We start from the raw sequence: 72,089 nt of genomic DNA on the forward strand, positions 1-72,089 counted from the left end.
AGCACAATACATACGGAACTCCACGGACTCTCTACTTTTAAGCTCAGTCAATGAACCTGATTGAGGATGTGCTATTTCTGTAACACTACAGAATGATTATCAGGATCTGGGTATACATGTATGAAGTTAAAGAAAACTTGGGTCTTCCAAAAATCCTCATTTCCCATGCAAGGCTGCAGAAGGTAAAATACAGCATGTGCTAAGTCAGCAGGCTATAAAGAAGGATATTCTATTTTGTTTGGCAGGGAACAACAGACAGCCTCAGATAGATTGGCAAAGCCCAGAATGCCAAAGGTTTAAAGAATTATAACCACCAACCAAAGAAAAAAAAATAGACAAGTAAAAGTGATGTTTTTTGGGACTGTACCAAGACTTTAAGATTTACTAACATAAATTGGTTTTGAAGAGGGAGAAACGCACGTTGCAGATGCAGGGGACAGCTAGAGGCTTTAACATTTTTAGAGCTCTGAGTTATTTGCAAAGACTCCTACAGAGAGAAAGGAACCCACTAGCGGCACCACTGATAGAAAGAATGATACTACCCACAGATACGGTGAATTTAGTGTTAACCATAGCCTAACAACGTATACAGGACATTCTTCCATAACACAGAGGATATACACCTTGTGTAGATTGGTGAATATTTGTTCAGAATCTACCTAGCTCAAGCTCAAGTGTAAAACTAAAGGTAATTGTGGGATATGCAGCATGACCAACACATATACACACATCCGCAGCCTTACTTCAGTACAACAGGAAAATGGTATCTACACATACAAGCCATTTCAGGTACTGAGTGTTTCTTAGACAAAACACTAATTCCATGAAGGCTAAAACATTCTGAAAGTGTTTCAGAATTTATCTGCATCCAAATCTAAATCCAGTCTTATATTAAGAAATATCAATTATTTAAAAAAAAAAAAAAAAGGCCTGCTAGCAGCCTTACAAGGGTGCGCATTTGTTGAAAATATCTCACTTATGCAAAGAAAAAAAAAAAAAGACTATTATACACGTTCAGGAGACAGAACTGATACCTGAATCAAACACATTTGCTGATTGATGGCACAGAATTAGTGCATAATGCACCAGGGATGTAGGGAGGGTGGGCTTGACCTGACGTTGAAGAACGCGTGTGGCAGAATATTCTCTGCCCACTGAAAACCTTGACTGATACAGCTTTGCTATCTTCTTTGGAGAATAGCAAAGCTCTGCTATTTGGAGAATAACAAGCTCTGCTGTCGAAGTGATAAAGGTCTATATATGAAAGTAAACAATTACACAGTGAGAAAATGTGTTAGTATACCTTCTCTTGTGAATGCTGTACAGAACGCTGTATAGTAACAGCAAGGATTCAATAGGTCTGATAGCAGCATAGCTGGGCTTTTGTATATCAACCAAGAAGTTTCCCCAGTGACTTTTGTTCAATGTGCTTTTACCACTGCTTCCTGAATGAGGCACTTCCTCAGCATCTCTGCCCATCCTTTTACAAGATGTTTTGCTGTAGTTTCTGTATTACCTAGCTACTTAATTTTGAATGATTTATTTTTAAATGGATAGTTACCTGGAAACACTGTGATGGGTTAATGCAGAACATCCTGCATGCTAAAATTATACATGTGCCCTTCATGTGGATCTAACCTACTGAGTCAGATGGCACAGATAATTTAATTAACTGGTTGCTCTGCCTTGCTCCAACACTAGGTTAAAAGTCTTGAAATAATGTGTTTCCTTCATCACAGTGGTTCCTAGCATGAGAAAAGGGGGATTATGAATTTTATTGAAAGAACTACTACAATAATGTTTAGAAGCAGATTATTTATTTATTTATTTATTTTTACTAGTTTTTAAATGTCAGTTTAAGCATGTTAAACAGCTAAGCCCTCTCTTTCTGGTACAAAAAATGAACTGAAAGATCACATCAACTGTGCAATGGAGCACCAACAAAGATGCACAGATACATGGAAATAGCGCTGTTACAGCTAAATACAGATTATCCACATATATGGTTCTTCACTGAACAAATCCTGTCCTTCATCAGAATTTCACTAAGAGGAAAACAATCTAACACAATCATGCATCTATTTCCAAAGACAGTTCAGAAATGTCCTTTTCCTCACTCCAGGACGTGATGCTTACATACTTAGAGCCCTTCAACAATTTCCATGTCCGTGGTCCTTATCCCTTCTAGACAAATTTACAGTCTGATATGAAGCATGTCCAGCATGTTTGCTTCACAGGTGATGCCTGAAGATACTGGAGAACAGTACCTATCCATGTTCTGCATTGCCTACATACCACCACCATACGAGCTCCACATATGAACCTTTGTGATGAGATAGCTCCATTACATAAAATACCATATAAGATGCTGAGGAGGGAGGCAGTGGCAATAATACAGACAGAATATATGAAATGTTTTGTCATACACTGTTGCTATTCTATCGAAGTCCATGATAACATAACATCTAGTCTTGCAAACACTACAGTGCAGAAGCACAATGGGTTTCAGAACTCAAGTTTGTGGAGCACATTCAGGGACAGCGTATACCCAAGAGCCTGACAGGTGTTCCTCTGCTTGTTTTAAGAGTGCCTTTAGCCTTATGTGGACACCCACAGGGCATTTTTCCTTTTATGGATCAGCAATTAGGTAACTCACCCAAAAATACATCAAACTATATCTTTTTCCTAGGAGAACTCAAGCTTCTGTCATACAGCTGTGACTGCATAAAGGGAAGTTTTTTTTTTGTTTTTTTTTTTTTTTTTAAATCAAGACTCAGGTACCTACTTTTGGCAGGTTCAGAGTAGAGAAACTGGAGGGAAATGGAGCACCTCTCAGTGTGCATCTGCCAAAAGATGCATGAAAAATAGTTTAAAACACACATCAACTTTCATTATGGCTTATTTTAAGTAACTATATGTTCAGTGGGTTTCCAGTATAATTGCCTCACTTATGTCACAAAAAAATTTAGGAACAACACTAAAGATCTGGATTCTTCCAAGCAATCAAAATTTAGGTGCAGTGATGCTAAAATTCACAACACTTGGGTCAATTTTACCCACACAACCCTCAGTTATCCTACGCAGAACACAATTGCACAGCTGCTGAGCAAAAAGGAAAAGTTTACCTGATAGAAGTTTACATAGTTGGAAGAGCATTCTTTATTAATACATTTTTGCAGCATCCATGAATTACATCTTCACTCCAGTATTCCAATTAATGGATCCAGAACACATATGTAGATCATTATTCCACAGTTATCTATCCTGTTATTTGATTAGGACTTTTCCAGATGATTGGTGATCTCAGGGGCTCGCGGGGGGAAAGGTTCATATAGTCTAAAGCAGGCTTTTTAAAATTTCCAAAATGCATTTCTAACCAGGTATAAACCAAGGTGTTCTTCTTCCATCTCAGTAACGCTGTAGTATAACTGCCAGATTTGTTTAGAGACGGTGGGGTTAACAGAAGTGACTTATTTCTCAGTATGCTGCTTTCAAGTAGCACAGAGCATACTGGCATTAAAGGATAGTGGTCAACTTGAATGTATGAGTTGCTAATATTTTACCCTGTAGTACGCATGCTCTTTCAATATTTGGCATTTGCCATGTTGATAGATATCTTCATTAGGATATTTATTCATTGTCTGCTTCAGATCATAAAAAGGAGACCCAGTGGTGGTATAAAAAAATAAGAGATAGGAGGTGGAAAATATCAATAAAATACTATTTTTAATTTGTACTGGATTAGGATTTGATAACTGGTGTCTCCTTGTTCTTTATCAATGAAAGAAAGGAATTGAATATACCTAATTCATAACAGCTCTGTGAGAAGTACACAAATTGCCAGGTCATCTCATCAAGTTTAATAAAGCAGTACCTCGTCTAGGAAGGGAGTTTACATTTATTAGTAAATAATTCCGTGTGGTCTACATGAGTGTTAAATTGACATTCCATAATGAATCAGAAAGAAAGAAAGAAAGAAAAACACAACACAGTAAATAGTGAAAGTAGAGGTAGGAAAAAAAATCATAAAGCAGCTGCAAGAAGCCTAAGACAATAGAACATTTGAAGGATGTGTCCAAGCATTTCTGGCAGATAAATAACACGCTGAGCCCCCACCCCCTACAGATCTCAAGAAGGAATTCACAAACAAACCCTCTGTCTGTAACACAACTTCAGACAAAAGTGAAACAATAAACAGGACTACGCATAGTAGCAGGACCACAACCGCAGTTTATAACAGCAGTTTGCATGCCAAGTACATCAATGAGCATGGGTAATACACACCAGCATTCACTAGCCTCACTTCCTAGGTTTGGAGAATGTGGACAAAAGGAAAAAGAGGTAAAATAGGGAAGAAATCAAACAAGACAAAGTATTTTGTAGATAGGCATATATTTTTATTAAATGTTGTAAGATTTTACCATGAAACACAGTCAAATTTTTATCACTCTCTTAACAAGATGTCCTTGCTAGAGTGGCAGCCTAGGATCACAGCAGGAGTGAAGCATCAAAGTCCTGAGGCTTCTATTAATTGGGAACTCTTCTTCTTTTAAGATTTTGATAATATTGTGCAGTTGTCTCATCAAGAAAGGACTAGTTTATTCACTGCTTGAACGTTAACACTGAATAGACCAGACACGTTCAATATGGAATACCTTCATAATACTGCTTTTAAATTGATCTAATTTGTACACTGAAAAATGAGCCCTATAAGAAACAAAGTGAAATAACACTGAAGAAAAACTGTTTTGAAAAGCCCTTCACCCAGCACTGAGTGATCTCTGTTTCTTCCCGCTGATGCTGTGCCACCTCACAAGTGAATGAGATTGCAAAGCTTTTTGCGGAGTTATTCCAAGTCCCAGAGCAATCAAGCCTGTTATGTCAACTTTTGACTGGGTTACCAGCACAAGTGAATAGGTGTGAGGTCAAGAGAAAAATAAGCAGAGAAAGCAATGCTTGAGCTGACACTATTGACAGCAAAACTCATCCAGTGCTCGCTCTCTGCAGCTGGTGTTACTTGACAGGAATGGCATAGGGATGCTGTGAATGCATTTTAGCTTAGTCACCTTGAGAAATACACTTGCAATTCTTTAAACAGGGCAACTATGATTTTAATGACCATTCAGTAGTTAAGGAAAAAGGCTGCATGACTTCTTCACTGAGTATTTTCTGATCTTCTTTTCAAAATCATAAACATATTAGTTAAGACCTTGCTAATGAGGCTTTTGGCTCTGATGTTTTGCTGAACAGTTTCTAGAGGGCCTTGCACATCTTTTTTTTTAGCTATGTTTAGATTAATGAGAAGTATCATGTACAGGCAGTCCTTGTTTACGGTATTTCATTGTGAGGGAGTACAGCTGAGTGAGGTCATACCTCTTCTGTTTGTCCTGGAGGCCACATCCCTGCAAGGGGGACAGCGTAACAAACTCCCACATCACTTTTGGCACAGGAATAAGGGAAGAGGTGGAGCCCCCTATTTCCCTTTCGCTGGTTCTCACCCCCTCAGAAGCAAGGATGCCCATTTCCCAAAACTGCTTCCAAGCTCTGCTTTCTTGTGCCCAATGGCTGGCACAAAAAAAGAGTGCACACAGAACTAAGATGGGTGCTCCCCACAAACAGAAGTCATAAACTGAAAGAAAGGGAACAGAAAAGCATACCCCATCAAATCCTGCAACATCTGAAACGGTAAATACCTTGCTTAAAGCCCCTTCTTGAAGGATTCAGTATTCCTGGCAAATCCCATATCCTCTTGCTGGAGGTCTCAAGTAGGAAACGCCACTGTTAGGACTGAACAGGCAGGACCTGCTTGTTTTCAAACAAACACAGATGAGTAGTGTGGGGGAGAAGGAGGCTTTGGTAAAGCATGATCTCCAGGATTAACAGTGAGTGTCCCATTGGTGCATCCTCTGATATGAGCAGCAGCAGCAAGTTTCCCTAGTATCCAACTCCTGCCCTTCACCTACCGTAGTTTCAGTCTTAAAGCTTGAGTTCAGCTCCTAGCTGCCGGAATGCACTCAGTCAGCACCTGAAAAGCATTGTTTTAGTCACACAAACTCAGCCTACCCGAGACCTAATTTGAAATGAACCTGAGCTGAACTCTGTCCTGGCAAGATTAGTACTGGAAGCTAAGCAAGGTTGTTTCAATCTAGCTTGTTACAAGAGACACACCTTTCATTGGGGTGTCTCTCAACCCTTGTCCCTGCAGGAGCTACCCTAACCATTTGCTCAGGGTTGTGTTGCTTGGCATAAAAAAAAAACACAAAGCCATACCAGTCACGGTATCATGCTCTGCTGCTCCTCAGTAGCATGCCCAGGCACACACAGTACAACAAACGCCACAGGGACGTGCCAAGACCTGCAATATGGGTCTCCCAGCTCACGCTCAGAAGACAGTTTAGCAAACTGAGAAAACAAACCAAACCCAAACCCCCATGCTGAAGTGGACTTGTAAAAGTATTGGAAATATTTTTTAATATTAAAATAGAAGCTTGTAAAGAAATTTTACATGCCTTTCTGCAGCATGGAGAACCCAAAAGAGGCATATACGCAGTAATTAATCACTGTTGCTGTCACATAAGGGCTTAACTCATGCTCCAAAATTTCAGTTCATCACTTTTAAAACCACAAGATGTTCAGGCTCTCCACAGCAGTTTTCCTTTGGAGGTGCTGATTTGCAGAACTGCTGTTTATCTGCCTCTGAACATCAAATCCCAAATGGGCCTTTCAGATTAGGCACTGAAAATAGTTCATCACTTAAATGTGACCTATAATTTGAAGGCTGAGGACACCATTCAACTGGGAATAGGAAACATCTGGTAAGGTAAACAACAGAAAAATGCCTTTGTCAAACTTTACAGGAATCAGGGATTGATTTTTTCCCCACTATCCAGACCTACTCCACAGTTACATTTCCTCTCCCCTTCTCTCTAATACACATAGCTTTAGGCATGGGCTGTTCTCATATGTGAAGAACAAAGGGGAATTCTAAACAAAATCAGTTCAGGTGCTTATGGACATCGTAGAACTGCACCCTGTGTGCAGTCCATGCTAAGAAACATCTGCCTGAGAGGGGTAAGCAAGGGCTTTCAAGAGATATTTCAAATAAGGTTAAAAATGAGACCCCTTACCATTCCTTTTAGACTGCTACTGGAAGCTGAACAAGCTGTTTGGAAGGTACCATGTACAAGACATCTTTACTGTACAAGGCAGCAGTCTTATAATGGAGCTTCTTCCTTGTCCTGTAAGTCACGCACACACACCACAGGTCCTTACTTCTGCAGAACACAAAGCTGTCATCTCAGCACAAGCTACTAAGGCACTGCTTTTTTCATGCTCCATGCATACACACGGTAGTGAGCTCCTAACGTCTTACAGCAGCACTGTCTATTCCTGTAGACTGTTACCAGTCACTAACCATGGAATGAAAACAACACTGCCAAAGAGTAGAATAAGAGGGAGGAAAAGGAAACAAACCAAAAAACAGTGCACAGTCATGCAATTAGGGAAGCATGCCCACATTCATTCGCAGAATGAAAGGTTAAAGCGAAGACTGTTAACACAGAAAGATTTCATTTAAAAATCCATAGTATTTGTCTTCCTTCCCATCTGAGCTGTCAGAAATTTCCCTCATAATTTTGGTCTCCTCAGAAAGGTATTAAAGCAGAAACGTTAAAAGAACATTGCTATTGTGTTTAAAAACCTTCCAGACTGAACAGGGTCCCTGTCAGCCACCCGAAAGAATGGTATTCTGACTCATAACCCTTCTCACTCACTCTGATCTTCTCTTCACTTCAAGCCAGAATGCTGATCTGTCTGTCTTCGATTGCTTGCTAGCCTGGAGAAAAAGAAAATAGTAACTGCTTTTGAAATATTGAGTCAATTTTGTGCTAGGCTTAATTCACCATCATGATACAATCTGCAATGATACAGAAATTTTCCTTCCAATGGTTAAATCTCTGGGGCACTTTATAGAATCAAGTCTTGTCACAAGCAGCATCACATCAAGAAAGTTTTTAAAATAGATTTAAAAGACAAAGAGCAATTCAGCATATGCATTATCCATGTGGAGCTGGTTTGGCAACTGCAACATGGAATCACTTAAAGCTTGCCTGCAGCCCTACTCCCCCCCTCCATTTTCTTTTCTGGCAGCACAGCCTTGGAAAACATTAGGCCTAGACTATTATCAATACAAGTTTTAAACCTAGGAAGTTGTTCTTTATTTCTGCCTGCTGTCATCCAGCTTTGATATCTAGTTTTGCCAGGTCATCTACTTACAGTAAGTGTCATTTCAAAAGGATACAGGATTCTCTGAGGTAGACTGAAAAGTATTAAACACTTCACTAAATTAAACTGGTGAGTGTGGTAGATAAACTCTTTATAAATAAGCTCATATTTTACTTGTGCCATTGTCACATCACAGAAGTGATGACTAAACAGAATGACACAAATTGCCAGGGAAAAAAAGTGGTAAAGAATTCCAAGAATTCTTTTACTACAGAAATAGCAAAACTACCACTTAGAAGACAATGTTTTCAAATGGCTGCACCCATTTACAGTCCTACTAAGCTAAAGTACCACTTTCAGGTGTAAAAGCAAGACGCTTAAAAGAGAGTGAAGGAGAGCTGGTCAAATAAGATACAACGTGAGAGAGAGATTGTACTTCCTTGCTGTGGGATGGGGAACAATGGTGGTGGCTGTAGCATACCTGATCTCTCTCCGCAAATACAGTGTTCTAGGTTGTGCTTACCATACCCAAAAACAGACAGGTATGTTTGCATTTACAGTTATATTTATTGAAATCAATTTTCATTCACCTAAAGTGAATTATAATATGATCAAATACGACCACCCATTAGTTTCCATTTTGATGTCTTAACCTTACACACAGGTAATTATTACAAATTACTAGAATAAAATATCATTGTTAGTAACGATTGATATGCACCTTTTCTGCTGCTATGTTCTGAATAGTATCTGATGTTTGCAGTATCTATGTTATATATATCAATCCTTTGAAATACATTTTTTGCAGTAAATATTGCAAATTTGTCCAAAAAGAGCAACATCATATATATGCATCTTAAGCCACTAGCTTTTACGTACTTGTTAGCAGCTAATTCTAGGCACTGAGCAAAGGAAATTCAGGACTCTGAACATCCTCCCGTTCAGATTTGTTTTAAGCCCATGCAGAAACTCAGATTCTCAGAATGTAACTGAAAGAATGGGAAGCTGCAAATATATGAAGTGTATTTTCAGTGGGGCTTGCAAATACGTAAATGCAAAGCGTTAAAGAAATCCAATGCTCTGGCCACAACTTCAAGCCCATTTTGAATAACGCTTCTGCTAAATGGAAAGGACTACTCTGCTCTGGTCCTCCATGAAGGGCCAGTCAAACACCTGCAGAGTCACTTGGGGAAGAGAACTGAAGGAGTCCAAATGAAAAAAAATCCCAACCTTTCCCCCATCCATACAAAGAAATGGCTCTTGTTTTAGTTTATATTGTCTTTCTGATTTAGTTTGTCACATAACCTCCTGTATTTCTACTGACTCCGAAGGATAGATGCTTGTCTGAGGGCTGGTGCCAGTTTAACATTTTTATGAAATTATCATCTAAGTATCGTATTTAATAATAAAATGGATTTACAACACTATATAAGGCTTCTAGTTTAAATAGTACCTCTGCATTACCACTCTTATGTCAGAATTTTTGCCCTATTCCATTTAAACAGATCAATTTGAGAAGCTTCCTTAAATTTTGATTTCCTGCATTCCTCAAATATTTGCTATTTTCAGAATACATTAGCCATACTGTACTATTAGAACTGGCTGCTCACCCTACAAAGCCGGTTTCAGTTTCTTTACTGTACTTTGTCTTAAGATAGGTTCACAAACACAACAAGGGAAAGAGGTAGTATTTCATTTTTAAGTCCTGCAAAACACCAAAAAGAAAAGCCTTGGAAGCAAGAGTAACCCAGTTCGTTCCTACTGTCGTTTGTTTATATTTACATTGCTGTTGACCAAATAAATTAACAACACAAAAACCTGTTTCTAGTCTGTACAAAGATCTACAAGTGTTTCGAAGAATGACTTCAATCTCATCATTGCCCAAGCAGAAAGTAGTTATTTACACACAAGAGCCTGTAAAATATCTGAATGCTGCATTTTAGAAATACTCAACTATCTCAAACTCTTGTAAGATAAGCCACATTCACAAACTCCTTATGAAGTGACAATATCAAATGCTTTACAAGATCCTATGTAGAAGAATAGAGGTATCAGTAACAAATGAAATAACAGTAATAAATGAAATAGTAAATGGAAAAAATCTTCAGCACCAAGAGACAGCATTATCAAAAAAATCAATTTTTACTCTTTCAGGTTTTTACGAAATTGGATGACTGTCACTGTTCAGAATAATCAAAATTACTTCATAGACGAGTAAAGCTGAAAGCAAATTATACTTGAATTATGTACCAGTTCTTTAAGGCCAAAGGAAGAAGCTTCCCTCCTCCAGTCATAAGCACTGAGCACTAGAGATAGTCAAGTCTTGCAGAGTAAGTGTGTGCAAGTTGTAAAAGTGTTAGTAACAGCTTTTTTAAGGGAAAAATAAAATCAAATACCTGTGTTCAGAGAATTTGCATAGTTAATTCAAGCAATGTTGACAAAGTAGTGAGGCTACCTAAAGAGAAAGTTTTATAGTTTAGTATTGTATCTCCTTTTAATAATAGATTGACCAGTTCTCAGCTGGATATAGCAACATCCATCAATCCTAGTAGCATTACCATTTTTCATAAGTGATGGAGGATGAGGCAAAGAGGTTATTTTATATATATATATTTTACTTAGTTGAAGGTTACTATCACAAGTGTTCTTAGATTTCATTCATATCTTGAGGTCACTGTATCTTGCTGCTTTGTGCTGAAGTGAGTCAAAGCCAGAAGCTTGGACTTTTTCAATAAAAATATGGGAAATCCAGATAATGAAGAATTGCTCTTGATCTACTTATAACAATGGCAGAGACTACAGGTTACTTGAACAAGAATCCTGCAACAGACAAGAAGGCTTGTATCAACTCAGAAAATACCAAGACATATGTATAATACAAATATATCTATGTTACTTCCAATTCTATAAAGTAAAAACGTCTGTAACAACAGTGCCCAGCTCCTTACAAGTATCAGTTGACACACTTTGGGGCATGCTTGTGGTGTCACCTATCTCTTCCCACCCTCTTGGTACAATCCTGTGACCTTTTTACAGTGCCTCAAAACCCAACTTTTATCCTCTTTAACCTAGAGAGTTAGCTGGCATTAGATGCACATAAGAGACTATACATGTGCTCCCACGTGTACAAATCCAGTGGCTCAATCAAGAAAAGAAAAATGCAAGCACTCCATAAGCCTCTTCAGGTTCAGAAAGCATCTCCAAAGTTCCAGATGCTCTAAGAAGTGTCAGAAGAGCATGTACAACCTACTGAAAGCTCAAATAGACTAAGTTTCACAGCAGCATCCCCCACCCAAATACTGTCCATCCTCACAGGAAGTCAGCTGCAGATCAAGTCTTTTTTCTTTTTTTTTTTTTCAATCCACAAAAGGGGGCTTCCTTTAATTACTGTTGATAAAAAAGCTGTTTCAACTGACATTACTAAGAAAAAAGTTATCTAATCCAGTTCTGGGAGGGATTAGAGAGAAACTGTAAGATTAGAAAGGCAAACGCACCATTTATCAAGAACACGATCTTAGAGCATTTGTACCTTAACTATCCTCAAAGACAACAAAAAAGCATTGTACCACACTAGTACTGTCAGGGTAAAGTTCTCAATCTAGCAAAAAAGAATCTACTGACACCTATAATCTAATTCATAAAAAGTATTTTCTCTCCTTAAATACTGCACTTGTCCACTAATTCACACACATTTAACCTTCACTCCCAACAAGACCACAGCAACTAATCCAAGAACTAGTAGAGATTAAAAGCAACTCTGCAAGCTTCTGAGCTCACTGTTCTGAAATCTAGAAAACAAAGCTTACAGTGGATAGAGAGGGGAAAAAAAAAAAAAAAAGAATGCGAGCACTCAGGTCTCCATTTCAAGTAAGGCACCAGAACCAGGTGATCAATCAACAAAAAAGAGAAAGTATAAACATTTCAGCAGGGACAAAGTTTTATGATGCTCATGACTGTAAAAAAACAAACAAACAAAACAAACAGAATGAGTTATAAGTTTTATGAATAGCAAATGAACCAGTCTTTTGGTTCATTTTTTGAACCAGTCTTTTGATTCTGATGGTTGGGAAAGGTTCTTGAACAGTACAAGGCATCTGATTGTAGTTTTAAATTTCTATATTAAAATGCAAGTTCACATAACCATATTATTCTAACATCTCTTCACTCATTTATTCATCTTGTTCAAACCTCATGTATTCATATTCTAGTACATTTGTTGGCACCCAAGGCAGGAGCCATTTAAATGCACGGAGTAAATGAAAGCAGTGCAGTTCAACTTGAATGTTCACCAGCTGTCTGCTTAAACTAGTAAGAGAGAAACTCCATATAAAATAAGCAGATTTACATTTACCCTTGAGTAGCTAGTGGATTTAATGACGGACAAAAGACAACGAAGTACAATTTTTTTTTTAATAAAGATAAAATTACAAAAAAGGTAAAATCAGCTCAGGAAAGGCAAATTACTTTAATAGATCAGTTTAGACATTTAACATAATAACTCACATCCAATTTTAAATACTATTACATAAAGCATGGTGAAGAAAGGAATTTCTGCCTCATAATTAGAAAACTCACAATACAACTTGCCAAAAACCAGAACAAAGCCGTTTGAAAATAAATACGGTCCATGCCAAATAGTACAAAATGAAATCAGCAGTCTCTCTCAATACGAAAACTTTTCTTCTTTTAGGTATTCTCCAATTCTAGTATTATGTTCCGCAACTGATGTGAGGCTATCTTTTGTTCAAGGGTTGCTGAGCTGTTCTGATTTTGCTCTGCATAAAAGCAAAAACAAACTTAAGTTGTGCAATTTTTTTAGATTAACTGTTCTAGAAATGTCATTTTTAGTTATTACTGTTACAAGTCTAAAATCTTTAATTTTATGAGGGAATGAAAGTAAACAAATATTTTAAAATTTAAATTTTCTAAATGCTCTCAAAAGATGATATTAATCATTAGAGTTTACCCTTTGGTGTCCGTCTTTTCACCACTGCTGTCCTTGGATTTATCCTCCTCCTTAACATCTAAAAATAAAAATTACTTGAGTTGAAACATACAGAAAAGATACAAGAAGACTTCAAAGATTTAGAAAAAAGAACGACAAAGTTATTCTTTTTATATATACACCTGTAACTTTGGGGAAAAAAACAACTGGTTACACATCGACCTACAGTATTAAATGTACCCATCTAAGGGGATGAGCTGAGCACAGTGCCAAGCCATGCAAAATATTTCAGGATAAGTCTCTCTTGACTGGCCATAACAATGTTATGCAGTAATTAGGCCTGGATTTGCCCCTAAGCATCATGGGATTGGTTGTCTTGTAGCCTTAAGATATAGCCTTTTTCTAGAAATGTCAGAAATCTTTTGGAATACACTGTCCCCAGAAACCTATCCAGCTTTTGTTGCAGAAAACTAGCATGCTCGCTCTATGAAAACAAACTATTTGTCTAACATAAAGCAAGACTACCTTTTTTATCCCTGTTTTCATTAAGCTACACAACCCCCTTGGCTCTAAAACTTCAAGCTTGTGTGGAAGCAACAATAATTATTAACTGAAAGTACTATTTCTGTGTGAATAGCTGCACCTTAAACTGATGAAATTTAAAAGAGATGCTTTAAATACGATGCGGAAAAAATAATTTCAACATCTATTTAACTGTTAATTGAGAACGCATCTTTCTCCTAGCAGAGCTGACATTCGCAGTTCTAAAATACAGGATAAAATCACAACGATATCCTACCTGCTTTTTTGTCCTCTGTCTCTTTTTTGTCTTCTTCTATCCTGGCTTTCTTTGCTCCTTTTTTATGATCTGCAACATTTCGTCGTCCACCCTCCCCTTCATCTTCAGAATCTGAAAACTCTTCGTCACAGGCTATGCGCTTATCAGATGCTCGAACTAGGATTCAAGAGTTATGAAGTTAATCAAACAAAAAGAAAAGCATGAAGTCTGATTACAATAGAACAGACCTAAAAGAAGCACCAGTAAAAATATACTATAACCATTTAACAGTGACGAAATAAGTTAGGGAAAAAATACCATCTTTGCATATACACTGGGAGATTATGACTTCTGAAAGCAACTTTAGAGACATTGGGAGGATAATTTTAACACATCTAATGAATTTCAAATACTGGAAACTAAATGACAGTTCTTAAATCACTTTCTTAAAAAGTTAAATGTATCAGGAAGCTCAGAACTCAAGAACAATTTATTTTTTTACATAAAGATAACATTAATAAAATAAAAGGTTGCTCTACAAGTACAGAAAACTTCTCACAGGCAATAAATAAAGCAAACAGACAAATTTAATTTTGAATAACACATTATCTCACTTTCCTTTTTTCACGAATAGCTCAAGTTAGAGGCTAAATCCTTCAGTTATAATTTATCCAAGACGTCTGGAGTATGTACATGTATTTTAGATTTACAATAGCTTGTTTCTTACGATACAAAACCCTGAACACTTTAATCACTTCTTTAGACTCCCTTAACAGGTTCACATTCGGACACAGATGCAGTTTAAAAAAAAAAAAACAACTGGCAGAACAACGGCAAGTGTTTTTTTTCTCTGGGGAAAAAAGTTCTCCAACTGTCAATCTTGCAGTATTGCACTACTGGGACTAAGGTTCTGAACAATTCAATCTATGACTATTTGGACTTAACCTGTTATGAGTAATGACATTTCTTACTAGAAATGCGTTTGTCTGGATCTTCTCCATCCTCATCTCCACTATCTTCATGAACAGCATCTTCAGGAATGGCCTGCATCTGTACACCAGGTGCATGAGGTAACATGCGCAAGTTTTCAAACAAGCGTTGCCTGGAAGTAAGGGACAAAGAAAGTTATTAGTAAGTGGAAGCAGCATGTCCTTGGATGCTGTGTTTAATTCTGAAAATCTGCACCAATGTTAACCTGCTTTGCTTTAAATTCACTCTTTCTATCCCTAAGAAATCATCAATACCCAGTTTTCTTTTCATCGTTTTCTTTGAACTATTTAAACATACGTTGCAATCAACTTCAGTCTTCAGTCTCTACTAGATCAGTCCACGTCCTCCTGACCTGGGAGGACCCCAGTGACAGTATTAAGAGGCTAGAGTATCAAGTTGGATAATAAACTAGCCTCTGAAGAAAGCTAGAGACTTAAAGTATGAAAACTTCCAAACTGTGTGCAGCAATGACATCAGGGTCAAAAGTGATCCATCTGGATAAGATTACTTATTGGATATTCCAGAGAGAACAAAAAGTTGTTCTTTCCCGTCTAAGCAACCTGATGCAACGGACCTCACACTGAAGAGCCATGTGCAGGAACAGAAAGGACAATGGACTTCTCTTGGGACTTGAAACTACCATTCCAAAGAATTCAAGTATAGAGAAAAATAATGGGTCATTGGTCATCTTATGGGTACTCTCACAAGGATGTGAGATTCTCTCTTTATGCACAATCCAAGGCCTGGGATGTGTTAAAGAGTAAGCACATTTTTGCAGCTTATTCACACCATGAAACCTCAACTATACACAACATACAGCAAGCATCCTGGCAGATGAACAGCTGGAGCACTCTTACTGTAGAGAAATTTTATAGAATCAAATCAATAAAATAGAGGTGTGTCTCCTCTCCAACAGTGTACATATCAAATGGGTTTTCATTTTTAATTTGTGATGTATATATTTTTATTATGAACAACAGTCTATACAGCAACCCTTTCAAAAATTAGTGTTTTATCTGCTGGTGAACTCTGCAATTTGGCAAACTTATACAGTTGCTAGTTTTTCATCTTTATTCATCTATTGTTACTAACCAAAAGTATTACTGTGCCCTATTAAGTGTGTTAACTCAGGAGGTGCTCTTCCTCTTAAACTCAGAGCAGGGACAAGCCATGGTAAACTGAGTACTTCAGGTTAACAAATTCTCTCTTATCAGTTGAGTACAGAATTGATTGCATGTTTGTATTACTACATCCCTTAAGTCCTTAAGTAAAATATTAGTTTACAATCAAACCTTCATTATGTGAGGAATAAGCTACGTATCAGATAAAGACACCCCCCCCTCCATAGTTTGGCAGTGAGCATTTCTCAAACCTTGTAGACTTGTTGAACCACAGTCCCTCAATTGCTTGCACACATCACTATCTTTCCACGGTTTTGGATGTCTGAGCTCACATGTGACTTTTTTATTTTTACAGCTGACAGCTACAAAGAATGACAATCAGTTCATGTTTAGACAAGGGAGCTGAGAATTTGAAATCCCAATCATCAGTGCACACCAGTTTCTTTCCTGACAGGATAAACTTTCTACAAAATTATAACAGTAAGCCAAGTAAAACAGTCATCTCTTTAGTTGCTGGAAGAAGTAAGAAAAATAAAAATCCAAAGTGGGTCTCAAGTTTTCATATTTATATTCATCGAATTTCATAAGCATACATGCTTTTATAGGCACAGACTTTTAATTTAAAGTCCCTCTTCTGATAAAAGGGAAAAATGCCATTTCTGCTCAATACTTTTTCAATGTGTAATAGAGAAAGGTGCATAGCTTTTAAACCTGTGTAAAACCTAAAACTTCTGGAGAAATGTGATTCACAGAACCTACTCAGCAGATAAGGTAATCACTACTTACTTGATCTTCTCCATATATTCTGGTGTATTCTGATTAGTCATATTGGATGGACTAATATGAAGCTTAAAATCTGGTCCAAAATACTCAAAGTAATCATTGTATGGCAACTCTATAAACCAAAACACAAAAGATCAATTCGTGATCCATTTAAAACATTTTAAATACAACAGTAGTTACGTCAAGATTTTAGTTTGCGAACTACTAAATCTGAAGTATTCAGGTGAGTAACTATACTTTTAAGTACTGCTCACACTGCTTAGTGTTTTTCCTCTAAATTATTCAATACATGAACTTAACTTTTTTTGTAAAACACGTACAAAAAAGAACAAAAGAAAGTGCAACTGTAATTATGTTAGAAAACATGTTGAGATTATGTTTAAATATATTTGATAGTATAATTAAAAATGCTACTTCTCGAAAATAACTGATGATTATTTATAGCTATCAAGTTAGTCGAGTTTGAAAGGTATACGTGACCAAGTCAAAATATTCCTTTAGTAAAATGTGGTATGCATTAATCGGTTGAACATCACAGCTAGTTCAATACCCACATTAACTTTTGTACAGCAGTTCAGAGATGCCTGTCCTGTCCCTCTCCCGCGCAACACCTTTCTGGTATTTTCACAGATAACCTGTCCCCTGACTAGAACATCTAAGTTCCCAAAATGATCTAGATGAACACTTCATACTAGGAAATTGGTAGCTTTTTATATTAAATATGACCATATTTTCCCAAGTAACAAGACAAAAACAGCAAAAAAACAGAACATTTAAGAAGTAAGATACCAAAACCCACTTCTTAATGTACCCTTTGTCTTGCTTCTTCATTCATAACTATTCCAGGATAAGGGATCTTGTTAGAAAGGAGATGGGAAGATTTGTTATTGCAACATTTAGAAATTCACTGTTTGTTCTCAGCACAGATTAAAGATGGCTAAGATCCACAAAGTTTAGAGGAATGTTAAAAAAATAAAAAATCCTATATATCTATCTGTTGATGGGGACACGTGAATTTTAAAACTTCCAAGATAAGGAAATAGCATCTCTTCAAATCCTTCTGTTGATGTAGAATATACATTGAATTACAGGATGTAAAATATACATCTTGAAATGGGTTATCTACATATTTTCTCACTGACAGCAACATTCCACTGAAGTCAGATGGAAACGATATAAATCCAGTAAGAGACATGTGTATCAAGAGGTTATCAGCAAAAGCTTCAGTCCAACATGAAAACTGCCAATGACTGATGCAACAAACCAGTCCAAATATTGATTTTATAGAAAAAGTTCCAAAAACATGTCCAGAAGCATATCTGGCCAGAAATGAAGGGAGCACAGGAGCTTTGGGGATCTTCCTCAGAGAAATTACTTCACTATTGAAGTCTTTAGAAGAAGCCTACTATTGCTCTTTCGGCTTTAAAACTTTTAGGAGAGCTTGTGTAGCCAAAATCAAGACAAAGAGCTGAAGTCGATATGAAGTAGTTACTTTTAAGTTAAAGACAATGAAGATGCAGTTATGCTTTACTAGGTAGAACGGCCACTTGCATACTCAATGATTTCTTATGAACACCATGTCTGTGGTACCCAACTTACATAGGTCTGTGCTGTCACAATCAAAACACGAGTATATATTCAATCACACAGATGACAAAGTGATGCAATCATTTAAAGCTTTTAAAGCATAAAAAAGCACCAAACCCTGAAGTTTATTTAGTGCAAATGCTTCTGAAGTTATTGGCTAAACCCTAACAATAACTTTCTACATAGTTTATTCTAAACTGATGTATTGCACTTAGTTATAGAAATATTTACTATCTGTTCACTTAGACCTTCCCATGACTACTTCTTAATAAAACATTATTTGGGGGATTAATATTTACCATTAGGAATTTCACAATCTAAGGCAACAGCAGTTTCATATGTCCAGCATCGAGCAACGTTGCGAATAGTATATCCACCTCCTCCTAACATCAGCAATGGCAAGTTAAAAGTCTTTACAACTTCCACACACTTAGCATGACCTGTCACAAAGAAAAAAAGATTTGACAATGTATGCAAAATACCTATTAAAGAAAAAAATGTGTTTTCTATGTAAAGAGTTATTTAATCAGATGTATGCAGTCATACTTATTGAGAACTGAATTGATTCAAGTAAAACAGAACTGTCTCCCCCTATATTTAAGCACCACCTCACAAAAAGTCAAGATCTACATGTAAGAATTGTACAAAATATATTGAACATTACCCACCCCAGTCTTCAGAAACTTTGTATGATGGTCTCCTATTGCTGCAGTTTTGAAATGCTCTTTGAATGTTTTGCATTGACATCAGTTATGAAAAGACACAGTGATAAATCTAGGGACAATTTCCCAGTTAAAAGCAAAGTTGGAAGAAGAAAAGCAAATCAGTACTTGGTCCTTTCTACTTCTAAATTTGAACCTGTATTATAGGTTGCTAAGTCTTGCTTACAGAGTGAACTGGTGCCAAGACAGTACACAGTCCAGGTAGATACAGCATACTGAAAGGCATCTGTAGGAGGCAGCAGCTCTCTTGGTTTCCAAGATATGTAAGATGAAAAAAAATCTGAGCTGTATGGGCAACTGAAGTAGCTTTGCCACCTGGTGCAAATCAAGAAAAGAACCCTGAAACACTGCAGACCCAACAGATACTGTACTGCATTTGTTGCCTACAAAACTCTAATTGCCTCATTAAGAAAATAAAAACAAAATCCAGAAAATCAATGATTAAAACAGGGTGGATTCAAAGCTTAGTGACAATTCAACACATATTTAACATTTTCACTTAAATAATTAATACTAATATTTATTTTGTTTGTTAAATTAATGCCTCATTCCAATTTTGAGAATCATGCCTTCAGATAGAAATGTAAGTAATACTAAAAATCAATTAATTCTACAAAAGTTAACAAAAATAAATGTTACCATAAGGCTTGGTATAAAACAATATAAATGTACATCAGTATGAGTTTAACAATGCAATCAGTATTCTCATTTCAGGAACACCTATTTTATGCCTAACAAGATTTTTTTTTTTTTTTTTTTTTAAACATTTAGTAGTCCTACTAAGTGACCCACTAGTTTTGTTAGCTGACTGTCACAGTAAGTATTGCAGTAGGACTACAGTTATCATCCCGTCATTTCAGGACGCAACTTAAAAGCTACAGTAAGCCTGTGCATATAAGAAAGAGAATCAGTTGAGTGGCTAGAAAGAACATGGAAAACCACGGTTCTTAACTTTTTTAGATGGATAGAAAGAAAGAGTCAACTTCTGTGTTTCTTTTGGCCATCTCTGTATAGTAAAGAAAGAAGTGATTAATCACAGTAATGATTTCTGACTTGTCTTCATCATACAAATTTGTTGAAAAATAGTATAAAAATGTAAGTTTTTCTTAGGAAAGAAGTTACTAACGCACAATTTTCTGCTCACCTTTAACAGTAAGATTAAAGCATCCCAGCCTGTCACCAGACAATGAATCTGCTCCACACTGTAATACCACAGCACTGGGCTGATACATCTCCATTACTTTGGATATAATCTATAATCAGTATAAAACACAAAGATGTTAATTCATATTCTGAAAATAAATCCACAAAAATTAAATAGGTATTCTTCCAAAGAGCTTTAAAAAAAACTCACTGGTTTGAATATCTGTCCATATGATTCATCATCTATACCATCCCTCATTGGGAAGTTGACAGCATAGTATTTGCCTTTTCCAGCACCAATGTCCTATGAGCAAAGATAAAAAATGCTTTACTACAAGTATAGAAACACATAATAGTATCATGAAAAAAGCCTATACAAATATGTTGAACTATTTTGTTCTATTATTCATGTCCACTGGGGGGAAAAAAGTGGCAAAATACCTTACTTGATTCCCATTCTCCCATACAATCATTTTGGAATGTAAGAATTGTACACCAAGTTCGCAGGAAGTACTCTTGATTTTTTAATTCAAAGACTTAAGACAAAAAGTTGAAACAGATCAATTTAACCCAGTAAAAATAGTTAAGCAAAAACAAACAAGAAAACTGAAAAGAGCAAAGTGAGATGCACATTTTTGATGCTATACATCAGATTTAGTTTCAAGCACCCTGCCAAACCTATTCTCTGCTCCAAACATAGGATGAAGAACTGGCAGGAGCAAAATGAGAGAGAAAAATCAGAGGTCAGTTACAGGTTCCCTTTGAGAAATGAAGCCTTTTTAAACAAAATGAAAAAACAAACAAACAAAACAACCTTGCAGATTATTTTCAGTTCCATTAGTTGTAAATGCAACAACTGCAACAGTCTATCTTACTGGCTTTCTTGAACAACAAATGCATTAAAAGTCTTTGAAAATAGATAAATAGTGAATCAACCCAAAATCTTTCCACTTCTGTTTTGACAATCAGCTTAATCCCTGAAAATCTTCGCTTGCCACACATTCCCATTTCCTCCCTTTAATCTTCACCAAACATGACAGAAACTGATCCATTTTACACAGCACAGTTCTCTGCCACTAATCGAGGTACAGTCGGGAAGACAGCAATATCCGACATATTTAGTTGGGCTGTACACTATTATCAAAGAGCAACCCTGTATAAAGAGGCCCCATGTCTTTGAAAAAACTGCAATTCCCTAATAGGGTAGCCCAGCAGTACAAATACTAAATTTCTCAACAATAAGTATTGAAAATGGTCATGGACTTCTTCTTCCTGAACAAAGCCTCTTTAGCAGCAAATGCAGCAGTAATGAACCACTTCCAGTAACCACCATTGGGGGCGGTGGGGGGGGACGACAATGCAGCAGAGTAACAGCATTTCATGGTATTGCAAATTACACGAAGACCCCCTGATAAACATGTCTCTGACTGCTTTGGAGTGTAACAGTAATCCAGAATTATATCTAGGCCTTCAGATGTCAGTGTTTCTGAGGTGACAGTAGTACCTTGCTTTCCAGATACAAAATTAATGATTAAGTCCACCTGAATCTAAAACAGAGGAAATCAGAATATTCACACGATTTCCCATTAAACAGAGTAACTGCTCTCCAGCTAGAGCTACACAATACATGTTTCTTTGTAACTAGTATTAGTTATACCAGATATAAACACTAAAGAAACAATATAACATATTGGTAGTTGTCTCATTCATTAATGAATTAAATTGCACCACAGAATCAATGCCTCCATCTAGCACTACTGACCTATGACATAAAGGTACCACAAATCTTGTCATACCTACATCTAAGACATGTGGAAAGTCAAATAACATACCAGAGACACTAGAAGTTTTTGCACAACACTTTCACTATAAAACAAATAAACATAGCTGAACTAGAACACATGAATGCAACCTCCATCAATGTATCTGATTTACAGTGATCTGCAACCACATGATTATCAATTCATGCATGATTTGTTTCTGCATTGAATAAGCATAAACTGATCTACAAACGAGAATTACAGAAACAAGTCTAAATGGAGCCCACTGACAACAAAGATAAGATTTGGCTGTTAAAATTGATGTAAATAACCAGCTAAGACAGATCAAGCTGAGCAAAAACAAGTAGTATAATACTGGTCTCCAGAATGAACATTTACTCCTTCCCAAAAATCAGTCTCCTTTAGCTCAATTAGTTTTGCATGCTCTGGAGAGGAAAAAAAGCTATTTTTTTTCTTCTCCTGTGAGGATGCAATCATTGCAATAAATCCTGCTGAAGTCTGTATGAAGACAATGCTCATTTCAAAATACTAGCTAGCAGCACAGAACTCGAAGTTACCATGCCTGAGGTACTTGTTTGTCGCTGACACTGTGCTACAAAAAATCCCAGTGACATTGCGATTTTTATCCCCTATGACATTCTTCTATTTCAGATGTGTATTTTTTAATTCTTTGTCCTGGGTGTGGCGAGGTGAAGAATCCATAAACTCCTCTGTCAACAGGAAGTGCTGTTTCTAAAAATCCAAGATATCTAACTCTTAAAAAAAGAAACCTTGCCAAATTCAGCAACAACAGCTTGTCATTATAAACATCCTGGTCTGATCTGCTTTTTGCTTGAAGCACCACTACCACCTTGTGGCCAGTCAAGTTAAATGACATGCATAAGAACAACACTCGATCTGATTACTACCTAAATCAATTTAGAAAGCAGTTTAATGAAATCTAACAACTGTAATAACATTCAGCTCCAACAACCAAACTGAAATGAACACAAAGCACCCCACTGACTTAAAGCTCAACTTTCTTTTACTGCCATGTCCTCTGGGTATCATAAGCACACTGTGGAGCACACATTCTGGGAATATTACTATAAACACACACCTGCATCACTTGAATCAATGTGAAGATAGTAGGGAAACAGTTAACACATTCTTACAGTTCTGTTATAGATCCACTTTTTTGAAGTTTTTAATATATTTCCTAAAAACTACTAACTGTATGCACAAACTATTTTAAGAAAGTTCTAGTACCTGTTTATTGACTTATCCTTGGAGTGCTGTAATAAGGAAAGGTTGAATGTAAAAGTATGAAGCTAGGAATATATTAGTCCTAATACCCGAAATACTTTCTCAAGTGGCAAACTGGAATAACTTCCTGTTCTAATGGGCTAGTTTAATGCGAGGAAAAGCTTACTTAAAATTAACCTTAAATGCTAGGTAAACTTCTTTTTAACTCAGTTTATCAGAGGTTCTCTCCAGCAGATTAAATGATAATGCTTCATGAGCCATTGTTCCCTATATCAAGCTAGCCATAATGCTTAATAAATAATCATCTGTGAAGCATGCTACACTTCTTCTGCAGTGAGCATTGTGAAAATTCAAAACATACTTTATATTATAAGAAATATTTCAAAAAATCAACCAGCTATATTAACAGGCAAATAAAACTGAATTCCACATTGCAAGTGAAGGTTTGTGACTATTAAAGCTCCAGCATGAAGGTATTCTAAGATTTGAAATAAGATGTTAAAACTTGCGGTCTCTAAACTGCTACTTTCCACTATATGTGAAGAACTGAAAAGCAGAAACTGTAATTACAAATATAGCACATCATTACTGTAACCTAGCACTAAAGCAGTATCTACAAGGAAGTGAGCAAGAGGGAATTTATCACCTAAAGAAATTTTAGGTTCAACCTTACCCTAAGGTCCCCTGTGCCCGGAAAATATTCACCGTACTTATGGAATGATACTGTCATGACACGATCTGTGGTATAAAATGCTTCTTCAACACCATCACCATGATGGATATCAATATCAATGTACAACACTCTTTGGTGATACCTAGAAAGAAAATTATGCATGAGAAATCACCATTACCCACTATGTTCGTAATATATTGATACCTAAATGAGGAAAAACATAACCAAAAGAAAAAACAATCCAAAGAACACTCACATCCCAGATTATTAGATTTGATCATTTTGGTTGAAGTTACCATAACCCCTCAGAATTATCAATACAGTTTGGATAATGGTGAAAATACATTTATCTGAATCAAAACCAAGTACCACTTAAGTACCAATCATGCCAGTTAAGTATCTAATGTATTCAATATTCATCTGAGTTGTCCTACTCAGTATTACATCTTGTTTTCTTGTTCACACCACTTTCTGTTGTTTAGATATGTTAAACAATATGTGAAAGGGGCAAATTCATCTGCTTTCTCAATGACTACATATTCTGCACTAGAACACCTTATGTTAGATGCTTCTCCAGAATTTTCCAAGAAGCGTAGTACTATGAGCAGGCATAATCCACGTCCGATAATTTTTTTTTGTGGGTTTATTTCAATACCTATTTTCCATCAACTTGCGCTCCTCATCTCTGCAGCTTGTAAAGATAGTTATGTTCTCTTTACTAGTTTCTTAAACGACTTAGATGCAGGATTCAAAGTCATAATAAGTAAGTTTGCTAACAGTACTAAATTGGGAGGAGCCACTAACTCCTTTCAGAATAGAGAGGCCTCAAAGAGAGATCTCGACTATTTAGAAAGCTGGACAGTCAACAACAACATGAAGTTTAATAAGAGCAAGCACCAGATTCTGCACCAGGGACATGGGAACCCCTGGCTATACATTCAGACCAGTAGACAAGTTAGACAGCAGCCCCACAGAAGGGTATCTGGGGATTCTGGTCAACGGCAAGTTGAATATGAGTCAAGAGTATGTCCTTCCCTTGCAGCCCAAATGGCAAACTATATCCTGGGGTGCATCAAACAGAGCACTGCTAGCCAGTTAAGGGAAGGGATTGTCCCGCTCTGCTGTGGTGTGGCTTCAACTCAAGTACTGTGTGCAGGTTTGGGTATCACAGTATAAGTAGACTACTACAAGAGACTGTCCAAGGGAGGACTACAAAGATGGTAAAGGGTCTCAAAGGGAAGATTATGAGAAAAAAACTGAGGCCCCTTGGTTTGTTCATCCCAGAGAAAGAGACTGAGGGGAGGCCTCATAGTAGCCTGCGGCTCCCTCATGAGGGGAGCAGAGGGGCAGGTGCTGAGCTCTGCTCTCTGGAAACAGTGGCAGGATGCAAGAGAACGGCACGGAGCTGGGACAGGGGAGAGCTAGGCTGGGTGTTAGAAAAAGGTTCTTCACCAAGAGGCTCCCCTCGGCAGCGGTTACAGCCCTGGGCCTCACAGAATTCAAGAAGTGTTTGGACCAGGCTCTCAAACACATGGTCTGATTTTTGGGTGGTCCTGTGTGAAGCCAGGAGTTGGACTACGCAATCCTTGTGGGTCCCTTCCAACTTGGAATATTCTATGTTCTTATTTCCAATTGTATTGCACTTACTATTAGCATTAAAGTATGTTACTGCTTAGTATTTCCTTATATACAGCAAGTTGCAGACCATTTTATTTGAGAGGGATAAAGAAGCCAGTTGTTTGAAGCCGCAGAGCTTCAGAAACAGTAAATATCCCTCAAATACCACGCTGTTCAGTGAAGCACGAAGTGTCAGCAACAGAAGACACATTTTCATCATGCTTTGTATAATGCTATAGATTGAGTCTGAGCAGCCACAATTTCAGGCATTCTAAGATTTTTCTCTTAATAAGATGTCAGAAAAGATTTCAAAAAAAAGTTTCCCATGGCCATATAACCCACATCTATTTGAAAGTTTCCTTCCTTCACATACATGTTAAGGTAAAAAAAAAAAATCAAGTGTGGAACACAGAAAATTATGCTGGTTTTGTTAGACTATAGGGACATATCCCAAATATATGCAGATTAAAAGGAATGTTTTAATAAGTTAATATTTATTTTTTGTGTATGCGTTTAGCAATTTCTTCCATGCTTGGAATCACTTCCTGGTTACAGCTACTTCCCCTCACCAGCAGACTCAGATGCTACATTCCCAAGCAGTCAAATGCCCAGAGTGTATTTTGTTAAATAAATAATATTTATGTTATCAGAAGGGATATAGTCCCATTAAACAGTATAATAATATTAATGATTTGAAATTTTAGTGATGCACTTCTGTTTGAAGGTAGTTTTATGATAGCTTTTTCATTACTTCTCTCAGCATTTTTTATTTTGCAACCACAGCAGCACAGCTGTTATTTCACTATTTTGTTAATAGCCACATTAACTCATGTAACAATCCAAGGAAGCTCAGCATATGATCTTCCTTGAATATTTTTGTTTGGTTTAGTAAAAATGGCTTATAAGAAACAACCAGACATATTGAAAAATCAAATCGGTATACAATTACAAGCACTACACGTGACATTTAAGTGCATAATGACTACTCTAAAGGGTCAGGCCAGCAATCATCTAGCCCACTGTCCCCATGAGTAGCAACAGGAGGCAACTTTTACAGAGACCAAGCAAGCCTATCCATTTTCTGAAATCTGCTACCCTAGTACTTGTTTGCCACCTACAATTACAGCATATGGTGTTTTAGAGGGTGCACTCCTTCTTGGTTCTTTAACTTTCAATTACAGAACTCTTGTCCATGATTATGTGGTCTTTTCCTTTTTAATCTGTTGTTGTTTTCTGTCTCATTCCTAGACTAGCAAGATCTAGAAGTTCACTATCTTCTGTGTAAAGAAGTATTTCTAAGTATGTGTTTCAAAACTATCTCCAAATATCTATCTTTTCAGCTTGCCCGTATTTTAGTTTAGGCTTCTCACTGGAGCCAAAATGGACAGTTTGGAGTTTTCTCAATTGACATCGTACAAGTTCACCAAAGGCTATGAAAACTCAGTGAAATAATGACATTACAACCCACATCTTCAAACATTTAAATACTCAAATTTGACACTATAATTTTATCTTTATTCCTCATCATAAACTTACTTCAGTAACTCAAGGATGGCAAGCACAATATCATTAACATAACAGAAACCAGATGCTTCTGACTTCTTGGCATGGTGAAGACCTCCCGCCCAGTTAACAGCCATGTCTGTCTGTTGTCTGTTCAATTTTACCGCCCCAGCTGTAAAAAGACACACAGAATTGAAAGGAAATGCAGTCAGAAATGTCTGAAAGCCTTTAAATCTGTTACAGAAAATGTATTTGTTTTTATTATTATTATTATTAATATAATTAAATCTCACAGTTAATCATAGATTTAATCATTTACCAATACCAAGATACAGATTGTCAAATATCAGACAGAACAATTAACTATTGATCTTCATGTTTCTATATAAAACAAACTTGTATTTGCTTCACTTTCTAATATACTATCAAAGTTCTAAGTTGCCGACATAGACTAGTAAAGCTACAAAACATATGGCAAACAACCCATACTTACCAACAGAGCCTCCAGTTGATAGCTGACAAAACTCAAACAGGCCATCAAACACAGGACAATCTTCTCCAACGTTAACTGTTTAAGAAATGCATTACTTTTCAAAAACATCATTCCGACAGTGCTGTTAAAAGCATGGATGATGCATACAGATGCATAACACATTTCAACAACCCTTTCTTTTTTTGATAGGTTAAATTTTAAACATTGAAACACACATACAGCTTGCCCACACCTCTAATAATCGAAGTCAATTGGTAAGGTCTTTATCATCTAAGATGACTCCACACTGTTCTGTTTTAGTTATTTTGTTTCCACGGGAAGCTTTTTTTTTTTAAATGAAGAATTAAAAAGAAATTAGACTGTTTTTATGTTTTGGAAGATATGCTGATTAACAGCATGTTAAGAAATGTACAACTGTGTGGAAAAATATGTCGAGAAAGAGGCACCGCAAAAAGGTAAGAATATATCAATTAAAAAATGAAATAGTGTCAAGCTGCACTTCTAATAGTACTTTCAGCTTATTTCTAAAATTCAAGCAATAAATTCATGGAAAAAGTGACATCTGAATAACATCCAATTTTTACCACCTCTAACAGGAGTGAGTCAACTTTACCTGAACACATTTCTTTACCTGACCACATTTTCACTTTTATTTTTTGTATTATTTCTCTGTTCCCCTATAAGCAATTTTTTAATGTAAAATCTTGCTAAAGAAAAGTATTTAAGACATTTTTGCAAACAGCTAACGACTAAAGTCTAACTTGGTGCACTAAACCTACAGGAAGTATTATTCCACATTCAACATACACTCTGAACAGGCGCATGTGTAAATTCTTTCATAAGCTTAATGAATAGTTTTGTGAGTATAGATGCTTTTAAACAGAAAGTCCACCAAACTAGTATAGCTAAAGAAAGCCGTGTTACTCTTACAGCATTTCTCTAACCTACTTACATTATTAGGCTACTGTTTCTACCTTTGTACAGGTGAATATTTAGCTTTAAATAACATTAACCATTAAAGCACATACACAAATGCACATTTAACCTAATATTGACACTTACATCTCTGCATCTGCTTGCTGTACTCAGACATATTGTCAGGCCTTATTGATCGGAGAAATTTGATGTATTCATCACTATGGTACTTGGTCATTTCCTCAGCAGTTGCTTTGTGGGGTCGCTGATAACAGAACAAGTTATTTTAATAACTGTTTTTGCAGCAGTACCCTGATTAACAATCGACTAAAACAGACAACTCAAAAGAAATAGTCTACTCTGACAGGGGAAATAGTGAAACTGCTAGTAGTACTGTTTTGCATAATGCAAGGTTTACTAGAGTCTGCTAAATTCTTCTAACCCCAACCCCAAACATGAAAATAAAAAGTTTCATAAAAGTTCCTACTGAAGCTGTATCTCACTTCTTCTGGAGATGGACAGCAATCAGCAGTCGACACCAGTTATAAAACAGTGCTTCATTTTTAAGTAAGACAGCTCTATATACACTAATTATTTTCTATTTCCACTCCCACTTCTCTATTTGTGTGAGAATACTTAAAGCCTTTATAAAAAATGAAAACGTTTTAGTATAATGTTTCGCTTATACTCACGTAAATTTCCATTTTTCTGTATAAGCCATAATTTAGCAGCAAGTTGTGGGTCATTCGGATCCTATGAGGCTTCATTGGATGCCCTTGTCCATAGTAATAGTTTCCAATATCACCTGTCAATATTACACAAATGAATTTGTATTTCAAAACAACTTTCCATTGCTACCTAAAAGAATCATCCCCAGAAGATAAATGATGATTCCAGAAAGAGATGATAAAGTGAACACTCAAACCGTCCATGAAAGGCTATATGTAGGAAGCAGATGGCCAAAAGGCCAAAAACTAAGGCCAAAACTAAGACCTTCACCAAAAGCAGACAGCAGTGGGAGAGTGAAGATGCATCCAAGAGGTTTCAAAATCAAGAGCAAAGAAACTAGTGGGATGAAGCTGTAGAATGGTAAACAACATTGGAATGAAGAGGCAAGCAGAAACTACTGATGACAGTGGCATTATACTGCAACAAGAGGCTGTGGTAAAACTGCAAGAACTGATTTTAAGAAGATACCATCCCCAGCCTACCCTGAACTGCTAATCCTAACAGTTACATTCCAGCAGTTAGCTTCAAATACACTCCTGTAACCACATGCGTAAACATTTCTGAGCCACCTGCTGCTAGGGATCCAGAGTAGTTTTACAGAGACTTGTAATCCAAATGAACCCAACTATGTCCAATTGGAGAGTGACTAGACACATGATCATCATAATAAATTCAACGCACTTCCAAGAAAAGAAGAATGGCTACTTTCACTGGCTAGTAAGTTCTCCACCAGCTTGCGTATAGTAAGAGCACACCTGCCTCTCCTTTAAATACTGACATTCCCAAGACACGAACCATTTTAAATAGAACCAGTGCTCCACACGTTTCTAGAAAAGTGGACAAGCCTGAAATGTATGCTCAGTTGTCAAGGGCTTTCAGTTTGCCAATTCCATAACAGCTGTTTGCAATAGATCTTCTATTTTGAGGAAATTTCCTGGTAAAATTAGTGGTTTTACCTTCTTGACTTTTTAAAAACTTTTCTTGTCAGTTACCAAGACCTGGAGTCTTACTCATACAGCAACCCTGCACTTTCATCACATACAGGTCAAGAGCAGAAGGTTAAAACAGAGGATAATCCGACCTCCCACATATAAAAACATCACTTTACATTTTGTAAAATTCCATATAACAGCATATATAATATATAGGGTTCAGGAAAGAACTTCCACAACTCTTTGAAACAATGACGGTAAGATGGCAACTGACCATTTACCAGCCCTACCTTTTTTTTTTTTTTTTTTAAATGAAGTTACCATTAAGTCCCATGTTCACAAAGCTTTAAGCTAGTAAAAGCTTAAAATTTTGGAAAATTTAAGACTAGTAATTCCATAAAAGTGGCTTTAAGTAGCATGAAATTTTTGAAGAAACTTCAGAACACGTGGCAAAGAATGCATGTTGCACTTTTTTTTTTAAGCAGGTCATTTCAGTTTCAATTACACACCATGTATAGTCGTTAACACTGACATTTTACTCAAAATGTTAATGGATAATTAAAAATGATTTCCTATCTTCTGGAAAAGGTGAGACTTTTCCTTATATAAAAGAAGGTACTCTTACCCATTTCCCAAGCATATTTGGGACACATCCTTTGATAAGAGCATCAATTATACATTCAAAATTAATCATCTTCTACACACTGCAGAAAGCATTCTTAAAAAATAACAACAAAACAATCAGTCATCAATAAATTAAGCATGACTTTTTTTTTTTTTTAATGAGGAAGAAAAACTTTTAAAAGTTTGGCAATTTGGCAAATTTAGTGGGAGACTATTTGATAAAAAAAGATGATTTGTTGGTGAGTAGCTAGCAGAAGCATATCAATCCTTTCATGTTAGAGGTCAGCTATAATGATTAACAATAGATATTAATATAATACACTTCAGCAACCAGCAATACCATTTGCATCTTTTCAGGTCCAGCAAAAGAGGGTTAGGGCATTAGCCTCTTAAAAAAATACATAAATTCAAATGTATGGACAAAAAGCCCACTGAGTTTCAAGGAACTGTTATGACGTGCATGTTCTCAGTGTGTGGGTAGGGGTAAGGAATAAGTCTCCTCTTTCTGCATTACTGCCTTGATTTGCGGCCTGTATCACCACCACCTTGGAGACATCATCCTGTGGAAGGCAAAGGTCTGCTTAGAAGTTTCTCCTTCAGTCCATGAAGGAGAAGGTGCCCCTCCTGGAACTTCTTCATCCACTCATCATGAAACCCATGCATCTCTTTTGCAAGAGCAAGGTGTACCAAGATCCACTGCATGTGGGGCAGGGCGATACCTCCCCACTGATGGAACTAGAAAGCTCTGCACTTAGTACCAGACTAATTCTGGTGATAGTATGCATATTTACATATACATACATACATGTGTGTGTGTATATATATATATATCTATATGAGATAAGTGAATACAGCAGAGCCAAGTATGCAAGACTACTATTGCTGATAGCATGAGTACTTGATGTCAAAGATGTCAATACAAGGGTAAAAATATGGAAGTGTTATGAGCATACTCATAACACATCACTCACCAGTGAGGATGTACATGGTAAGTGAAAAAAACACGAGTGAAACAGGAAGCAGAGGGGAAAAAATGCAAAGTAGCACATGCAGAAAGTCGACAAATCTACAAATCCTCCACACCAAGGTTTCAAAGACTCTAATTTACTGTACTATACCAGCAAAAACATCAGCTATTGAGAAGTAACGATATAATTTTGAAACGTCGAGTCTCCTAGAAGGAGACAAACCAAGTGCCAATACAATGCTAGCACCAGCTTATTGTTCACCGTGTGATTCAAGCTGTGATACCAGAGGACAAGGAAGATCTACCTAAAAATTAACTCGTTACACATGCTGTCACGTCTTGGGTTCAAGTATGCTAACAATACAGTAATAACTCATCGATTCAGAGAAGCTACACCATTAAATTCTGAGTAGAGCTATAAAATGAAAACAATTCCACATGATTCTTTTGTTGAACCTCAGTGTTGGACACTCACATCTCTACGAGAGAGTTCATGAAGGTCTGTAGATGTTCAGTATTCTATAGCAGAAAAATACAAGATGCTACATGCCCTAAAGGAACTTCGGTTACATTTCACAGACTAACAACAAACTAAGGAAAGCAGCTACGCCCTCAAGAAACACATGCAACACTGTCCTCTTACTAAGATTTATAGAGAAATGACACCTTTAAATTGACTGATTACAAAACAGTCTTAACAGCCTGAAGTGGGTTGGGAGATATGACATTTACGTACCATTTTATTTGTAACTTTGGTTACTAAGATAATTTGTTATGTACACCAATCGTAACTCTGCTCATTTTAAATACAGTTACCATAAAATCACAAGGTATTTCAGAACCGTTTTAAGGACTGAAACCCAACCACAACTACGGTGGAAATCACACAAAAAAAATCTTAACAGAGGTAGTTATATTTGGATTGACTTCTACAGTACGAAGAGGTGAAATCGTAAAGATTAATCTAGAAAGTAATCATTGGTGCCTGATCAATCCAACAAAAAGCTACTTAAATAGACCTAAAGCTACTATATTAGCATATGAGGACCTGAGTTGTTTTTTTTTTTTTTTTTTTTTAAATTAAGCAGGTGAAGTTCAGACTTTTGAGTCTTGAGCAGAAGTTGGGTACCACTGCAGTTTTGGAAACCACAGTGCAAATCATCAGCAAATTTCAGTGAAATACTCTTCGGTTAGAGTTTACATTTGCAGATAAACAAGTTAAACACAAAGTACTAATGTACTTAAATGCTGTCTGAATACACTAGCCTACTGTGCTATTACTACAGGTATAGTCTCATCTTTATGGGTGGAACCAACCACGTTCTGATGCAGATCTCTGAAATTTTTCACAAAGGTTGAGCCTTTTGAACACCCACATCGAATTATGCAAGACAAGTAATCTAAACAATACTGCTAGTGCACTGGCACTGAACAAACCCACTTATTAACTGAAACTGAGCTAGCTGCTGTAATTCCACAGAACTGTGCTTTGCTGTACAGGACACAGAGTTGGAAAGACCATCCTGGGTCCTGCCTGTTGCTGTGGGCAATGGTACAACACCTACCTGTTTTGAAACTGGCCACTGAACCACATGCTTCAAGACCACTGCAATGACTCGAAGAGACATATAAAGAAAGGGCTACAATATCCTTCCGTATCTAGGACAGTTCTTGGTGATGTCAGCAACAGACTTCACTAAGTTATGATCACAAATATTAAGGTGCCTAGAAACATTTGCTCAAAATATTTTAGACAAGAGAACTAAAATACCCTAGTTTGCACATTTCTCTGTGATATACTGCATCAAATTTAATAAAATTCCTGACAAGCGTGATCACGAACAACATAAACTCTGCAAACAGGATGTAGCTGGCACTCTGTTACAAACAAGCTATAGAAAATGAAATCAAACTCCTTCTTCCACAAGCTTACTGGTTGCAGGTACAGACTGAAGGCTGTTAAAACTGTTAATTAACAACAAATGTTAACAGCAACACACTCATCAAGACTTGTTAAGTGACAGGCTAATTTGAAAAAGCAACTCCAGATGACATAATGAGTTACCACAAAAAGCACGTAGAAATTTATTGCATCTTAAAAAAAATATGCACATATGCTTCTAGTACTCAACACTTTTTGTTGTGTATTTTCAAAGAAAAAGAATGAAAGTCTGTGTGGAAGGACAACTATGATAAAAAAAATGGTCGTTTACTTCCGTGAGGACATCCTTAGAGATATTCTGCTACCTCAGTTGTGAGCTTGCAGTATCTGTACTTTTTGGGTTTGGGTTATTTAAGGCTTTGAACACTCCCCCCACTTTGATTCAAGGCTTTGCTGGTTCAACGTGTTACAAAATACTAAGAATTACCAGATGAACCACAAATTAGCATTGGAAATATTTACCGCAGGTATTAACTCTAAAAGCTCTGCTAACAACTGAACTTCCAAAAGAAGTTTAGAACAACTGTTGGCTTTGGAAATAAAGAGGACACCAAAAGCGTTGTGATGCTGTTTATTTGTTACAGTGAAAATCATTATAAAAATGACTTTCAAAACAGATACTCCTCCTTTCTCTACATTATTTTTAATTGCACATGTTGTAGTCTACGTATTTAAGCAAGGTATTAGCTACAACTGCTTGTAAGTCACCATTACACTGTCACCTCAAAATTTCTCTTCCCCACTTTCTCCTACCTCTTTCCTAGCTGGTTTAGGGATCCTGACACTAGTACCAAGAATCAAAATACAGGAATCACAGCAAAACTAAAGATATCCATGCCTAGTAAATTATAAGCACCTGACATTAAAAAAAATAATGCTTAGTAAAAAAAAAAGAAAACAAAAACATAACATGCAAACAGTTGTAGACAGAAAGGTTCTCATCTATTGCTACAGTCTTCCTTTCTACAAGGAAAGAACTGATTCCTCTTGCTTGGTAGTAAGATCCCAGCCTCACCAAAATTATCCCTAACAGGGGCCTCCTTTCCCCTTTAGGCTGAACAAAGAACCAGAGCCAGCAACAAAGAGAAGGGGGCGGCAACCACCACTCTGCCTCCTTTAGTGTGGTGAAAGACCAAGACAGGCCCCACAAGATCTGCCATTTCTAAAGAATGGCGGATTTGCTGCAGCAGCAGGCACCTTTGATAGCTTAGTGGGTTTAGCTCATTCCTCTTCGTTTCCAAAATGGTGAAACCAACAAAACGTGGAGGCAAAACAGCCTCAGCCTCTGTTCCCTGAGTACGAGGGCACCAGCCTCATCCACCAACCTACAGAATTGTTACACCTGGAAGCGATTTTAAAGATTTGATCTGTAAGTGAAGTGACCATCGAGTTTACCTTGTGAGTACGAAAAAAAAAAAAAAAAAAAAAAGAAGGAAAAACAAACGCAAAGTCAACAGAACAAAACGAAAAGTTCTCCCTGCCGTGGCCAGCACCGCCACCAAGTTGCTGCACGCATCTGAAGCGCAGCGCGAGCTTTACCCACTTCTCCCCTGCCTGTTGTACTGACAGCACAACCCCCCCGAAGCTGCGGTCCCCCCCGAAGGAAGCGAGCACCCCGGGAGGGGCTGCGAGCACCTGGGGCCCGCAGCCGCAGCGCTGCGCTCCGCCGGCAGGGAGCCCCTCGCCCCCCCCCCAGCCCCCAGCTCTCCGTGAGAGCCCGGGCAAGGCCTGGGCCGCAGCAGCCACCAGGTGCAGACCCTACGCATGGCCTCGGCTCTTTTCTTTTTTCTTTTTTTTTTTTTTTTTTTATCGGGGGAGGAGCCAGACGCGGCAGCGACTCCCCCGCCCTCACGTTTAGCGGATGAAGGGGAGTGTCCCAACTTTTCTCTCTCCCCCCCACCCCCTTTTTTTTTTTTTTTTTTTACCCTTTCTCATTTTGGGAGGCGGGGGGGGGAGGGCGGCGGGGGTATAACAATAAACACCGCGCTCACACCGCCGGGAGCCCGGCGGCCTCCTGGCTCCTCACCCCGCTTCCCTTCCCTTCCCCTCAGCGATCCGCGGGGCTCCGCCGGCTGCAGGTGGACGGGACCCCGGCCCCTCACAGGGCTACGCGGGGCAGGGGGCGCCCGTAATGGCGGGGGACGGCGCCCGGCGCGGCGGTTGGCGGCGGTTAACAGCGGCTAACGGCGCTGCCCCGCTCCCTCCCTCCCCGCAGGCCCCCTCGCTCACCGTCGTAGTAGTAGCAGACTTTCTTCTTGCCGCCGCCCTGACTGTACGCCATAGGGCCGCCGCGCCGGGGCCCAGCCGGGGCAGGGGGAGGGAGCGGGAGGCCGAGGCGAGCGCCGAGCCGGCACCGAGGGAGGGAGGAGGAGGAGGAGGAGGAGGAGGAGGAGGAGGGAGGGGGCGGGAGAGCGGGAACTCGCGACGCCGGGCTGCGGGCGGACCCCACCATCGGCTGCGCGGGGAGGGGGGGGGGCGGGAGCGGGTCGCGACCAATCCGCCGCTGCCGGGGGAGGTGGCGGAGAGGAGAAGGCGGGGAGAGGTGGAAGAGTGAGTGAGGGCGCTCGCCCGCTCGCTGCTGTCTTTGACGGTGTTTTTCACGTGGAATTGAGGGAGGAGGCAGCGCGGAGCCCTCCCCAGCGGGCTCGGGGAGGAAGGGCTTTCCCTGTTCCCCCCCTCCAGCGCAATGGTACGGCCCTCCGGCGGGAGGGAGCGGGATGCAGGGCTTATCCCCGCCCCTCAGTGGAGCCCCCTCCTCGGCGCATGCGCGGGGCGGCCCTGGGCAGCCCCTGTGCCGCATGGCGGCCGCGGCGTGAGGGGAGCAGGGGCTCCCCACGGCGGCGCCTCCCCTCCTGAGGGAGGGGAAAGGCGAAGGCCACGCCCGTCTGTCCCCCTGCCCCCCTGCTGGGGACGGGCACAGCCCCAGCCCCAGCCCCAGCCCGGCCCTGAGGGGACTGTGGGGTGCTGCCGGTGCCCGTAACCCCCTGGCGCAGTCACCCGGCGGCCTGAGGGGGGTGGGAGCTGCGTACAGGTTCTTGTGTTAGTTACCAAAAGTGGTGAGGGGGTACCAAACACGGCCATTTCGCTCACTCTCCTTTACCTAACAGATGCTAGGCCCCTAGGAACTGGGGCAACAGGTAGCTGTGGAGAGCTAAGGGGCAGATGGCACGGCTAAACCCCACCACCGGCAGTGCAAGCACTGAATTGCCGCTGTTACAGCCCCCTACACGCCTTCTAGAAAAAGTTCAAAGCATATTTAAGCATATTTTACAGCGTGCATGGTAATTACTTCTTACAAAATTAAAACATGCTACACAAGATCAAAGCGGCTGTGGTTTTATATGTGGGGCTTGACATCTGAAGCAAGTTTCAGTTTCAGATGCATGTAGCAGCAATTTTCTCTGCTTCAGCTACAAACGGGAGGAAGAAATACGAAAAGTTACAATAATCACATTTATACTTACAGAGTAACTACAGCTTTAGTGTGTTTAAGCTGACTCAAGGGTTTACAGCTGGTAGAACTTGGTCTGATACATCCACATCTGGGGATTTGCATCAGTCAGAAAAAAGTTCTTCAGCTGACATAAAAACCCAATATTTAGGGACTTGCACTGATTTTGAGTGTTTACAAATGTTCCTTGGTTTATTTTAGTCTAGGAGTACTTAGTAACCCTGATTCTCACCATGGGTGCTTTTATAATAGATTATATAAAGGCCTACACCCATCAAAACCAGTGCATGCTCAAACAGAGGTTAGATCTGTATGCTGAAAATCATGTTATTTTCAGTCCTAGAGGTATCCATCAAAATCTTAGGCCCTCAGAGCTGGTAAAAAAAATCATTTAATATGTCTTTATATTGTCATAGAGGACCAACTGTAAAATACTTCCGTTAAATACATGTATATATACAGCACATTGAACATAAACCTAGGACATACTGAAAAGTGTTATGGATTCTTTGCCCCCCTTCACACTGTAACAAAAGAAGACTCTTGCATAGTCAGGTGGCGTAGCATATGTAAGAAGCATTAACCATATTCCACTTGGCATTTTCTCTTAAAAATAAGATACAAAATTGATTCCTACAGCTTGTCATACAGCTGATACGTGCTTCTTGATGTACCATGTTATTAGCATACACTTGCGACCATTGAAATTCAATACATTTGTGAAGTTAACTCAGCATTTTGTAGTTGCCTGATAAACATTTCTATCCAAGCAATGTAATAGCACAAGTCAGCTGGCTCCGCAAGGAATAATTTGACAATAAATCACTATTTGCATGGTGGAAGTAAAAGTTGTTCTTAGGGACTTAATGTAAAGAAAAAGTTCTTAATTTCATTAATTATATAATTAGTTTTGGATGAATGCTTTACTTCTTATAGAAATCGGTTATTTTGGTTTAAAATTCATAGAAGTGACATTATCTAAATCAAGAAGCTACTTTCAGGGTAAAAGTGACTATACGTATTTCTTCTAATCTGAATTTATTTAAGGTAGTTCTCATTGAGAGAAGTTTCTGGGATAGCAATTCATATCTGAATCAATCAAGCACAGACAAGCATACAAAGTTGCCTTTTAGCTCTAGAGATTAAATCTGTGATAATCCAGTATTATAGTAAGGACACTACGGGTCAGAAAAGCTTAATTATCCATTTTCAGTGGCATGTATACAGTGATGATTTCCTAGTCTAGTGTCACTTCTGGAAATGCAAGTTCATCAGATAAATTCTAACATACTTGTTAAGGAAGCAGCATGGTGACAATGCCACATAAGAGCTAATGACATGGAAGAAGCTCTCCACACATGAATGCCAACTGTTAGAGTCTCAGGCTCTGAGACAGAAGAGAGTATATAACAAAGTACAGGGAAGTACAGGAAAAGGTGATTATTCCATTTTAATATGCAGCTACCTACAGACATGAATTTACAATATAATTAAGTTTTTGTTTGTTTGTTTGTTTTTGGTGTGTGTATTTTTGTGTCATTATACTAGGATTAGCTTGTTCTTTCACACAGTATTTGTGTTGTACCTCAGTCTTTATTTAGTAAGTGGTATATATATATAAAAAAAAAAGTAATTAGGAGCTTTTTAACAGAAAAATAACTTTCAGCTTTAGCATTTGTAGCCTGCTTTGCAATAGAGAATGTTGCTGTTTCTTACATGTCTCTCCTAAAACACATCCCCTATGAGAGCTTGGTGAATACTTATGCAAACATTGAAGGAGAAATCCAATGTACATAAGAGTTTAAACCTTTATTTCTTACCAAAAAATAGTCAAGATGGTGTTCTCAAATCCAGAGGATCCCCACAGTAAAAGCAAAGCAGACTAAGATTTATTTATTTATTTATTTTTAAACATAGTACTTAAGTGAAGGCTCTATAGCATGTACTGTTTTTCCTCTTAGCATTTGCCTTGGAGAAGTAACATTATTCATACTACAGAAATCACAACCAGATCACCTTCCATCTCTCTCCTTGCATACTCTAGAAGCAGAAAGATATAGCTACAAAATTTGCCGTCACCAAGCTCATTACTCACCTAAACTGTGCAAGCCCATGTGTACTCATATGCATACAGCTACCTCAGTTTAATTCAGTAGAATTCAGTAACTAATCAAATGAACTACAACAAAACACAGCCCTTCAAACTACTGTATTCCCAACCACACCCTCTGAAAAAATATAAAACTATTTTAAGAGATACAACATAAAATCTTTTAATTACTTTGCCTCCTCATGAAGTATTTACTTCTTATTTCATTATACTATAACACCCATATCCTCATTTAACCCCAGCCATGCTCATGTTCATTCTCCAACCTACCCCCTTTTTATCTGTGAAAAGTAAGTTTTTTCAGGCGCTTCTTTATACCAGCATTCACAGCCAAAAACTTGTAATCACATATATATTAATGTAAGGAAATTGAAGATAAAAGAATACAACTGGCCTGTCCCATTATTCAGCAGTAGTAGCAATCCCTTGGCAGCACAGAGAACAGTTAACATGGAAAAATAGTTTTCCCAAGTCATCCATAGATCTTGGGGTAGTTCTAGAAAGCATAAAACTATAAAAATAGGGCTTTGGTGCTGCTTTCCTGAAAAGTAAACACAAGTTTTGTCAAGCAGGTAGCTGGCTAATGAAATCACTTTATGCAGAAAATCAAAGTTATTAAAGAACAAATAAATAAAGAGGATTAAATAGCAAACTAACTGTGAGATTCAGGTCTTCTCTCTTGGTTATCTGTGCAATAAGCACCTTCAATATTACCATCTACTAATTGCTTTTGAATTTCAAGAGGATAGACTGCTGATTTTTCCTTAATTGTTGCACTCTGAGTGGCATTATATTAACTCTATACAATAGTAGTACTGTACATCTGGGAGCCGAGGGAGCTTGCACTGCTCCTGAATTCTCATGACAATAGCAAAAAAATGGCAGTGATTCCAGTTTAAGTGGGAGTATAACCTGTATATTCCCTTACATACCTATCATTTCTCTGCCTAGTGTTTTCATCTCTGTGATGTGTGTAAACATAATACATCAGAAGTATATTCTGCCTGGGGCAGTTGTACCCACCCATTGAATCTCTTCTATAATTGCCTGAAACTGGTTTCCTGTTCAGTTCTGTTGCTAGCAAACTGCTAGCCAAGAAAAGTCTGTGTTCAGTGTACAGCACGTAAACACAGATGCAGTGTTTATGCAAAGCGGTGTGATATAATGTAATAGTTCTAATGACTGTCTCTCACTTAAAAATGACAATGTAATGATTTAAAAGTGCATTGCCAATATTCAAATATTGTCTTCTTAAAATTTACTTTTTGTTTGTTTGTTTGTTTGCTTGTTTTGTTTTAGTAGAGGGTCTGCATCAAGCACAGTGCTTGTGACATGTGTCTGCTTTACTTTGCTTTATCCTATCTATAAGTTAAATACTGAAATTGGGTGGAAGATAAACTCATGTAAAGTAACAGATGTCTACTCAACATGTAACTGGTGTTTTCAAAGATCTATATGCTTACTGCTTGCTAGGGTTAAATGTTTCTCTTCTTAGCAGCAGTCTGACTTGCATAGATTGGTATGGACAAACACAGGTTAAGTTTTTATTTTCAGTAAGTAGAGGGAAACTTGTTCCCCAGTGGTGGGAAGCAGTCTGCTGGTATGAAGTCCCCACATAGGGAGCATATCAGGACACGAACAGGTGCAGAGTACCAGTGTTCTTCAGCAACTCTTAAAGGGTGCATCCTGAACTGCTATAACCTATACATCACTTCCTTATTTATTCTCTGTCTCAGGGACTGAACAGATAACAGCTGATAAAACATTTTCATCCCTGCATGAGTCACTTTCCCTCCTGCTTCCTCAATTAACCCTTGATATCTGAAACAAACAAAAAATAGGTAGCCAGTGGCCATCTATGCAAACACCCTGCCAGTGCTATTTTTTTTTTTGGTATGTCTGGCCTACCATGTAAAGTGTTATTAAATAAGGTTGTATCTGTACAAGAAAAAAATACCAATTTAACTTAAAATCAATTTTTGGACCAATTTAAATAGTAGTGTGGCACTTTGTGAACACTATTTCAATTCAACAGTGACAGGTTGGCTTCAATTTAAACTGATTACAATCTTCAGAAACCAATCTGGTATAAAACAGAGTCCACATAGTCATTTGTATCAATTAGAAAACAATTTAAGGTAAACAGGGGCAAATTTCTCATTTAAACAAAGTCTATCAGTTTGAATTTCCCATCTTATTGAGTCTTGGCATTGAATAAATTGCCAATAAATAAGAAGAGACAGAATAAATGGAATTCTGGAGCCTGTGGACAGCTCAGTGCTAGGATGACAAGACTACTAGCCACTCAGTTAGCCATACCAGAGCAAGGTTAAAAACCAGTAGCAGTGACCTGAAAATGGATGTGTCTGAGGAGACATGCAGTTATCAGCGTACAAATGAGATCATTGGCTATTTTTTTTGGCTTTATTTCCACTGTGCCGGAATTATCAGCAAGCTGTGGATCAGCAACCTCATTAGTGCAAAGTCATGAATGTTCCTTTTCTTCTCATCTGTTCCTAGTGTGAATATATCACAGGTGCAATGTACCACAGCATTTCTTTGCAGCACAGCAAACCAGTGTCAAAGAACAGAAGCAAAGGTGAACAAAAACATTTTTGCAAAATGTGTCCTGAAGACAGATTTTATTGTTACTTCTCATAAATCCAATTGAAAATGTCATTTAGATTTTTTTAAGCAACTGATTTTATTCTGGAAGCCCACTGGAAAAAAAAAAATAGTTCTCCCAAATACCAAAATGCCCATTTTACCCCACTAACCCAGCTTAATATCACATTTTAGAAACCATATTATTTTCACATTTCAGAATCTGTGATTTATTGGTAGCTGGCTGTAATAATGTATCAGATTGTACCCAGATGAAAATATGTATATTTTACATACAGTGCATATACTGTCAGTTTATTAGTGGCACTCTCAAGATGTACACTTTAGGAAAGGAAACAAGTTCTCTACTCCTTTCTGCCATCATTTTGCGTGGAGCCACTGATGCTGACATACTGGCTATACACTTACTTCTCTGCCAAGATTCGTGTTTCCTCACCTCACCCCACCTGATAAGCAGATTTCTTCAAGAATATCACATTCATGCAGGTGGTGGCTGGGAGATCAAAGCGTTTGGAGGGCAGGCTGAAGCATGTTTCTTGGCAATGAAATGGTTGAGGAGCAAATGGAGCAAATTAAAACAGAGTTTGTAGGTTCTGCAGGAAAGAAAAAAAAAAAAAAAAGAGAGAAAAGTCGAAATCCTATTACATTTTTATTCTCCATTAAATTGCCCATGACATTTTATTAGCTTTTTAATATTTTTTGGCCCCAAATATGTTTGATTTAGGCATTAAATAACAGGCATGTCTGAGTGCTGGCATGGACACTGCTGCCTTATTGGCCCTGACACTACTTTCCTCTCTCCAGATTTGACTGCACACCCCAACACCAGCAGGCAGACTGACCAAGAAGAGAGTCTCATTCATGTACCATCCTAATGTCCTCAAGTCCCTTCCTTGGTTTCTGTCCAGGTCAATGGTTACCTTGACACATCATCAGAATGCCATTTTGGGCAAAATCAGACAGGCAGGGGTGTAGGAAGTGCTGCAGTGCTTTACCGGTGTGAAGACTGTGGGGACCTCTCTCCAAAGGGAAGAGCACTAAGGTAAATTGAGTCAGATCTGCTGAGTGCTCATATGGTATTACAGTAATACATAGTGTCCATTAGCCTGAAAGCTAAGAAAAGGAGAAATTTGAAAAGTAATGGCATAAGACAGCATAATATCAGTGTTGCCCTCTAAAATGACCAGAAAGAATGACAAGGAAGCAGTCTGGTTTAGCAAGATCATAAGCAAGAAAAAGGCAATGATTAGCTGTGTAACATACACCCTGACTCAAAATCTAGCATGCTTCTTTCATATTTCCAACCCCACATAGAGTCTCTCTTTCTCTTTTTCCCAGTGTTATGAATTCCAAAGTCTTCTGGTAGTCCATCACTTTTGTATTTTCAGTTTTCCATGATTTCCTGCCTTAAGAGATGAGATAACAAAGAAGCAAATCAGAAATGTTCATTGCTCTGGTGAGAGACACAGAGGGAGAAAACTGGTTTGGGGACTGAAAATGAATTTAAAATGTAAGCTTTAGTGAGCTTATATAAAGCATGTTTTTTCTCCTATTCATCAAACGTGATTTACTTCAGCCTAAATGTCTATGCAAAGGGCTGCTTTAGCATCTAAGGTAATTGTAGCAGAGGGGAGAGGATCTGGACAAGTAACATTCCAAGTGAGTCCCAGACTACTTACCTTCATTTCAGTTAACTTAAATAGCCAAACCTATTTTGAGAAACTGAGTACTTATTTCCACTACTGTTTTTATGTTAAAAGTTTTAGCAATTCTAAATATATCTTCAGTCTCACAGGAAGCATAGATTTTGAAAGGAAAATATAGCAGATAGCAAAGGCTCTAGTTCTGACACGAAAAGCAAATAACAGAGCTAAGTCTCATATCTTTTTCAACTCAGACGTTTAATACTCTGTCATGGACAGCGTGAAAACTTGAGATTGCACATACATAACCTGATGGCCTAATTCTCCTCTGCTTCACTTTTCACAGAATCCTGAATTAAAACATAATGTAATGCTGTCCATATAGTGTCCCCTGACTCAGATTTTTAACTGGTAGCAATTAAACATCCTGAGGTGTCAATGAGTAGCCTTCACAATGTTGTGAGCCTTATTTTGGAATAATAGGATAAACATATAAAGCTGCATCATCCTACCATCTATTCCAGGGGTGGGAAAGAAGTACCTACAGATTTGTTTAGCAAAGAGATGTGGAAACAAACATTTTAAAACTTGTAACTTAAAGGAGGTGATAATGAATTTACTGGTTAAGAGAATCCATCCAATGTGATTGCTGACCTTTGGACAACAGGCAGATTTTCTTCATTGTCTAATGCTCAAGTAGTTTCCAATGACATTTTTCAAAAGAAGAAAAACAAACCAAGTCACATTTCTTGGTGCTTCTTTAGAAGGAAAATAATGACTTCCTCTGCATCTGGAGACAAGTTCTACCTCATTTGAAGCTGTTGGTCTAAGCTTTGAAGTGACATTATCAGTGACATTCCACATCAAGCAGATACAAGAAACTGAAATTTTATCAGTGGAAAGAGTTTTTGCTATTTGTTTTTAATTATCATGCTGGTTTTAGCCATGGCTAAGTCTGTTTCAGTGTTCATTGTGCATTCTGAAGCACAGGAAGATCTTGCTGTACTTCTGTCCCTGATGACTCTTGAAGCAGTGCAGAGAACTAGCTGAGTCATTTTCTGAAAAAAAGAAATAAAATGCAGTCATCAGTTGGATGCTACTAACCAAGTTCAATAGCTCAGTCCATCCTTCAAACCTGATGTTCCCAGCTAAGTTTGCAGATGAAAAAGCAGAGAGAAGGAAACCACTTGTAGAGATTATTATAGTTTCTTGGAGTTGGAAGATAGGATGAAACCCCAGTAGGTGTGATGAAGATAATCCACTCTAGTAACCTTTTTCTTTCTATTTAGGGAAATCTGGAAAATCTTACTTTCTGTTAGAATTTGTCCAAGGAGTTGCGTGAACTACATAATTAATTTATCAAATCCCTACCTTACTGTTCTAATGAATAAAAAGCAGTGGTTGTGAAATAGTCTCTACAAATTATGTTTACTTTGTGTTCAATAAGATAGCATCATAAGCAGATAAAATGCTGACACATTTGAACTACTTTGCTAGATTGCTCCTAGGGTGTTCCAAATTAGAGGCCTGGTTATGGCCTACAGCCATAAAACCTTGTTTATGTCCATGCTCTAGCTGCAAGGAAGTACACAAACCAATTCATTTATAATTAGGTGGTCAGGGTATCCTGAAAAAATGTGCAGGTTATCCCAGGATAGGAACTCTATCAGTGTGTCTGGCATGAATTCTCTCAGTTGTTCTTATACCATGCACACACTGTGACCCCTTATTCAGCACCACTCCCTTCTACAGCTCCTCAGCACCTTCTCCAATTTCAGTGCATCAATGTCCTCTAGCAAGTGCACTGATACAGTACGTGTAGTAGCACGTGGTTTGGGGAAAGATGAGAATGGAACAAGAGGCTTCAAAAACCTAAATGGAGAGAGCAGCATGCTCACATCTGAACTACTTAAGCTCACTTCAAGGACCATGTCACCCTGCCAGGTGCCAGTCATAATTTCAGGTCAACTGCTCAGACATAATAAGAGTATAATCAAGTCTTTGCTGACAAAATCTTATTCACTATATTTGACATTCTGGAAATATATGTTGTGTGATGGCCAGCAAGGGTTGATTTCCAGATGGCCTGGGTTTACTGCTAAGTGAAGAAGCCCGGTTGACAGGTGGGTGTGAGGAGATGGAGGAAGACAGCTGATGGCAGAAGGCACACTGTTGACTGCTGACTCGCACAGGGAAGAGCTTGGAGGATCAGATTATTTGAGGAAAAATATCTCATTTTGCTTCCTGTTGCTGTACTTAGGGTATCTGTGGTTGAAGCTGTGGCTAGGGATATGCTAAATGATTTTCCCTGCTATCCAGCTCAGAGTCTATCACTGAGTTTTTCCTTTTCTTTCCCTGCTCCCACACTCACTCAGATGTTGCACCAACTGCCTCCTGCTATGGAGCTCCTGAAACACTTCATATGAAGTAGGACAGCCCCCTTAACCTCAGCAGTTGTTTTTGTCTTTAGTTTTGTCACAGCCTTTTTCTCCTTCCATGAGCACTGCCTCAGCATTTGTGTAGATGTGGGGCATGTGCATATCAACGTAGTCAGGAATGAACCAACTCAGCTCTATCTTGGCAAAGCTAGTGTTTTACACAAATTCCCTGGAAAGAGGCTTTTTTTAGAGCATCTTAGTCTGATCAGCAGGTGAAGACTTCCAGCACATGTGGCTCAATACAAAGCGAACTGTGTTCCCCCCCTTCCCCAAGAACAATGCTTCATGCTTCTGGTGGAGCCAAGTGTGAGGATGGAATGACTGCATTTCAGTGCCTTGTGAGATGTGCAGTGATGGATTCGGGCTCTTTCTGGAGAGGGAAACTACACTTTCAGAAAATTTCTAGGGGTTTCTGGAAGCACTCTGAGAATTAGGTGACCATTAAGATTTCCTTGCAAATAATGCAACACCACTCTGTGATGTTCTGAAATAGTTTTCCAAAAGTTAGATCATAAGTCTTGAAGCATTAGTGAGGGAGCTTTTACAGAGCTATATTCATCATTAGGTTAACCACCACAATTCTCCAAGACTGCAGTCTAATATATCTTCTTGATTTACATAATGTCCTTGGAGTAGGAAGGAAAAGCTTTGAAAGAAGCTATTGCAAAAAAGTCTCTAAAGTACACTTCTGTCAGTAGTCTTGCTGTTCACAGATGTGCAGAGCAGAAATGAAGGACTGCTGTTTGTGTCTTCTAGAAATCCTGAGGTTGGAAATTTTTTTGGATTACCATTTCTTCTGAGAAAGAGAGAAAGAAGAAAGAAAAAAGGAGGGGAAGTAGACAATATCCCAAATTTAATAAAATAAAATAAAATAAAATAAACAACCAAAACAAGAAACCAACAAAATAAACACAAAAAACTTGAGGATTCCCCCCCTTAACAATAGCTGCTAAATATTTGCCTCCACAGCTCTATTGGAGAGCAAGCTGAAGAATTTGTCCAAAGACATTTCTCATGTCTACCATGAGAAGTAGCTGTGCTAATAATTGATGGAAGTTGTTATTTATAACATAAAGAAGAAAATAGTAATGAATAGTTTCTTATTAAGTGGCCAGATCAGAAAAAAAAAAAAAAAAAAGAGAGAAAAAACAAACAAATTTTCCCCTAGCTGCCTTGTCAGATGATCAGATGATCAGGCAGGTGAATGATGCATGCATGGTCTTGAGAATATATGCCCCAAATTAATGTTGGGGCTCCTGAGTTCAGTCTTGCTGTCTGGGCTTTGTGTGTCCTTGGCTGAACTTCAGCTTGCAAAAATATAATATCACTGGTAGTATTTTAAGGTTCTTTTGTGGAGAAATTTGATGGTGTACTGCAGTCACTCCTTTTCTGTCTTTGATAAGCAGTGATAGAAGAGTGTTGACATTTAAAGTATTATCAATAATAAGTTGATTCTCACAGAGAAAGATGCGGGAGATCATTCCTCAGAACATTTTTAGTTAAGGTTCTAAAAGTGCAAGCAGATGCCACTACATCTGTTACATCCTCTTCCCGTGTTTGAGCACATCTCCACAACCATATTAGCTGGAGATTTCATTCTGAGGGAAATAGCAATAAACACAGATACTTCCCCTCAGCTCCCAAGCCTTTAGGATCTGGAGAACAAAGAAATAGCATTTAAAAAGGTGCCAATATATCTTACAGCTTTCTAGCTAAATCCATACTGTGCATGTATCAACTCTTAATATTAATGCATGTGATGCAGGAAAGATAATACACTTTGGGTAAATGGCTAAAAATATATGTGCTAACAACATTGTGGCTGGGAGGCCTAAAAATCTAAGGAAATAGATAGCTGCTCTGTATGAGAAATGTAAGGGACAAAATGCCTAAGGAAATAGATAGCTGTTCTACATGAGAAATGTAAGAGATAAAATGCTTTACACAGTATGTATGGCCAGTTTCACAAAGAGAATAGCAAAGGAAAAAAACAGTAAATGACTAAATATGAAAGAACATTTGTTCATAATATTGTTTGCAATTACTGAATAGTTATAGGTCATTCATAACAACAGCAACAAAAAATGTTATGTGTACTTTGATATTTATTTTCTAGAAGCAATTTGACCATTTTATATGTGTGTGTGTGCATAGCATGTTAAATTACTTTTCCTGGCATAGAAATATTTCTACATTTCTATTAGTAGCATTGTTATTCTCATAATCACATGACTAGAACATATAGAATCAGGGTTTAAGATCTGTGAATCTTAATTTAAAGTAATATTTAAGTTCTGTGAACAATGTTGATTTATCAAGGCAATGATTTTCAATAGCTGAACAAGTTCTTTTTTCCCCCCTTTGTAACATAGATACTATAGTAAATCCCAGTGGAATAAATTCTGTGTTGCAGCCAATGGGATTAAACCAGCACAGTGTTCACAGATGGTTATTTAAGTGCCAAATATCAGGGAATCTGTTATAAAAGTCCCCAGGAAGCTCTGTTAGGAGTCAGGAGGATAGGCACATGATAAAAGAGAGGTAGGGGAAGGAACACTTATTTCATAGTGACACATTGAGCAATAGCTCCCTGGTTAATTCGGTTAAAGCAAGGTATGCACACCAAAATAACAAGCAATTAGATCTAAAAAAGGGAGATTGGACTGCAGAGCCAAGAACAGCCAGAGTACAGGGCTCCTCCTTACACTTGCTCTGTCACGTTCAGGAAATCCTGAGTTCATTTCTGCAGAGCTGCAACAAAGGACTCGAACAATGTAGCTTTTCTCTCCTCCAGACTCTTCCTGCATCTGTAATTTAGGTAGGCTTCTTGTAGCTGGAAAGATGTGGGAGAGAATGTCTGAGGAAGAGGAAGGAAGCCTTTACTTCCTAAAGGTGTAGTTTCACAGACAGCTTGAGCTACCAAGCCCCACAGCTGCCACTACATCCTCGCAGCCCCAAGACGTGCTGATTGTCTTGAGCTGTCACTGAACTCCACAAGCTGGTTCAAATTGCTTAGCATAAATGCCAGCTTGCAAAGGCAGTGGGTAGTTCTGTGCAGGACCTGTAAATCGAGTCCACTCGTGGGAAAATCCTGTGTGTTCCAGCACTGACACACAAGATGGGTGTCATGCCACATGTCTGAGAGAGGAGCAGAGTCAGGTACTTGATGATCCTTGTCAGTCCCTTCCAACTCAGGATATGCTAGGTAGTGTGAGGAAAGGTTGATGGAGGAAAACAGGGGACAGAGGAGGAGTGAAGAGGAAGGGAGAGGAGAAAAGTCCACAAGGAACAAGCAGCTGTTGTGTGCTGCCTGCTAAGCAGGTTACTGTGGGTGAGAAGACCATTAGAATCATGAGGAAAGGGGAATTTACTTCCTTTCCTTATTGGGGCCTCTAGTATCACAAGAGCTCCCTCACTCTCACTAACATCAGGACTGGTCACACAACAGTGTAAGTGTTTTGCATGGTAAAAGTTTTATGTCTCCGGATTTGAGCCAGACACTCTTTCCAGCGATTTTTGGTGGCTTTAAAGATTTCTCTGCCTATCCACATGTAATGAATTACAGCTTCCCAGTGAGGAGATTAGCACCTCATGACAGATCTCAGCACTAGCTATGACTGACTGCTGCAAAATCTGTTTTCAATTTCACTTCTTCTAGGACCTGGAGAAAATCACAAAGCTTAGCTCTGACAGAAAACATTGATGGACAAACAATCAGGGACAAGAACTGCTTAAATTTCCATTACTACAAAGACAAACAACAACAACAAAACAACCAACCAACTGTGCTGGGTCACCAAGCATGGAAAGTCTTCTGTATTTGTTGTTGTCCTGGTTTGGGTTGGGATAGTTAATTTTCTTCCTAGTAGATTGTATGGTGCTGTGTTTTGGGTTTAGGAGGAAAACAATGCTGATACACAGGGATGTTTCAGTTGCTGCAGAGCAGTGCTTGTACAGAGCCGAGGCCTCTCCCGCTCCTGGTGCTGCCTGGCCCACAAGGAGGCTGGGGGTGCCCCAGGAGCTGGGAAGGGACATGGCCAGGACAGCTGGCCCAGGATGCCCAAAGGGATGTCCCACACCGTGTGGTGCCGTGCTCAGCAATACCAGCTGGGTGAAAGGAGGAGGCAGGGGAAATGCTGGGGTGATGGCATTTGTCTTCCCAAGGAACCATGCCATGGGGTGAGCCCTGCTCTCCTGGAGGTGGCTGAACCCCTGCCTGACGAGGGGAAGCAGCGAATGGATTCCTTGTTCTGCTGTGCTTGTGTGCAGTTTTTGCTTTGTCTAGAGAAATGTCTTGGTCTTAACCCATGGGTTCTGTCACTTTTACATTTCCAATTCTCTCCCGTCCTTCTTGGGGGGAGTGAGTGGGTGGCTGTGTGGTGCTGAGCTGTCTGTCAGGGTTAACTCACAATAGATGTGGAGGATCAATACCTGCAATGTCTGTGTCTTCAGCAGCAAGCCAAACACCTCCAGGAGGTGTGCCCAAACACTGCAGCTGAAGTGTCTGTGCTGTACAACTGCCAGTGGTTGCTGATTTTGGCTCAGACTGATCATCAATCTTCCAAACATAGGCCTTGGGTATGGGGCAGAGTTTAGTATGGTTATGGACCATTTCCAGTAGGCAGTTTGGATGAAGCCAGGCTGTTTTGAAGGGTAAGGTAATTTTATGTTATGGAAGTGGTCTGTACAGTTGGCTTTAATGCCGCAGAGCTGTCCTGGGCTTAACTTACTAGCAGAGACACAGGTAAAGAATTGATTGCATTTTGGGCTTCCTGTGTTAATACAGGGTGTTTTGTATTAGTATTTAATACAGACAGAACCAAGCCTAAATAAAGGTCCTGCAAGTGTAAAGTCTCTCCTTGCTGGTTTTGTTTCAGAAGAGTCACATCATGAGTATATTATTTCACTGCCTCATGCCTTATAAGGGACATTTTTTAATGACTAGACAACACAATTTAACAAACTTTTTCATATCATAGAGAACAAAATGCCATTAAAAAAACAAACAAACACTCAAAGCAGAAAATGCTGAAGCTCTTTCTTTCTATTTCATTAGGAGAAACAAACATTATTTCATTATTTTTTATTCTTTTTTGTTGTCCTCAATGTCAATTCCTACTTTAAGGCCAGTGTGTTCAATAAGACTTCTCTGATAATTTTTCCCCCACACCAAAGAACCCCTTTTTCACAGAATTCACAGAATTTCCTAGGTTGGAAGAGACCTCAAGGTCATCGAGTCCAACCTCCAACCTAACGCCAACAGCCCTCCACTAAACCATATCCCTAAGCTCTACATCTAAACGTCTTTTAAAGACTTCCAGGGATGGTGACTCCACCACTTCCCTGGGCAGCCTGTTCCAGTGCCTCACAACCCTTTCAGTGAAGAAGTTCTTCCTAACATCTAACCTAAAACTCCCCTGGCTCAACTTAAACCCATTCCCCCTCGTCCTGTCACCAGGCACGTGGGAGAACAGGCCAACCCCCACCTCGCTACAGCCTCCCTTGAGGTACCTAAAAAGAGCGATAAGGTCACCCCTGAGCCTCCTCTTCTCCAGGCTGAACAAGCCTAGCTCCCTCAGCCGCTCCTCGTAGGACTTGTTCTCCAGGCCCCTCACCAGCTTCGTCGCCCTTCTCTGCACCCGCTCAAGCACCTCGATGTCCTTCTTGTAGCGAGGGGCCCAAAACTTTTAAAACTGTACATCTTTTTAACAGACTTGCTAAGCTTTCTTCCAAAAGCTCCCTATAGTTTCTTCTCCCTTTCTTTTGGAATTCAGAGAAGGTAATTTGGAGTGACTTCAGTCTGTTATGGATTTTGAAAAGATTCCAGAGGCACAGGCAAGACTAAAACAAGCTGGCAGAATCGATCATTTTAAAGTTTTAGCCTTTAGTTTAGACAATTTTGACAATAATGCTGAAAGAATGTTGGAAAATGTCACAGTCCAGCAAGGAAACTGCTGTATAATGTGTGGTGAATAAATAACACATGAAGAGACACTGGTAAAGGAATCCTGGGGAAGATGATACCTTCAGAATGTTGTCACATTATTAAACCCCAATTTCTGTTCCCACTTACACAGAACTATGTCTGCAGCAATTTCTCTGACCTAATGTCAAGATTAGATTCTTTATTCCCATACATGAGTTTTTACAAAAGGCTCACCTCAGTGAAGTTATTTCAGTGAGAAATAGAGACAGCTCGGGCATTTAGTAAGGGTATACTAGGAACTGAGAGGTCACTGTGACTGTGTTTCACCTGAGCAGTGGGTGCATGACACAGACTGCCAGCACATCTCCCCTCATTGCAGTTGGCAGTGTGAGCCTGGCTACTGGACATCCAGGTGCCTGGGTTTCTTCCCCATGAAAACTATAGGGAGGGGAGAAAGAGGGTTAAGGCATTTCGACACCCCCGTTTGGTTTTCAGATATGGTTGGAATGGATCCTGAGAATGTATATGCCAGAATATATATCTGTTCATTTGATAAAGTCAGGAAAATATAAATACAATGGCTTGCATAATCTCACATGAAATGTCATTGGGTCTCACAAGAACTGAGTTTTGTTAAAGGCAAGCCTTAAACCATCAGGATAAATTACTGAACATGCTTAACTGGTCAATTCCACAGCAGAAATATGTCACTGGTTTCTAATAAGCCTAATTTGATCATATATGAATTCTTTCACTTTGTAAAGGGCTCAGACTGAGCTGGTGATTTTTTTGTAGCACTAAGAAAAGCAGAATTTTATTTTTTTTTCTTTCTTACCATACACTTTCTTTTATTCTGTGAACATAAAACAAGTATTTGATTTACACTGGCTGAGCCAGCAATACTAGCCTAACATTTTTCCCCATATAGGATAACCCTACATTTATATTGCTAAAATAACAAAACCTCAGCATAAAGTGCAGACAGCAAAAAATCATAAAGGCAGCACTTCCTGGCTTTAGGGGAGGACAGTATGTGCTATTTTCTTGCCTGTTTTTCCTCATTGTTCGCAAGCTCTGAGTTCGTCACCTGTCATCTTTCATGGGGCATGAGCTTGGCAAAGTCCAAATGCCACACACTGCTATTTTTGCCAGCAGGAGAACTCCTGGGTCTCTGAATGGCTGTCTAGAAAAATTGCTTTTTATGATCTTTTGGTTCAGTTGGCTCTGCGGTGGAGGCCTGCTACAATTGTTTGAACAGTTTGCAATGAAGAGGGCATAAGGAATAAATGTTCTCTGCCTCCCTAGGGATTTTTAGGAATGCATCTGCCAATGTTAAATGTCTCAGAGTTTAATTCAAAGAGTGAAGTGATCTGTCTGACAGTATGCACCTTATCCTCAGAATTTAAAATACATACTCCCTTAGGTTGTTCAGGTTATGCATTTATTTTCGCTTCCTGTTTGGTCTTGGCTCTCTGAGGATTGTTCACTGTCCAAATGAACTCCTGAGGTAGGTATAACATAATATGTACTTCTCTCTGCCTGACGCATGGTTTGGACAGTTTATGCATAGATTTGCCCTCAGGCTCCATTGGGATTCTGCTTGAGATGGCTCAGTGCATCTATGCAGGGCTAAGCAAGCCTGTTGTACCATTTCTGGTCACTTCAGCCTTCATATGGCCATTTGGTTAGCTCAAGCAGCACCAACATTTTCCTGTTTGGTTTATGGCTTGACATTCTAATATTGCAATGAGACAAATTCTTAACTCATCCTTCGCTGGAAAAACTTCTTTGATCTTAGTAAAATAATAGCAAAGTAACAAACTCTCCAATACTTACCTTCTACCTTGAATTGCATTTTCTCAGTCCATCAGTTTTTCAGTCTAGTAGATATGAAAGAACTAGGCACATTTTTAGTGCTAGACAGAAAACTAAAATTTCAATTAAAAAAATATTTTTACTGAATAATTTTTAACGAATATTTCAGTTTAAATTGTTACAACTTCATCTCTTTGCAACTTCTTGCTGCAACAGGCACAATTAATAAGGATGTCAGATTTTAGACTTAAAAAAAATAATATTCTGCATCCCAAACAAAATACTGTTACCACTGGCAACCTTATTGGCTGCTCTAGCAGACAGGCCAGGTGCTGGAGGAGCACGAAGAGCAAACCACTCTCAACGCAGGAAATGACTCCTCTTTGTTAGGACAATGTGGGAAGGATTCTTAAGTTATACATGCATTGTGTAAAACTGCAGAGCCACAGCCTCTAACATAGGTTATTCTACAGTAAATTACTTTTAGAGCAAGCCAGAAATAATCAGAACAAAGCAGTCTATAGCTGCTGTCACCATGCCTCCAATGGGAACTAAATTCACTAAACTGGATTGTAAGAAATAGCAGGGGGCTCAGTTCCTTTTCACTTGTGTCTGAATAGCTGGCTTCACCCTTCAGCTAGGTTCAGGCTGTATTAACCTGTTGAGGGCAACAGTCATCTTCCCTTCAGGCTACAGGGAAAAACTTTAAATCACTTTTGTTAAGAAGTAGTGAGAACTGCAGAGCCATTCCCTGTCAAAGCAGTGCTTTGTGAGCTAAAGGGTGGAGTGAGAAATGGGCTAACAAATGATAAGAGGGAGGTATTGTCTAGTGGAGCCCTTTTTGTCCTCAAAATGCCTCTAGCCTGAGTTCAGGAGAAGAAGGAAATGAGGGATATCCTGAGTGCAGGCCTCTTGGTTTACCTGGATGCTAGCACAGCACACAAAACACACTGAATGGAGATGTGTTTGTCCATCCCTGGTGTTATAAATCAAGTCTCAACTCAATTTGAATTTTGTAATATTTATACTTATAAAAGGTATAAAAGCTATAAAAGGTATAAAAGGCAAGTAAACAGCGCTGGGTGTGCGGGGATTCTACTCTCCACCAATATGCACACACAAACATCAAACATTCTAAATATACAGAACATTGCTTTACATACTAAACCCAAGTATGCCTATACATACATACAATCAGGAAAGAACAATCCTTTAAGTTCCATGACTTAGCAGTCTCAATTTTCCATTCCTTTTATTGACTACAAACAAGTCTCCATTTTCCATTCCGTTTGAACAATATGTCTTGCTTTAAGTTGTCAAGCAACTCGGTCTTCAGGCCTTATGTATCCCGTTCTTCCCATATCGAAGGAAAGCATACCCATCTCCTTTTCAAGGCCAATAGGCCTGGGTCAAAAGACACGTCCAGGTCACCAGGGGGCGTAACAGCAAAAGCCTGCGATGGCTGTAGCAGCAGAGGGGCCGATGGCATAGCAGTCGGATCAGTAAACGAGCCCACAGCTCCCTCACTGTCTGGCAAGCCACACGTTTCTGACTGTGGTCCCACATGGCTCTTTAAGGCCTCAGAGATTGCTCGCCAGGTGCCGAGCAATCCCACTGCAACCTTGTCGTTTTTAGTTGCAGAGTCCCACACCTTGACCTCCATTTGGTCCCATAATTCAGGATCGTAAACTGTCCGATTGTTAAGAAGGAGAATAAGCTGTAAGGTTACCAGGACAGTCTTTGTTCCTAAGGACGTATGATTCCCCATAATGCGCAGCTGCTTACCAGCGAGGGGCAGCTGTGTGCATGGGTCAGCTTCTCTCGGCTCTAGCTTCTTCCCAGCTCCGGTGCGCCCATTTCCAGCGACTTTCTGTACGAGCTTCTCTGAGCAGTTTGCTGAGTGTGGCCGAACCTATCTTCATGAGGCGATCAGTGTGCCTGTTCCCGTCCTAGTCTCCGTTCTAATAGCCTGCTCCTCTTCATTCCTTCTTTCTGCCTCCCCACTGACAACTTAACTTCATCACATCGTGTTGCCTTCTTTTTTTATCTTGAGGGCAGGCTCCCCTCTTATACCCTTCACCCATAGCAGTTCTTTTCAAAACAACTTTTCATTGGTCAAACATCTTTGAATATAACAACAACAGCAAACACCCAGAAACTTCCATGCCTTAATGGCTGGAGAACAAGCAACCCGAGACTGCATGGAGTCTTCTGAATCACCTTTCTTTGTTCCCTCTAAACTCTTTTATATTCCTGATGGCCTCATTGTTAAGAGTCTAATGTTATCTCAACCACGGGGCTTTCCAACCCCCATGGCCACATTCCCAAATCTCCCCCTTCTTTATTAATATCAACCATCTTCTGGACACGAATTACCACTCCGTATATAACACAGGTGTGTTGGTTTGACTAATACTCATGCACAACAGAGTCATGCACAGCAGTGAGCTGCATCACTAGGATGTAGGTCCACGTGTCCAGAGGGACCCTCTGAAATGACCAGTAGCGAACACTAGATCAGGAGACTTGAAGTGTCAGGTGCTGGGCATCACCTGAAGCTGAGGGGAAGCCATGCTGCTGCTCTAGGACTGAGTGAGGTGCCAGCTCTTGAGCTACAGTGGGGATTGCAGGGGTGAAAGCATGAACAGCACGTTGATGAGCCTTGAGTAGTCACTCTGTCACCAATGCCATCATGCATCTTCCCAGCCCAGTCCAGGATGGACTCAGGCTTTGCTGCCAGCACAGACTGCAGTGAGTAGCTCTGCTGGTCCTCAGTAGACTAGTGGCCACTGGAGAACTGTAATTGCTGTGGTTGCTCTCCCTCAGATCCCCCCTTCTACCCACCATGAACACACAGATCCTGACTAGCTCCAGGCCTCCAGGGACCTGCATTGTGTTACACACACACAGACAAAAGTTCTTTGCCATTACAGCCTTGTTTTCCTCTCTTTCAATCCTCACTCATCTCTGGTCTGACACATGAGCTGAAGTCTGAGAAAACCTCCTGCAATATATTGCTCCTTCTCTCCCCCTCCCCCCCCCCCCCCCCCAACACTGCCTAGAGCTTCTGTCTCTGTAAGTAGACTGACAGGAGTACAGTGGTTCACTCAGGCTGCAAAGGCAATGAAAAAATGATCTTTGTCACTAAAAAGAATGGCAAGTTTATCTTCGCCAACATTTTGCATTACTGTAGCACTTTAAACCTCCTACAGTTGTCTATATTTATTGCCTGTATTTCATCTCTTCTCTGCTGTGCCTCAGAAACATCTGCCTGAGAGGTCATCATTTACTCAAGAATATAATAAAATATTTTACTGTGTTTTATTTTGAAATTATACTGAAGAAATGGTACCTTGATCTAGAGGAAATGGAAGATCATAAACCATTAATTATTTAGTGCAGTAGTTGATGCAGGAAAATATTTTTCTCTGAAGATTCCAGAATGAATGAGGGATCATTTTCTGGTTTTGTAATAGAATTACATCAATCAATGGAAAAACAAAAAACAAAAACAATTCATTGAAAAGCAATTACTTAGCAGGTCTCTGACTAAAAGGCAAAAACTTACAGAGTGAGTAAGAAAAGGTAATGGAAAATTTCTTCCTCTTAAAAGCTTATCTGCATGAAAACATTACAGGCAAGGTAAAGCAGATGGGGCCAGCATACAAAAGATGCTGAGCTAGACTCACCTGTCATGGACATAGCCACCCTGGTCTGGGAAAACAGACCAGCAGTACTGAATCACACACTGAACAAGGCCAAAGGCTTTCTAATGTATTCTGTATTTACTACAACCATATGTTGTTCAGGAGGAATTACACAAAAGAAAGATATTTATACAAAGTTTTTGTTAATGTTACATATTCCTGTGCCTGCAGACATTGATCCATCTGTAAACTTGGTTTTGAATAAATTATTTAGCAATAATCAGTCACATGCAATCAAGAATAAATCATTGGTTACATATTTAATTGTACTGTCATAGTTCATCTTGGATTATAAATAATCCATGGGCTCAGGTACAGTAACATTTCTATCTCAGCAGAAACATAGACCACTGAGAGCAAAATCCTCTCACTTTTGTGGAAAATTCACTCACAATATAAAAAAAAGACTAATGGCAGCTCTCGCCACAAGACCATACTATAACTAGAGGGCAATCTCTGAAGCTAGGAGGTTGTTTTAAAACAAATATAATAGCTCTTACACAGTGGATAGAATATATTAGAAGAAGGTTGACAAAGTGGGGTGAGGAAAGAGAAGCAAGAGAATTTCTAGTTAGGAGAGTATCAGTCACAGTACGCATGGTTAGATCCATGAATATGTTGCTCAGAGAGGCCTCATAATCTCTACCCTTGGAGATTTACAAAGCTCAGAGACAAGGACCTGACCAACCTGATCTAGCATTGAAGTTAACCCTGCAATGAATGAGCTGGTCATTGGACTAGGTAACCTCCAGAGATCCCTACCAAGCTGAATTAATTTGTGATTATACATACTTCTGGAATTTGCTTCTAAAGGGGCTTGAGGGATTCAGATCATATCAGCAGAATCAAAAGAGGATTGGATAAATTAATTGAGAACATGTCCATAGATGTATGGTAAAGATGTGCCTTCTAACATGGATACTGAATGGGCAAAGGGAATAATAGATAAAATAGTGCTCATGCTATCTTCCTAAGTGGCACCTCATATTGACATAGCCAAAGGGAAAATAAAGGGCAAATGAATAACTGGTCTGATCCCATATGGTATTTATTTTTGTCATTTATTCTTCTTATTTAACCCATTTCTTGGTGGCAACGCTACTGCTTCTGTAACTCTAACACTTCCTGGATCTTCCACTGTAGTCCTGATGCTCAAATGAGCTGTCTCAACTCCTTTGATCTCACTGTTTTCTAAGTCTCTTCTGGTTTTCTCGAAGTGCCTTAAAAGCCTATCAAGTCTGACTACATGGAGTGAAGTTCCTCATAGGAAATTGAGAACTGATGGATTAATCTGTGCTGTCTTTAGTCTCATGATATTCAAGCTTCATTTATTCATTAAAAATAAAGCAAACAAAAACAAAAACAAACAAACAAACAAAAAAACCCAGCATCTCCTTGCATTGAATAACTACAAGATACTGCCCCCTGTAGTGACTTGGAAATATTGTAGTATTGGTTGTGACCTTGAGGATGATTTTGGACTTATCTGACATCACACCAAACTGTCTGTGATATGTCACTATCGATCTCTGCGTGGGTATTAGTGTACTTAGATATGGAGCTGCTAGAAAGCTGTGCATATGCTGTTTCAATACAGAAATGGAAGAGGACCTATGAAACAAAGAGCTATGATATGAACCTGTCACATGTAACATTGCAGGTGGTGTTCAGTGCAGATGTGAGTAAGTTGGTACAGACTCTAGTGGACTAAAATTTACTGGCAGACGTCAGAGCTCCATATTTTAGGGTTAAGCCTCTTGCCATCTGAAAGAACAGTTTGGAGTTTTAGTAAAGAAGCAGTTTGGGCTCTACCTCTACTCCAGCCCACAAACAGAATCAAATTCAGTGTACATTTAAAACTGAGCCAAAGGTTTTTCATGCATTAATGAAATGAGCTAAAATCGGATAAAAGTTTTAGGTATCAAATAAATACCTATATCTCAGTATACATTTATTATGAAAAGCCCGTAAAGAAATGTATGTATTTAAACTTGTGTATGAGTCAAGCTGACAACTTTTTAGCAGGCCCTGAAGTGCCCTCCCTAAGGGGAGTTCTTTCTTGAGCTGGCATCTGACTCCTGCACTCTCTAAAAGGGTTAATCTATACCCAGGTTTCTCCTGCCCTGAAGTAGATATTGCAGTTTTCTGAGCTATGAATGCCTCCTGGAACTTCTGCTAGGCTAGCATGAAATAACAGACTCTCTAGAGCAGCCCCATCTGTCTATAACATAATGATTCACACATTATTCCTCAGTAAAGGGTAGGGGAAGTCATCACTCTGGGAATTTACAATCCCCTTTGGTCGTCCACTATGCCAGAACCATAACAACAGCTTTCATTATTGTGCTCTAGTTTAAATGGATTATCCCTTTTATTGCTGGCTGCAGTTGCAGTTCTCAGAAATAAACCAAAAATTATTCATTATATTAAAAAATTCTCCAATCTTCATTAATGTTGCTCTCTTTAGTGTTATTTATTGAATGATTAAATTACCATTAGCAGATGGTAACTGAAGTATATAAAATGCAAATGCCTACAATATCAGGCAAGCATATTTTACTGACAAAATTTAATACAAGTGAACATCATGATTGCTCGTTTTTGTGCACAGAATGGAGGATAATGGGGATGCGTACCATGTCTCACTTAGATTAATTAATCTATTTATTCAACAAATCAAGTTGATGCCAGTAGTTTAGTTAACAATATGGAAAGATAGGTGATATTAGAGCATATGTTCTGGAGTTAAAATGAACTTTGTTGCTCTATAATGGAACTTTTTCCCCATGTTTCTTTATTTTAATGGTACACCATCAGAAGCTTAAGGCATATTAAAGAACAAGGCTGTAAATTGTTTCTCAGTTTTATTCTGAAACCTAGGTAATCTCGTTTTATAGAGAAGACTCAAAACATTGAGATAAGGACTCTAAATACTTGAATAATAAAGAAAATGTTCTTTTTCATGTCACCAGGGTCTTCTACATTCCCCATGCAGTTTGTTTGAACATGTACCCCAAACTCCCATTAACTGCAGTGGGGATTAAACAAGCCATATACATTCAGAGTGGTAGCCTTTGCAGATTATAATATAAAGGTAATGGGAAAAATATGGAATATCCCCATTGTCTCATTTCCTGATTCAGCAGGATTAGTTCTTCCTTTATGCATCTAATTCAGCAGGATATATCTGAAGAGTCCTGAAAACATTAGGGTAACCACACAATAGGGACCCCCCGTGCATATATTCTTTCTTAATTTACCTGGGGCTCAGGAAAGATCCTTCAGATTACAGAGACAAACGAAAGTGCTCATTTCAGTGGGTATAGCAGTTGCAAAAACTACACTTTCTGTGTTCTTCCTTTCTTCTCTAACCAGCCTGTGATGTTATATCCTTTGCAAACCACAAAGCCAGTTGACTAGTGCACAGGGCACAGAATTATTACTTCTTGCATGAGTAGAAATTTGTGATGCAGACTGGATGTTAGAGGTTTGCATTTGCTTAGTTGCATATTGTTTGTGACAAATCAAATGGAGGCAGTCAGCAATGAGGAGAATGAATATATATGAATACAATGATAACATAACCGAACTGTTTGCAAAGGCTGTATATTGCATATTCATTGGGATAAAAACATAGGTGATGAAGGAGAAGTTTCAGTTAGCTAACATGGAGATAGTAAGAAAAATCAGAGTAAATGTTATCTAGAACATATCTATATAGTGTTGCTGTATGTAAGCTATTTCTACTGCTTTAAGAACAGATATGGATTATTTTACTTGAGGGAATTCATTTACTTTAAACAAACAAAGAAGCAAACAAACATTCTACTGCAACTGCACATCTTGCAAAGCATGTAGTATGGCTTCATGTGGCTCTGCATGTAAACATGCCTGGCTGCTGAGCACTCCCTCCAGCTATGCTTGCATAAGTTATACTTTCATTAAGTTATACTTACATTAGGACTTTTCAGGTCATATCCCAGAGGCTGTAGCATTGAGGAAAGCAGAGCAAGCAGAGCACTTTTCTTTCTCAGAAAAGTGTGGGTGGGCAGAGAAAGACTGTCAGCACAGGAGAAGTATAGCTTCTGCTGTTCCCTCAAAGGCCAATATATTTGCCACTTGAATTTTAGCCAGGATCCTGAGGGGTTTGTCCATACTGCCACAAGGAAGAAGAACTGCTGAAGGACTGAGAAAGAGGTTTTTGTGATCAGTAGAGCCAGAAAAGGAGTAATGTTAGAGCTGGAAAATAAACTGAGAACTTGATTTCAGGGTAAAGTCATATTAAGCATTAATTTTTTGTTGTTGTTGTTGTTTTTTTTTTTTTTTTTTTTTTTTTTTTGGAAGAGCTGAAAAATATAAGTATTTAATTTAAATTCTAAAGAGTTTGTTATAGCAAGATACAACAATAGCTTTGTCTGGACCAAATGAACAATAATTAACTAAATTTGACATAATTAACTCAATTAGATCCTTTTTCCCCATTTAACTGCAGCTTATTTCACTTTCAAACAGTGGCTACTCAAACTTTTTTGAACTGAGCAAAAGCAATTTCTCTGTCTCAGCAGGGGTCTACAGCTGCATCATATTTCTAGGTAGGTCCTGGGAAACCCTCTGGTTATACTGGCTGTGCCCTCCCAGCTGTTTCAGTTGAACAAATAAACATAATTTGCAAAGATTAACTATTAGATCTCTGGCAATCTGGCTCCTGAATGACTGAACATTCACTCTGACTGCTGAGAAGATTTAAGGGGCAATATCCCACAGCAGAGGTTCAGTATTTAGCAGCCAGGGCAGAGGTGCAGATGGTTACCTTTCTCAGTAGCATGGCTGTATGCCCAATGCCTCCTGCAGGCTACAGCAAAACTGTGAAGGTCTGAAAAATACACAGTGTAAATATTGTGCAATAAAAATAACAGGGAGCTGAAGAGTTTAAGGGGTCAAGATGAATGGTGAAGTGATGTTGCTGGGGCTGACAACGTGTAGTATTTTACTCCCTATCTACTGTACAGCATTGAAAGGAAAATAAGTGATAAATACTGTGCCAAGGTCATTTTCATGATTTCATCCAGTTTCTGGAAGAAGTAAAACTAAGCACATTCTGGAATAGCTGATCATGCCATGCTGAGATGTACCACAGAATGCTAAGAGTAGGACCTGGATAACCTGAAAGATTGTATTTTCCTAAGATGTCAATGGATGCAGTCAAGCAGATAAAGCTCTAATACCACCAAAACTGTTGCAGAGGATAACTTGTTCAAATCCTAAGAAGCATGGACATCTTCTCCCATGTAACCTGTTTATATAGATGTGTGGCTGGTCACTGCATGTGACCTATGATGAGTCAAAGTGAGGGCATGCTTGGGATGCTAGAGGCACTGAAAAGGGAACAAAGTCCCATTCCTGATGATGCTGACAATTTTCTCTTCTCCCTCATGCTGATCTGCTTAGTACCAAAGACACTAGTAACTATTACTGGGTTATTACTAGTAACTATTACTTCTCTCCTCCTGCCCTTGTTTTGTTTTCATCACACTATATAATGAAGGGGCAGTAATGAATTCAGCCTGGCCTCCACTCAGTAATAATTATGTGCTGTGGTTTTTTTTTTTTTTTTTTTTTTTTTTTGATATATACAATTGTATGTCATTTTTACAGGATTTGGGTTTCTTTTTCTATCTAGACTGCAAAATGTTTATATCAGAGAAGCCAAGGCTGAAGACATGCATTGCAACTTAAAGCTGTAAGATATATGAAGGTCTTAATGTTTTGGGAAGGGTTTTACAGTTTTGGCCAAACCTAGTGGATATTTCTGAACACAGTGGATATTCTGAACATAGTGTGGTGACAGTCTCCTGTAGGTTTTCTTTTTTGCTACTGGAAATTTTCTGCCCCATCACCTCTTTTGCATGTATTGCATCAATGGACAGTGAGCAGTGAGACTACGGGAGAAACACTTTGACAAAGCTCCATGCAGCAATCCATCTAGCAGGTGTCATTTAGGTTTTGCTGAAGTGTGAGTGACAGGGCTGAGCCCAGATATGGCTTTTTGTACTATAGCAAAGTATCAGCCATTTTATAGTACAAGAATCTTAGTTCGAGTAAAATCATATGCAAATCTCCAAAGTTACCCAGATCAATGTTCTAATCTTTTCTGGCCTAGGTTTCTTTATTTAAGAACAGCCTCACTTCTACATGAAATTGCTTAGCAAACTGAATATCAGCCATAAGCGAATTAATGCCCTGAAGAAAATCTCTAAGATTTTGTAGGTTAGGATATCAAGATTGCTTTAGTTAAAATGAGAAATCTGTCTCTTATTGCAAAACTAGTTTCCCATTGTATTCCTTGAGGGGGAGCTCCAGTTAATGAAAAGAAGTGAGGGTGAAATACATGGAAGAAAAAAAAAAAAAGAAGAAGTAAAGGAATATTTTTTAAAGATGCTAATAAGCCAATTGATGGAACAAATCTCTCACTCACATGTAACAAGCTTAATTTTCTAGCTGATACACTGCTTTTCCAGCTGTCCTCTCTCAATTAGTACACTGTAAAGTTCTGTAACAAGGATTTCAATGTCATCTTCGGGGGAGCACAATAGTGCAATCAGCTTCTGTTCTCTCAGCTCTTGATATTTGCGTACACTGACTTTCTAAGACTCTTCCAACTCAGAAAGAATATATTACTTTTCTGCGTTTTCCCAGCAACCCTCCTGGCAATAAAAGTTTCTGTGAATATAATTTTTTTTTTTAAAATATATTTTATGACACAGAAAGAGAAACCTGTTAAATCTTTCTTATTTTAAAGAATATTATTCTTCTCAGCCCTCAAGAAAAAAGATGCAAAAGTGCTACAGATTCTGCATGGAGTACTAACCCATTTCCTTTTGAATATAGTACTACATTTTAAGAGGTTCAGAGGTTCTCACAGTAAGGTAGAATCTTACAACTTTTTCTCTTACTGAAGAGAAAATGTCTCTTACTGAGACATTTTCCTTTTGTTTCTCACTTTTTTGTTTGTTTGTTTGTTTTGTTTGTTCTTCTACTTGAAGGTTAGTTTTAATGCTATTATAATTGCATTCCAGGTGTTAACAATTACTGAATTCTCTACATCCAAGATAAAAAACAAACAGCCAAAACAACTACAACAATAACAACGAAAAACATATTGCCTTGGCCGTCTGGAAACAGATTATCAGCACAGGTGTGCCTGAGCATTAGTTTTACCTTTATAAACATAAAAGGTAGAGGAATGGGTTCCATAAATATTAATTTACTAAAAATTGAGATTTTATGGATTCCCATCCTTATTATGATTTTTTTTGCACCACCTCCCCCCCCCAAAAAAAAAAAAAAGTTTTTGGATAGGAAAGCCATGAAACACCATGCTATTGATTTACTTTCATATCTTGTGCAATAATACATAAGTAGCAAGTACTTTAATAATTTTATGGCCTTTTCAGTCACAAGGTTACTGTAATATTGCTTTGAACAGCCTTTGGGTAGCGAAGAGCTTGTGTAAAGCTGGAAAGAAAGAAACCTTTATTTCTTTAAGATATATCTATTCCTATCTGAATAAATGCAACAAGATTAATTTGCCTTATGACAACCTGAATATGCTGTATTATTCTTTTACCCATTTTCACTTGCTTTCCATATACAAACACAGGGGGGTTGTGCAGTCATAAGGGAATCATTAGTCTACAGATGCACTTTACTCTTCATTTAAACTTTATTTATTTATTTATTTTTACCTAAGCTCTTCATTTGCAGAATATATAGTCAAACACATGTCTTTGATCACGATGATCCTCATAAGGGGGTGTCGAGAGGCAGGAGACCTTTTCTCCATTAACACTAGTGACAGGACCCGCGGGAACGGGGTTAAGCTGAGGCAGGGGAAATTCAGGCTGGACGTCAGGAGGGGGTTCTTCACAGAGAGGGTGGTTGCACACTGGAACAGGCTCCCCAGGGAAGTGGTCACTGCACCGAGCCTGTCTGAATTTAAGAAGAGATTGGATTGTGCACTTAGGCACATGGTCTGAACTTTTGGGTAGACCTGTGCGGTGTCAAGAGTTGGACTTGATGATCCTTAAGGGTCCCTTCCAACTCAGGATATTCTATGATTCTATGATGATGAGGAAGGCTTTATCAAGAAGGTTGAGGAAAGTTGCCATGCTTACAGGGCTACTTAGCATCATGAATCTTGCCTCTCAGCCAAATGTTCTGAAAATGAGGAGCAAAAGAAAAGCAAAATGCTCATTTGCCTATGCACAAATCAAAAGCTCATCACCTGCTCCATAGCAGTCTTCCACAAACATGTACAGCTGCAACAGCAGTTCCAGCTCCTGTTGTGTTCACGAAGTTCATCACAGTGCAAGATATCCTCTACTACAGCAAGAATTTCCCCTCTGGACAAGTCTACAGCTCATTGCCTCCTGCCAGCCAGAGCTCAGTGGGACTAGAACAGCTCATTGTTACCTGCTTGCTGCTGTGGTTACAATGGTTGATGTTGAAGTCCGGCAAGTGTTTTGGATGCAGCTGTTTGCTTTCAGAATGTGGTCATGGTGATAGTCAGTGCCATCAGTTGTACCCATGCAGACAAGAAATAGCATGTACTCCAGCTGTGGTTGATATTACCAGGAGTAGAAGGACAGCACAGTGTTAACTGAAGTGAAAACCCTGAAGACAGATTTGTGTAGATTGTATAGCCCCTAACTGATCTGTCTGGGTTTGTTGTATTGCATTGAGTAATAAACAGCATTATGCTTGTGGATTTTGTGTTTCATTGAATAGTTGAATCTGAGGACCTGAAACAAAGTTGCTTGCACAGGTCTTTGAACATGTCTGGCATTGAACACAGGTAGTCTTACTGCTGCTTATCCCAGTTTTCCAGCACAGGATGACTCCTCAAAGAGATTCTTGTACTCCTGTCCCTGAAGCAGCTCCTACCATTAACTTTTCCACCCATTTTGTGTTGAACTACTCTAAATTACAAAGAGGTTTTGGATATTCCTTTTGAGCATGGCCAACACATTCCTGTGACTGTAGTGGGAGAGGGTTGAGACCTCTCACCTTCATGTGTTAGGGAATGTAAAGTGATAAATTTCCAGTTAGCAAAGGTTAAGGGATAATCTGTTTGGCTTAGACCTGAGAAAAAAGGCCAACAGAGATTGTTCTTAATTGTGAATGTTACATACATCTTAAGCATATTCTAGCTTCTCCGTATTCTTCATACCCTGGTATTATAGTTTACATATATACCAATAAAGAAGAGGTTTGGAGAGTGTTTGTGGCTACAAGTCACTGCCTTGACATGGGGAATGCTAGCAATATGGACCATGTTGAGATAGTGCTCTAGAACAATTTTGAACAAACAGATTTGATGCAGCTTAGATTACTGATAGAAATGTAGGCACAGTGCTCAATAGGTTGTTTTCCTTCTAACAAATTCCTGATGCACCTCTTATTGCATCAACATCCTTATTTAAATGAGGCATTCTAGTTTCTCAGTTTTATTTTATTTTCTAGAAGTTTAAAGGATAAAAAATAATTTTGTAATGATTTATTATTTCCTTAAAATATATTTAAATGGTACATAGTTTGTATTTATTGTTTTTCACTTTTTCCTATATGACTATTTTTTTCTGTTTTCTTTCTTTTTTTCTTTCTTTTTTCTTTCTTTTTTCTTTCTTTTTTTTTTTTTTTTTTTTTTTTTTTTTTTTTTTTTCTGTCTTTCACTTCACACAAAGGTGAGATGTTGTCTGTGAAGGATGTGTCTTGCTGCACATAGATTTGTCAGCATTTCCTGGCATTAATTATTTCCTTGATGAACAACTCAGCAATGATAAATTGCTTGTCTAGTTTGCTCTGTAACTATCATTTTAAATAGGTGCGTGATCCAACTCTTGAAGTCTTATTATCAATAACCTAAAACTCCTAATGTTTCTCAGCCATGAAACTCTCTGAGAATTTTCATTTGATTATTAGGCTGTAAACAATGGCAAATTAGTCTTCTCCAACCTCAAAGTCCAGAATGTTTCTGCAGGTTACTGCACAACATGAGCTCTTTTGAAAATACTGTTTTAATGAAAGATCTCATCAGCCACGCCCTTGCTCCAGTTATATTGGGAATTTTTTTTGAAGTTTTAGGACATTTCTTTCCATGACTGTAGAAGAATAGAAAAACTGCCTGACAGTCCTCTACAAGTAAAAGCATGAAATGATTCTGTGATGATAGCACTGTAGTTCTTTCATTGTAAAGTCAAACTGCTGGTCCTAGCTGTCTGTGGTAGAGACTGGAACACAGTGACAGCATATTAATGCTGACTAAGTGGTCACATAGTAGTAGGGCTAGCTGCAGCATTCAGGAATCTTTGAGCTTTTACCCCATGACAAACATTGACAAACATGCAGCATGACCTAGATTTTGGCTTAATTTCTGTGGTTCCATATACTTCTACCTTGATAACTGCAGCAGTGAAACCTTTTAGCACCATTGGTCCAAGAGGCTAGGCATACTCACAATCTGGCCCTAACTCTTTGGTATTTCACTGACTTTGATGTTAAAAGGTTCCTGTGTATAGTTCTGACTGCACAGTTGGTAAAAATCTCTGGACCATGGATTCTGACTTTCCATGCATATGCAAAACCCAATAATACAAGAAATCAATAAACAATAAGCTTACTAGTTTGGCATCTAGCATCACTCACAAGCAAACATAAATCAAACAGAAATAAAAGGCACCAAAGAGAGCTGAAGTAGTCCTTTCCTTTGCAAATGTGTGGTTCATTAGGCATACTGTACAAATTAGGTTTAAATGTGTAAACATGAAAAATATGAAGGTAAAAACGTTATTTTCCTTTTATTTTCAATGTAAACATATATTCTTTCTATGGATTAATGCTTATCTCCTGAAAATAAGTACTGGTAATATCACAAAAGTATTTTTATTTGAGAATATTTACTTTTATTATATTTTTTATTTTATTTTTTATTATATACATATTTACTTTTATTTGAACTGTTTTTCTCTGTTATGACTGCTGCCAATCTTCAGATTTACCTATTAGTATGCTGTTCAAAGATGAGCATAAACAGCTGTTTACATAATGGTACATAGAATAGAGTGGAACCCTTTAGTTTGATTTTCATGATAATTTTGTATGTGTTGTAGTTCAGGTATGAGTTGTAAGTATATTCAGGAAGGACTCATACAATAAAAACCATTTATTTTTCAGAACATGCATGTAATTTGCTCATATATGTTAGTTATTTCTTCACAGACCTACTTTGCAGAGATTAGTTGTGTTATAACTCAAGATAAAACACTTCTGATATAGATATTTTTTCCAAGTTATTTTTGTTTATTTAAATGAAAATCTGCTTGTTATTGAAAATAAAAAATTGCTTTCACAAGTTTTGCTGTTCATTTCTATCAACATTTTTGACTTTGGTATCATTTTATAGAGACATTCTTACATTTATGCTTATATTTCCCACAGTTTGGCCTAAAGAATTTTTTTTGAGGCATTTTCCTATTCTCATTGAACAAAGAAATGTAAGGACAGATCTCTTAACTGCTAAGATGTTATTGCTAAAAATGGAGCAATACTTTGCATTTAATACATTTTTTTTTGGTGAATAATTATATTTTGCTCTCCAGATTTCCATCCACTTTTTTTTTTTTTTTTTTTTTTTTAATGTAATATAAATATAAACATATATCTATATATATATAAGCACACACATGTATATATACACTACTTTACTAATTGTTCTGATTCAAGTTATCTGCTCTGAAGGATCCATGAAGTCTTTCATATCCCAAAGAATTTTCAGGTTCTTAGTTGGAAGCATGGAATATTTATATTCTCTTTCTTTACATTTGCCAGTTACTGATGTGGTGGTAGAGTTACTGTATAAAGAAACTTGATTGCATTTGCAATTACACATGGAGAATGTGGTTGATGGGAAAGAAACCCTGAAGCACCAGTGGAATCTCTCCTGACCCCAATACTCTTCAGACCTGATTCTTCTAAAGCATTGAACACCATGACTACAACTTGTTCTTAAATTCTTAAAGTAGAATCACCCGAAGAGGGGTCATGGTGATTATGTGGTTAATGGCATGCTACCTCTGGGAAGTCAGGTGTTTGATAGACAAATGACTGAAAAGTTGCTTTTGGTAAAATACGCTGATCAGAAGGAAAATTGAGACTACTGCAATGTTAGCAGGTGAGTGTGTAAATCTTCAGCCCAAAAAAAGAAGTGTTACCATCTCCTTTGTTAGGTAGGAGTTGTCCCAGTCAGTCATGCCCGCTAGCTAAATCAATACTATTGACTAGAGCCAATTGTAATTTGGGACCTGTGAGAACAGAAAACAGAAGGTATCTCAGTTTTTAGCTCAGTGATGGATCATTATTGCTTTCCTATCCCCTTTTTGAAGTAGCAGAAATACTCCTGTGTATTTCTTTTTGTGGTGATGTTTTCTGGCCTAATGTGACATTTTGGCCTTTCAACCATATGTCTGTTTGACCTTATGAACTTTTCAGTTTATAATATTTCACCATCTGGCTCCAATCCATTTGCACAAACATTAACTTTCTGTTACTACTTTATCCACCAGTTTCTTGAGAGAAAAAAGAAGAAAAATAACTACATATCTATAGATTCACAAAGAAAGAGCTGCACATCCATGCACACACACATGTACATACACAAGCACACACATTTCATGGAAGAGGTATAATTCACTGTAAGATCATTTAACACACTCTCACTACCTCCATGAATAGATCAAAATGTTGATGGAGATAACAGTTTGACTTCTAAAAACTGCAAGTTTTTGTTGTTTTGTATTTAAATACTTAACGCTGAAGCTATATTATTGGAGCTAGAAGACATTTTGCAGTTTGGTAAAAGTCCAGCAAATATAAATGTTAAGGGAGAAAAATTCTCAAAAATCTCTCTTTTTTTTTTTTTTTTTTTTTTTTTTTTTGTAGCCTCTCACTTCTCTGATACATGTCTAATTCATTTATTCCTTACTGGTGTGCATTGTCAGGCATGTATGTTACTGAATTTACCTGGTATAAACTACACTGTGCAGAAACGAGATTTGCACTTTGTAGAGAAGAAAGTGAGGCACAAGTTACCTTCTAAAGGTCATATGGGGAGAGTGAAGCAGAGCCAGAAATTCAACCCATAGCTCCTGCATTTTTAGGCAGAGCCTTAACAGTAAGATGAGCCTTCCCTTTTATCAGATCATGTATGTTTCTTAAAAACCAGTAATTTCTAGCTTGAATGCCTAGGGTTAGAAACATAAATCCATATTTGTGTGTACTTTCATAAATATCTTGCCTTTCAGCTTCTTCTCCGGTGTTGCTTCATTTGAGATACTGTTGATGTTTGCTTTAAGTTGTTAAATATATTCTGGAAAGTGGGAAAGCTGTCTGTACACATTTTCTTCCTATATTCTTATTTGTAATGTAGAAATTGGCACTAATACTAATCTTGTGGAAGGGTTCATTTTCTATATTTAATTAGGCAATCCCATATAGATATTCATAGAAGTATCATTGTTGTCAAAAGCTTATACTACATTAATTCCAGACAAATTTATTTCATTTTTCTCACAACTCCTAGCCCTTCACAACCACTGTAAAACATCCACAATCCTGAAATTGTTATTATGCTATCTGTATCCTTTTCATCTACTTAAGACTAATGGGAATCAACTTCCTCTTACTACCTTCTAAGTGAAACATGATTATACCTCTCTTCAAGAGGGCTGCCTACCCTTAAATCAAGACATTTTCTTATTTTTTTATTATTATTTCTTTATTATTATTATTATTTTATTTTAAGTGTTCCCATCTGATCTCTAAAAAATGGTAACTAATGCTTTTCTAAAAAGGTGTTAGACTAACTGTTTTATAATCTCTGGAATACCCATAGGATTTTATCTGAATTATAACGTTAAACTAGTCCATTTTCAGTCTTCAGATATCTCTGTTCAACTTCTATTCAGTGATCTTTTTAAAAAAATTGCTACTGAAATTTTCACCAGTTTGCAACTACCATTACCTTTAGAAATCTTAGGTATGACAGCTTATGTCCATTTTCTTGGCTCACTTAACTGGAAAAAAAAAAGTGGGGGGGGGGGTTGAGAATCTCAAGTCTTACTCTCAATGGACAGTGACCCTGTCACAATAATCATCTTTAAAGCAAAGGGTTGAAAATGGCATGAAGACTAGATTTGTCTCTCTCCTTTTGTTCTGCTTTGTCCTGTACTTATGGGTAGCTATAGATAAATTCACACTGCTCTTGACTATTTGATATTATTAATTGAGGCTTTTAGTCAATAGGGCTGTCTAATAAAGGTCTTTCATGTGCACTAAAGGATAAATCCTGAGGCTTCTTCATTAAAAATAAATAAATAAATAAATGATGTGCTCTTAGAATATGTGCACTTATTTATTTATTTGTTTATTTATTTTTGTCCTGGAAATTTTAACCCAGTGCAAGCAGTTTTGACCCAGCCATGACTTAAAGGTCCTACCCATAGAGTTAAGGTATGTGGATGTTCGGCACTTTCAGTAAGTCAAGTGGAGTTCCTACTCCAGCTGAGCTGCCAAATGTTTGGATATCTTAGCATTGTCAGCATAACT

General features: G+C 38.4%; 1 protein-coding gene across 1 annotated transcript; it reads right to left on the reverse strand.

Moving 5' to 3' along the window:
• Positions 1 to 12,619: 12,619 nt before the first annotated feature.
• Positions 12,620 to 36,156, reverse strand: HDAC2 (histone deacetylase 2). Its single transcript, XM_084513213.1, has 14 exons — positions 35,943 to 36,156; positions 29,212 to 29,324; positions 28,667 to 28,784; positions 27,605 to 27,679; positions 27,145 to 27,283; positions 23,992 to 24,133; positions 20,504 to 20,596; positions 20,294 to 20,402; positions 18,727 to 18,867; positions 16,844 to 16,952; positions 14,918 to 15,048; positions 13,968 to 14,123; positions 13,190 to 13,247; positions 12,620 to 12,998 (listed from the first exon to the last, which is right to left on the reverse strand). The coding sequence occupies exons 1-14, from the start codon at positions 35,992 to 35,994 to the stop codon at positions 12,968 to 12,970; spliced, it is 1,467 nt and encodes a 488-aa protein (XP_084369339.1). The 5' UTR covers positions 35,995 to 36,156; the 3' UTR covers positions 12,620 to 12,967.
• Between the last annotated feature and the right edge of the window lie 35,933 nt (positions 36,157 to 72,089).

The sequence above is a fragment of the Aythya ferina genome (assembly GCF_964211825.1).
Source record: "Aythya ferina genome assembly, chromosome: 3".
In the NCBI taxonomy this organism is placed as follows: Eukaryota; Metazoa; Chordata; class Aves; order Anseriformes; family Anatidae; genus Aythya; species Aythya ferina.

What these genes read in the sequence shown, in the direction of transcription:
- HDAC2 (XM_084513213.1), bottom strand. Translation starts at nt 35,994, where the DNA reads ATGGCGTACAGTCAGGGCGGCGGCAAGAAGAAAGTCTGCTACTACTAC. An exon ending in CAGCAAGCAGATGCAGAGAT is followed by an intron (nt 27,680 to 28,666) that starts GTAAGTGTCAAT and finishes TTTCTTAAACAG; the next exon opens with TTAACGTTGGAGAAGATTGT. An exon ending in CTTTAATCTTACTGTTAAAG is followed by an intron (nt 18,868 to 20,293) that starts GTGAGCAGAAAA and finishes TCTTTGTGACAG; the next exon opens with GTCATGCTAAGTGTGTGGAA.